Source organism: Monodon monoceros, unplaced genomic scaffold, assembly GCF_005190385.1.
Source record: "Monodon monoceros isolate NGI ecotype Baffin Bay Population unplaced genomic scaffold, NGI_Narwhal_1 Super_Scaffold_12, whole genome shotgun sequence".
Lineage (NCBI taxonomy): Eukaryota > Metazoa > Chordata > Mammalia > Artiodactyla > Monodontidae > Monodon > Monodon monoceros.
In genome coordinates this window covers 110,675,386-110,747,474 of record NW_021703768.1, presented here as the reverse complement: position 1 = coordinate 110,747,474, position 72,089 = coordinate 110,675,386, and the positions used below count along the sequence as shown (strand labels likewise).

Here is a 72,089-nt window from a genome sequence, read left to right as displayed (position 1 = left end):
AATAATAGGTTAAATCACATTCCACTTTTATGTAAAATAAATCTCTATAATCAAAAAGACAGATAACAAGTACTGGCAAGGATGGAGAGAAACTGGATCTCACATACATTCCTGGTGGGAATGTAAAATTGGTGTAGCCACTTTGCAAGAGTTTGGCAATTGCTCAGCATGTTATACATAGTGCTCCCATATGACCCAACAATTCCACTCTAGGTATCTATCCAAGACAATTGAAAACACATGACTACACAAAATTTGCACATGAATGTTCACATCAGCATTATTCACAGGCAAAATAGTGTGAGAAACCCTATTATCCATCAAGTGTATTCAGCAAAAAGGAACAAAAACAATAAAAGTGACTGATACATGCTGGAACATGGATGAACTTTGAAAACAATATGCTAGGTGAAATAAGCCGATCACAAAGAACACGTTATATATGACTGACCCCATTTATATGCAACGTTCAGAACTGCCAACTCCAAAGAGACAGAAAGTAGATTAACCACTGCCTAGGGCTTGGGGGAGGAAGAACAGATGGGGAAAGACAGCTAATGGGTACAGATATTTTCTTCTCTTTAATTAATACACTTTATTTTTTAAGACTGGTTTTAGGTTTACAGAGAAATAAACAAAATGTACAGAGAATTCCCATACACCTCTTACCCCCACACCCAGTTCCCCTGTTACATCTTGCATTAGTAAGATACATTTCTAACAACTGATGAGCCAATATTGATACATGATAGTGTAAATTAGGGTTCTACATAACTTGACAAATGGTGTAAGTATTCACCATTACAGCATCATACTGAATAGTTTCACTACCCTAAAAATCCTCTGTACTCTACCTATTCATCCCTCCCTTCCACTGAACCCTGGCTAACCACTGATCTTTTTACTGTCTCCATAGTTTTGCCTTTTCTAGAAGGTCATATAGTTGTCATATAGAATGTCACATAGTTCTAGAATGTCATATAGTTGGAATCATACAGCCTCTTCAGGTTGACTTCTTTTGCTTAGAAATATACATTTAAGGTTCCTCCACATCTCTTCACAGAATGATAGCTCATTTAGAGTTTCTTTATGAGGTGATGAAAATATTCTTAAATTGGGTTGTGGTAATGGCTGCACACTTCCATGAATATATTAAAACCCAGTGAATTATATACTTTAAATGCGTGACTTTTATGAATTACATCTCAAAAAAAAAAAAGAAAAATAGTGGAGGTATAGAATGCACCCACCAGAATGGCAAAAATTCAAGATCACTAATACCAATATTTGGTGAGGATGTGTAGCAACTGAAACAGTTTAAAATGACGGTTTGATGGTCCAGTGTTTAAGACTCCACGCTCCCAATGCACGGGGCCCAGGTTCAATCCCTGGTGGGGAAACTAGATCCCACATACCGCAACTAAGACCTGGAGCAGAATGCATGAATGAATGAATGAATGAATATTTTTTTAAAACTCTTAGCTTTGTCTAAATAAATAAATAAATTGATGGGTAGATGGAAGGATGGATAGATGAACAGATCAATAGGTACGTGGTAAAAACAAGTACAGTTAATATTATCAGTAGACCCTAAGTGGCAGGATAAGGACGTTCACTGTAAGATTCTTTCAGTTTTGCTGCATATTTGAAAATGTCCAAAATAAAAACATGAAAAGCAAAGGTACAGAGAGCATTCTAGAAAGATGGCAGCAGCAACAGTAGAGGTTGTTCCTTTTTTTAAAGTTTTATTGAAATTTAATTCACATACCATAGAATTGACACATTTAAAGTGTACAATTCAATGGCTTTTAGTATATTCAGAATTGTGCAAACATCACCACTATCGATTTTAAAACCTTTTCATCACCCTAAAAAAGAGTATTTTCATCACCATTAACATTATTCTCCCAACTCCCCCACCAACCCTCCAGCCCTAGGCAACCACTCATTCTGGACATTTCATATAAACAGAATTAGACAAAATGTAATCCAGTTTAACTTATTTCTTTCATCTAGCATAAACTTTTCAGGGTTCATCCATGCTACAGTACGCATCTGTACAACATTTTTTTTAATTGTCAAATAATATTCCATTGTATGGACATATCACATTTTGTTTATTTTATCAGTTGATGGGCATTTGGGTCGTTTCCATTTTGGGGGTATTATAAGTAGTGCTGCTAAGAACATTTATATATAAATTTTTGTGTAAATGTGCTTTCATTTCTCTTGGGTATGGAGTGGAACTGCTGAATCATATGGTAACTATATTTTACTCATTTTTATGTGAAATAAGTATTTGAGCTTTTATTTTTTTAATGAATTTATTTATTATTTATTTTTTATTTTTGGCTGCATTGGGTCTTCGTTGTTGCACACAGGCTTTCTCTAGTTGCAGGGAGCAGGGGGCTACCCTTTCATTGCGGTGCGTGGGCTTCTCACTGCAGTGGCTTCTCTTGCTGTGGAGCACGGGCTCTAGGCACACAGCCTTCAGTAGCTGTGGCATGAGGGCTCAGTTGTGGCTCACAGGCTCTAGGGCGCAGGCTCAGTAGTTGTGGTGCATGGGCTTAGTTGCTCCACGGCATGTGAGATTTTCCTGGACCAGGGCTCAAACCCTTGTCCCCTGCACTGGCAGGCGGATTCTTAACCACTGCATCACCAGGGAAGTCCCTTCTGAGCTTTTAGAAGAGAAGTGTGCACTGCCACTAGAGATGCACTGGACACATTGAAAATAGCTTGGTGATTCCTCAAAAAGCTAAACATATGATTACCACATGACCCAGCAATTCCCCTCCTAGCTATATACCCAAAAGAACTGAAAACAAGATACTCAAACAACTTGTTCATGAATGTTCATAGAAACACTCATCACAATAGCTAAAAGGTGGAAACCCAAATGTCCGTCAACTGATGAATGGAAAAATAAAATGTGATATACCCACACAAATGTAGTATTATTTGCCATAAAAAGCAATGAGGTACTAATACATGAATCTAGGAAACATTAAGTTAAAGAAGCCAGACACAAAAGAAGCCAAACACATACTGTATGATCCCCGCTAACACATCATAGATAGACAAAAAGTTGCTGTTTAATAAAAATGAAAACCATCACTTTCAAGTAGAAGAGAAAGGTGACTACAAATCTGGTTACTAGGCACAGTAATCTAATTGTGGCAGATTAAAAGCAATTCTGACTCCATCACAATTTTCTGAAGATGGCTCAGGCCACCCTTCTCCAAACAAGCCATCAGTCTTGCCTGAATTCTACCAGTAGAGTTCACATACTAAAGAACATCCAAGCAACCTAACCAGATAACAGAAGCATTCTGGGTATTTCTGAGGATAGCCCTGAAATGTCAGTTACCCAGAATTCTTGTAGTATTATACAAAAAGACCCGTTGTCCTCAAGTGATACTGAACTACTCAAAAACACCAATTTCTGAATCAATGACTAAAGCAAATTCAGTTTAATCCTGCACTAAAGCACTTTGCCCTGAATTTATGAAAACTGGTAACTCACGTGTAATACATGCACATGTAAAGGAACTGCCAATTTCCTGGAAATAGTCTACATTATTAGACTAACCAAACCCAGCCTTCACATCAAAGGCAATATCTGGACGTCCCTGGCGGTCCAGTGGTTAAGACTCTGCGCTTCCAATGCAGGGGGTGCGGGTTCGAACCCAAGTCAGGGAACTAAGATCCCATGTGCCATGCGGCACAGCCAAACATAAAAATAAATAAATAAAAATTTTTTTAAATAAAATAAAGGCAAGATCCTGAATGGCCTCTGATTTTTACCTATAGAACTGAAGTTATATAACATCCATATAATTTCAACAATTAGCTAATTAAGGCTAATATAAGTAGAGAAACATCAGAGTTCAGTTTACCATCAAAATATTAATATGATTACCTATTCATAGTTCCAGATACATCAACATCATTCATAAAACATTCGATGCTCAAAGGAAGGTCTGAAGCATTTGCACTCATCAATTTCTTGAGTTTCTCACACTCTTGAGACAGTCGTAATAATGCACGGATTTTGGACTTTATGTCTAGCTTGTATTTCTTCCCAAATTCCTCACAGAAGTGATTTACTAGCACCTCATCAAATTTTCTGCCTCCCAGTGTTGTGTCAAATGCAGTGGCCAGAACCTTTGAAAAAAAGATGATAATTAATTCAAAAACTAACCAATTTAAAATTTTATCACGATATATATTTAACTGGTAAACTGTAATAAAAAGGCGAGAAGGGACATTAAGGTTGAAACAAGGCAATGCGCATGTGTCATTTAATCATGGTTACAACCACTATGGAAAGAGACATTGTAATCCCCAATTTACAGATGATACAAAGACCTAGACAGATCAGATAATATGCAGGTCACAAAGTTATTAAGTGGTAGAAATAGAATTCAAAACCCAACCTCAATTCCAAAACCTATGCCTTCTCCACTACACCAATCTGACTCCAAGCAACAATTATAATTCAAGGCCCAATACACTAACATGTCATGTACAGTTCTAGTCTTATTGCTACCACAAAACTGTGAATAATACCAAAGGCTTATTTAGTTCTATGCAATTTACTACCAGAAAATATGCTAAAGTCCAAAGTCACAGCTATCTGTTTCTATTCAACATAGAAGACTAATTAGGTTAGGTTATCCTTTTCCAAATCTCTGGCAGATTAGAAGCAAACTAGATCTAATCAGATCCAATAATAGAAGACTGGCTAAATAAGTGATGACCCACACCCTTAAAGCAATCTCTTCAAAGAATGTTAAATGTCCTCAGGAAGTTTTTCTTAATAAGTGAACTCATAGGAGAGGAAAAAAAAAAAAAGACAAGACACAGTTCTGTGTAATTCCAATTTTGTTTTCATAAAAGACTAGAATGAAATATACCAAACTGTAGTAAGATCATGAATGTCTTTTCTTTATACATAAATGTTCCAAAATTTGATTTTATAATAAGTATTTTGATAATTTTTAATTATAATTGGAAAAGTGACAAGTAACAGCTGATAATGAAGCAGAAACTAATACACATCACTTTGACTCAAAGACAAGGCTAAATTATGCCCAGTATCTTCTGTCGAAAAAGGTGAGAGGGTTTCCCTGGTGGCGCAGTGGTTAAGAATCCACCTGCCAATGCAGGGGAGCAACAATGCCAATGTTGCTCCCACACGCTGCGGAGCAACTAAGCCCACATGCCACGCAACTACTGAAGCCCGCGCACCTAGAGCCCTGGCTCCGTAACAAAAGAACCCACCACAATGAGAAGCCCGTGCACTGCAACGAACAGTAGCCCCCGCTCACCACAACCAGAGAAAAGCCCGCGCACAGCAACGAAGACCCAATGCAGCCAAAAATAAATAAATAAAATTAAAAATAAATAATTAAATTAAAGTTTAAAAATGAGAGTACAAAATGGAATTTAGAAATAATCCTATTATGGATAAAAGTAAAGCTTAAACAGTGAGAATAACACTTGGTCCATCATTCATATCTGTAAAAATCGTGAACCTCTTATTTCCCAACCATCCCAAAGATTTGTTTGTATTAAAAAAAAAAAAACATAAACCATAGAAACAAATCAGAATATAAAGCAGAGGTAAGTCCAGTTTTCAAAGAAGCAGGATTGTAACAAAGAGAAACTCAAAATGCCCTCCAAACCTAACAAGTACTTATTCTGGGATAGGTAGTCCACTCGACCAACTCCTAAATTGGAAGCAGAAAACCAGTTTAGACCTGGCACTAAGAACCTTGATACAGAACCCAAATAATTAAATACTCAAAATATCCTTGGCTCTTAAGCAAATTCTAGATAAAATCACCAAGCCAGAGAACTGATTTTATATCCCACTGAGGAACTAGCATATACCATCAAATTTGACTGTGACTCACAGACATAGAAAACAAACTTATGGTTACCAAAGGGGAAGGGCAGGGGGATAAATTAGGAGGATGGGATTAACACTACTATAAATAAAACAGATAACCAACAAGGACCTACTGCATAGCACAGGGAACTATACTCAATATTTTGTAAAAACCTATAAGGGAAAAAGAATCTGAAAAAGAATATATATGTATAACTGAATCACTGTGCTACATACCTGAAACTAACACACTGTAAATCAACTATACTTCAATTTTAAAAAATAAATTTAAAAAAAACCCTCACTGAACACCTAAAATCTATACCTTTTACTCTATATAAATTTGACCTTAATAAAGAGACTAATACAGGAAATGTGTATACATATTTTTTTAAAAATTTTTCAACTGTGACCATGATCACCCTCTGGTCCCTCTCTGCCATTAACACTGCTAGGCTTCTCTGTGTACAAAACTGCTTTCTCCAGAGCTCTAACGTCTCCAGACATCTAGAATATCACTCCTAGTCTGGTTTCTTTCAGCCACCCAAGTTCTAGTCACTCCATCCTGTTCCCAGACCACTCAAAACCTTAAGAGAATACATTTATCATCTCCTCAATCCTCAGTGTAAGATATATGAAGGGACTACATGTTAAAGATTCCTCCTAGTAAGCTTGCAAGGCAAGCATTATTTTCCCCACATTATAGGTAAGAAAAATAGGCTCAGGACTCTAAGAGTTTCTTCCTCAAGGTCTATGCTCTTTGCTTCATACCATGTCAACTCTTGATAAATTATTTTGGGCTTACAACTTCCACCCAACCCCTACCTACCTAATTTCAGGTTCAGATGGCTCATACCAAGTTTCCACTAGTGAAACAAAATTCTTTAACCAATTATTTTAAGTTGTCTCTCATAAATTCCTAATTAACATACACTTGTAATACAGTCTTCTGGAAAAAATATACTTACTTTAAGTTTTCCTCTATTAAACGCACATACAGAAACTTGATAAGAAGAATGCCCCATGTCTACAAAAACTACATTTCTTGGTTTCTCTTCTAAGGCAGGAAGATCTTGTTTATAGATTCCATATGCAAGAGCAACTACACAATAAGAAAAAAATTCAACATAATGTTATCATTTAAGTACTAAACTTAAAATTCATTTAAGTAGGAAAAAACAGACTCTGTATACAGATCCATGAAAGACTCAAAATCTTTATAAGCTCTGCATGATTTATTCATGAAGAACACTAACTTCAAAGAGTTAAATGCCAACATTCACTTAGGCTTCCTTACGTTTCCAATTTCCAATTCCAACAACTTTGACAATTTTTCCCAAAACCACTCCCTCCACTTCCCCAAACATTTCTTCCCATGTTTCTACTATCCTTGTGCCATCTCAACATTCCCATATATTCTACCCCCTGAGATGGTGCTTTATACCCCACCCCTGTAACTCCACCAATCCACAAGTTGGAGAAAAACCCAATATTTAAACCAAAGCAATACTCCAAACACACAATAAATGCATTCCTTCCCAAACAAGCATGCAATTAAATACCAAAGTAAGTGCTATGAGGATACAGAAAAAGCACTTCTCAGGTGAACTCTTCACAGAATGTGACAGAGTATCCAAAAATACTATGGCATACAGGTGGTAAGTGCTCCAAGCAAAACAGGGAACAAGAAACCCTAGGGTTTTAAGATTTCACAACCTTCAAGATGGAGCAAGTCAAGAATTTCAGTTAATAATCTCTTACCTGCAGTAGTTTCATTCATTAATCGAAGGCAATTGAGACCAGCAATCTGTGTTGCATCCATCACTGACCGTCTTTCTGCATCAGTATAGAAACAAGGAACCTATAAAAAAATTTGAAAGTTTACTGTATTATGGAGATCCCTCATTTAAAATATACCTGTCAAACAACAGTAAAATCCAGAAATGCCCTCAAATACTTACAGCAATTTATTCTGTATATGACCAAGGAAGTATTTCAAACCAGTAGGAGAAAGTTGGACTATTCAGTAGCCTTGGGACAAATGGACAGCCATACAGAAAAAATAATAAAGGTGTATCCTTACTATACACCTAATACCAAAATATATTTCAAATCAAAAATTTAAATGTTTTTTAAAAATCACGAGTACCATAATAAAAGGGAATCTTTACCGTCAAAGAAAAGATGGAATTTTCTAAATATAACACAAAACCCAAAAGAACCAGCAGGTCAAGGTGGAAGTCCGCCGGTGGCCAGTGCTGGGCCCCAAGCTGGGGCCGGGAGATCAGTGGCACACCTGGGCCAAGGGCTGCAGCGGGCAGGGCTGCTCGCTGCCTCTCGCTCGCCTGGCAGCAACAACGGCAGACATCAGTGAGGCCCGTGGGGACTGGAGGCGCAGCCCGGTGGGTGGGACGTACAGCTGTCCCTGGCTCGCTCAACATGCATGATGCTTTTCTCACCAACAGTGGCTGGGTTTCCCTACCTTCAAGATCTTCGTGCAGCTGGCTGGCCCTGTTGGTGTTCTATGTGCTACTGACCCTGCGTGTGGACAGCCTGGCTCCAAGCCTCTCCTGGTGAAACATGTCTGTACCCTTCTTCGTCGCTAACAGGCTCAGCACCTACTTCCCCACTATCATCTCCGTGCATCTCTTCCAGGACGGAGAGAAGCAGCTGGCCATGCTCAGCCTTTTCTGGGTCCTTAGAGTTCTTAGCCTCAAGTTCATTTTCAAGATGTTGTTATGCCAGAAGCTGGTGGAGCAGACTCGGGAGCTCTCCTTTGACCTGATCAAGTCTCTGGTCTTCATTCTCCTGAAGCTGCTCTTGATCTGCACCTGCTGGGTCAACCAGCCTTGCAGAGGATAAGCTATTGATAGAATGCCCAAGCTGAAGTCCCTCTTCAACCACACCAATGAAGAAGTCTGGGTCTGAAAGCCAGCTGTGCCCTGCTGAGTACCCACTTTTCTCTATACTGATCATGTCTGAAATAGTTGCCTCAACAGGGCTACAAAGAGCAGCCTTGATCCTTAAAATGTATTCCCTCTTGGACTTCCCTGGTGGTCCAGTGGTTAAGACTCCACACTTCCACTGCAGGGGGCACAGGTTCGATCCCTGGTTGGGGAAGTTCCACATGCCACATGGTATGGCAAAAAAAAAAAAAAAGTATTCCCCTTTATTTCATGCTTTGAATAACTAATCCTAAAATGAGATCCTTATAAGAGTCCCAGGCCAGACAGTCCTGAACTCCTCTGACAGTTGTAAACTGCATATAAGTAAAATGTTCTGATGAGCTCTGAATATTTTCATGGATCCTGGGAAAGTACCCATTGTGCAAAGGCTGCCAAGCTGGACTTGGGGTTTCCCTTGGGTAGCAGCACTGACCTGGAAGTGCACTGCTCCAGCCCCCAAGACAAGACTTCCTTAGATGCTTGAGCTCTAAAAAGTGTAAACCAGCTTGTGAATCCTCCCCTGTGCCACTGGGGAAAATGGTCCTTTCTTCATTCCAGCCCAGGCAGACAAGAGTATGTTGAATAAGCATAATTGGGACTCTATCTGGAGACCTGAAAAGAGCTTGCTTTCAAGGCGCAGCTTGGGTTCCTATCCCAGAAGATGGCAGTGCCACGACTTTTCCACCACCCTGTGGCCAGCACTGTTAGCACACCTGAGACAGATTTAGGCATCCCTAAGGGATCAGAGGGAGGGCAGGTGCTCTGATGCTCATAGGCACTGAGACCTACAAACACTAAGTTTACAAATGGTCTCAGCCCACCGAACTAAGGTCTTTGGTTTGATGTCAGGTGCCAAATGAGAACATCTGCTGAGATAAAAATAAGAGAATGTTTTGCTGGGGAAGAAAAGAAAAGAAAAAAAAAGGTGGCGAGGGGGGTCGATACATTTGACTCATTAAAAAATTCTAATGACCAAATGGGGAAAAATATTTGCAACTCACATCATAAAACAGCAAAGAGTTAATCTCTCTAATATTCGAAGAGCTACAAATCAAAATAAAGACCATACACTCAAGATAAAATGAGGAAAGAATAGGAACATTTCACAAAAAGCAAAATACAAAACGGTTCATAAATTTTAAAATGTTCTAGTTTACCTAAAGAGTAAAATATCAGCATTAAAATCACACACACTTTGCTGTGATTATTTATCTATCAGAATTATTTAATATACCAATAAGCTGTGCTGCTGAGGCTGTGGTCAAACAAGCCCTCTCAGGCATTGCTGATATAAGTGTAAATCAGCACAAATTCTCTAAAGGGCAATTAAACAACAGCTGTTAAAGTTTAAAATACACACATCCTTTGTCCCAGCAATTGCACTTCTAGGAATTTAGCCTATAACCTACAAACTTATCACATAAGAGCAAAATGATACTTGTTAAAGTTTACTCATTGTAGTATTCTTTGCAATTAAAAAAAAAAATCTGGAAGCAACCTGGATGTCCAACAAAAAGAGACTAGTTAAACAGATTATGGTACACATAAACTGTGACACTCTGCTCCACTAAAAGGAACGAAGCACCTCTTTACTGCTATGGAACATATATAAGGTAAATTGTCCAAAATATACTAAAAGAAAAATGAAAGTAAAAAAGGACCTATACATATTTGCCTGGGTACATAAAAACCTCTGGAAAGATCTGTAACAGGGTGGTAAAACTGGTAACCTCTAGGAAGGAAAATCTACTTACTAGGTAACAGATGTGCTAAAGCTTCCCATATACCCTTTTACACATTTGATTTGATTTGAACACAAGGGCTACTATTACCTTCCCCAAAAAATAAAGCTTATATTTTAACAATAATCAGTTTATAAATAAAGCAAAATCCACCCAGGCCTTATTTACATAGCAATCAGATATACCATAGTACCAAAATCTAGAGCAGTGACTGTGCAGAGAAGACTGTGCAGAAAAGAGTTCACACAGAGGCCAGAGACCACTATCCTTAGGCCCGATGGCAAGGTTGGCCCTTTTCTGCATCTAGGAATTTGAATGATAAATAGTTCCCTAAATCAACAGAAAAATTTCCCTAAATTATAAGAGTGGTTCACTGTGCCTAAACTGTACAATGTAGTTTATGCTTTACATTTAATTTGCTTCTGGAAGTCTGGAATTTCGGTACATGCAAGGCATAACATGCCTATGTGAATGACCTCCAATAGAAATCCTGGACTCCAAGGCTCAGGCAGAACTTCCCTGGTGTATGACATTTCATACGTGCTGTCACAACTTGCTGCTGGAGGAATTAAGCACTTCTGGTCTGACTCCAATGGAAGGTGACTCTTGGAAGCTTGTATCTGGTTTCCTCCAGACATTGTCCATGTACGTTTCCCCTTTACTGATTTTGCTTTGCATCCTTTCACTATAATAAATCTTAGCCACGAATATGGCTTTATTCTGAGTCCTGTAAATTCTCCTATCAAACCACCAAAACTCTTGAGGACCCCCAACACATAACTTAATTCATCACCTTTTAACTTGATCCCAAAAGCTGGAAAAGCCACTCAGGCAGTCTTGCCATTTTACATAAATTTTACTTCTAGGGCTTCCCTGGTGGCGCAGTGGTTGAGAGTCCGCCTGCCGATGCAGGGGACACTGGTTTGTGCCCCGGTCTGGGAAGATCCCACATGCCGCGGAGCGCCTAGGCCCGTGAGCCATGGCCGCTAAGCCTGCGCGTCCAGAGCCTGTGCTCCGCAACGGGAGAGGCCACAGCAGTGAGAGGCCCGCGTTCCGGGGAGGAAAAAAAAAAATTAAAAAAATTTTTTACTTCTACATGGAGCAAAATCCAGAATCAAAGTTAGGGTGGTAGATGGGGGGAAATGGGGACAAATCTCAAAGTCCAACAGAGATTTGGGGGAAGGCAGAAACCATCTAAGAAATATAGTGCCTGTATTGAATCTGAGCTCTTTAAGGGAAGTAGCATTCTTATTCTTTGCATCCCCAAAATGTGGGTTATGAGCCATAAGCCAATTCTTCCTGACAAATGTCAGTACTACTTTACTAGATGGCCAAGAACCAAGGAATCCATCAGTCAAAAAACTGTGAGGTGAAATAAGCCACCTAACAGTCCTTACTTTGACAACCAATGCACCAAAATTAAGACAAAAGATGCCAGTAAACAACAAGGTCCTACTGTACAGCACAGGGAACTGTATCCAATATCCTGTGACAAACCATAATTGCAAAGAACATACATATGTGTAACTGAATCACTTTGCTGTAGAGAAGAAATTAACACAACACTGTAAATCAACTATACTTCAAAAAAATTTTTTTAAATAAATAAAAATTTTAAAAGGCAAAGGAGGCCAAAGAGCTAAAATATCAGATAACAACGGCAGAATGAGGAGATTCATTGGAAAGGCCAATACAACCACCCAAATTTCAACAGTCCCTATGGACTTCACCATACTACAAGCACAAAGCTACAAGCAGCCAGGCTTCCCTCTAAATAGGGAAATGGAAAAGACAAGATAAAGTCTACTGCTGCCTTGCCTTTAGCGCTGGATACAAAAACAGCAAAGATACAGAGATAGAAATGAAGAAAAAAACAGCATTTCTAATTGAGAGTATTCAACTAATTCAACAAACATGTGGCTACCATGTGCCAGGCACTATGCTAGGTGCTAGAAGGAATCCAGGAAGAAGTGGGCTGAGATAAGCCTTTAAACAGACAGAATAACAGAATCATGAGCAAAAACTAGGGGGCAGAAAAAAATATTCAAGAATATGAGAACTAGTTTGATGAATTCTTAAAATAACCATTACCACCTAAGACAAAAAGCAATTTTATTTTCAATTAATAGCTTTCTTCTTCCTGCTTCTTCATGCAAGACCCCAATAATGTGTAGGGATCAAACTCACCGAAACAACACAGTCCATGACAGGCTTCTTAAGAACACTTTCCGCTGTCTCCTTCAGTTTGGACAAAAGCATGGCAGTCACTTGCTCCGTGGTAAAATTTCGCTCTTCCTCCATGTATTTCACCTGCAATAAAAAACCAAAAGGATCTACACTTAATACTTCTTCATGTCCTAAAAACCTAAAATGAATAATCTCTAAATCATCAATGGAACATTAACTCAGGAAGGAATTAAGAAAGCTAGTTTTAGAAGCGAAAATAACTTGAAGGTCACTTTTAGCTTTTTAACATGCTTGTCAAGCATGATACCTGGAGATGAGGACCACTATGTAAATGGCACGTTGTGACCACCAACAAAACTTGAAGACAATTACCTGGGCAGAAGCAAATTGGTATAGCTCACTATGACCCACACTGTCCCGCCATAAAGGGATCTGGTGGTGGAAACTATTTTACCATCTGACGTACTGTGTGTATTTTACTTGTTTACTGTGTTGACTTTATGATCATCGTCCCAATTAGGATCCAATCTAACGCAATGGTTTTTGTCAGATTTGTTCACTGTCATAGCCCCAACACGGAGGACAAACTTGACACAATAAATACGTGTTGAATTAAAGAATAAACGACAAACAAAGCTTCAAGATATCCTAAACCTGGATAAAGGTATGCAACTTTGACAACAGTTACAAACTTTAAATGTTGAAAAGACTGCCTAAGTAAGATAAGGTCCTATTCCACATGCCCATACTCCCCAAGTACAACCCAGACCAGAAAATGTCACTTTCTTCTTTTAGTTCCTGCTCCAACTCAACTTGAACACCACCTTCTCACTCCCCAGTCCAACCATAATTTATTCTGGTTTAGAATTTAACAGTGTCTCACTTTATTGCATGATAAAGATCGGAAAATAACCCTCCCAGTGAGCCTCTTTCAAAGCTACCTCTTCTTCCCTCATTTAAGCCTTTGTCAATTCCTCCAAGCTCATACTTGGATCCACTTGTTCCCAGGTCTTCTCCCTAGTCTCTTTCTCCTCTGGCACTTGTAACGCTTCTGACTAAATCTGCCAATGCGCATCCTATTTCTTTCTTGACTATAAGTATCCCCCATTTCCTCAGCTCCCTTTCCTTTTTTCCTCCTCTGCACCCCATATTTATCCATTAGTAGGCCCATTCAAACTGTACTAAAATTATTGCTGAAAATACCATAAGTAAACCCGTGATCATTTTTCAGTTATCAAAATTCTTCACTTCCAAATTCAACTGAATTCTCAGCTACAATGGCACAATTAACTACCTTTTCCCCACAATTCTCATCATCTCTTGGATTTTGAACCTGTTCCCATGATCCTTATTTCTCCAAATGGGGTGTCTCAAACACCACATTTCCTCTCTCTAAACTCAGTTGCCTGAAAAGCTCAAACACCCTTCTGGATTCCTCTTACCACCTGAGCGCAAGAGAGACAAATGTGTTCACCGTACCCATCCCTCAGCCTCTAATCTTTTTTGTATGATCAGTTCACTGCATACTTCACAAAGAGACTCTCCTAGATGTTGCAGAGATAGCAAAGACTAAACTCCCTTTTCCCCAAAAGAACAACACCTTTCCAATCCTACTGTCAAGAGTATGACCACATATCTGGCAGTGACTTTAAAGTGTTGATTTCTTTGCCTGCTCCTCCAGAAGTCATTCACTAAAATCATACCAGCAAGACTGCTGCATTAGTCAACAAGACAAGTAGCAATGGCAGTTAACTTCACATCATTACCACCTATCTGTCCAACCCCTATTAACAGTGCCACCTATGGCTCCCAAATAAAATCCAGATTATTCAAAAAATGCCAATGGTCTTTACTAGCAAAAGACTTTCCAAAGCATTTGTAACCATTTTCATTACAACTTGAAAGTAGAATGGTATAATATACAATGACCTGATAACATAAAATACTGTATTTCAATCATTAAGGTATTATCTTGAAAATCTTACCTTTATACCTGTCAACCCAGTGGGCAACTGTACAATATCATATGCAAGTTTAGATTTTTCTGCCTCCACAAACGGATCAGAGAATGCTCGGCCATGGAATCTTTTAAATCCTTGGACTGTGTTCTTTGCATTGGATATTACCTAAGAAAAAGTGTATCAGAGTCAAAGAGTGGAAAGACTAATAGCAATTAAATTATGAAAAAAAAAAATTCAACAATCTCAGGATTAAATTAGAATCATTTTCCTTCTGAGTTAGTTTTCTTTAGCACTAAACCTTTCTGAACGATGCCTGCTAGCTTGTGAAGTGAGGAGTGAGGGACCTGTACAGGTCACATGCAGGGCTAAGACCGGAGCCCAGATTGCCTTACTTCCTCATGAAGACAGGTCATTACCCTTATAAAAGTATTCTCTGTTCTTAAACTTCTAACAAACATTTACATAAAATAATTTTTATCTTTTAAAAATTACCCGTAGTTTGTCATTCGAACTTTCCAGGGGCCAATCTGGCAGTATGTTTCAATTCAGTTATTCTAGTGAAGAAAACTTACCATAAAGGAAAAAAAGATGACACTAAGCCCACAAAGATAATGCAAATAAACTGATAGAGCATTATTTATCACAGCAGAAAACTGCAAAGAGCCTAGAGGGTAAATGACAGGAGAATGGGTAAATAAATTATGGCATATCCATACAATGGTTAATATTATTTTAGAATTCTGGAGACAAGTATCTATATGATATGATGTCAGTTTCTTGGGGTGGGGAGAAAAACATTTATATGCTTAGAAAGAGTACAAAAGGTTACACATTAAGATATTAACAGTGATTTTTGGATAATGGTAGTATGCTAACTTCTAAATTCCTCACACTTTTACATCTATATTTTCTAATTTCTCTAGAATAAAGTATTATAATTTATGGGAAAAAATGCTGGCAAAGGACATTCAAAAAATTTAAGAATGAACTTCTGCTTAAGACTTATAGGTACCTCTTCCCAATGCAGAAGTAAGTGCAACAAGTCCCAAGGAAAAACAGCAGAGCTCCTCAGCCTCAGCAATGTCAAAAGGCACAAACAGAAGTTCTTTTGTAAAACAATATGAGGGCTCCAAAGTCAGGCCCTGTTTCAGTAAGCTGCCAAGTAGAAACTCAGTATCACAATAACTATGTCAACCTAGAACTAGGCAGCCAATTTAGTACAATAACTATTCTCAATAATGAAAGCAAGTTTAAAAACAGGAAGAATTCATTGGACTTTTAGAAGGAAAGACGTTTCAAAACAGCTCTGTACTTGCTATCTACTGTCTCCTAAAACATGTTGAACTTTCTGAAAATGAGATTATAAAACACCCAATTTAATTAAATTGGCCAAGCACCATTTTCTTGGGCTTATAAATCTTAGGCGCTGCCCGGTCCAGAAAAAGAGACAGTTATTCATTCTATACGTTGCTCCAGATTGAACTATTAAAACATCTAACATGCAACTCCTTAATTTTACAGCAACCTCAGACACTCAGGGAAATAGAACTCTTCAGGTTCTGCTGCTCTGGTTACAGAGGAACCAGCAAATATGTCAGGTTCCTGGTTTAAAAGTAAACTAATGGTAAGTGTGCTTCTACAAGTATGTTTTCCTTCCTTGAGAACCTTGATCAACACTGACCTTAAATATGAGTAAGATGAAGACAGAACAAGACACTTTAACGAGCATTTAAAATACCCAGGAAAGGGCTTCCCTGGTGGCGCAGTGGTTGAGGGTCCGCCTGCCAATGCAGGGGACATGGGTTCGTGCGCCGGTCTGGGAGGATCCCGCATGCCGCGGAGCGGCTGGGCCCGTGAGCCATGGCCGCTGAGCCTGCACGTCCGGAGCCTGTGCTCCCCAACGGGAGAGGCCACAGCAGTGAGAGGCCCACGTACCGCAAAAAAATAAAATAAAATAAAATAAAATAAATAAAATAAAATAAAAAATAAAATAAAATACCCAGGAAAAAATTTAAAAAATAAAATACCCAGGAACAATCAAACATCCTAGCACTTTGCATTAAACAGATTATATATGTTCATGCTATTTTAAAAAGCTATTTACTTCTCACTCAAGTACGTAAGAAGGATCAGGTTCATCTTTCAGTTGTACACCCAGGGGCTCACAGTGGTGGGCACATAATGGGCACTGAAATACTTGCTGAATGGGAAGGATGGACAAACCACAGAAGAAAGTCACTTTAGGGAAAAACAAAATTCTACCTGGCTTTTAGCTGCTGCTCCAATTGAACGATTCTTAGGACCAAAAGAAATGCAAGCCCTAGAAGACAAAACAAACATTTAAACATCAAACCTTACTGTAATTATTACATCCAAAACCAAAGCAGGCAAGCACTTCTCTGGTGGTCCAGTGGTTAAGACTCCGCGCTCCCACTGCAGTGGGGGGGAAGGTTCGATCCCTGTTTACGGAACTAAGATCCCACAAGCCTCGCAGCACAGCAAAAAATATCTGCTTAGCCGACAAAGCCCTATTTTTGTTAACTGCACACAGTAAGTCTATGATTTTGACCTTTCTACTGAGTAAAGTGTCCATGGAATGCGCTGCTTCTTAGAATAATGGGAGTTCATCACTTAGATGTTGAAGTACAAGTTTGGTATGACCATCTGTCTGAAATACTGGAGAGAGGTGGACTAACCAGTCTCCACTGTCCTCTAATTCTTCAAGTCTGGTGTTCAAAATTCCAATAAATAATAGTATACCCTCATATCAATACATCAATAAAATGTTCTTTGTGTTTAGAACAGCTCATAACTTCACCAAGACAATAGTCTATAAACCGTGAAAACAACGCTTGTCCTATTGTGAATACATAAAAAGTTATTTTTCTAGAACTAGTTTCCAAGGACTCAATTTCTTTTTTTTTTTTAAAGACTCAATTTCTGGCAAGGAACTTCATTCCCACTTCTGAACACATTCTTCCAATCAATTCATACACTGCCTGCTGGTTTGATGTATATGCTGCTTATTTTAGAAAGCAAAATTGAAACTTGCTTAAAGGTATAAACACTTTAAAACACTGTGTTTAAGCTTAAAAAGTCAGTTATTTTGGAGTTGATGTTTTTGCTATCATGGCCTCCATGCTTCCCCCTGTTTTTCACTCTGGAACCTTGCATATATTTGTCACCTCCCTTTCCAGTAGCTGATTTCTCTCAAGCTAAAATAAGATCAAATGCACCCATGCCACCCCCAAAAAATCCAAGACAAAGCTCTTCCCAGAGTCCATTTCTCCCTCAGGTTAGTAAAGCCTTCTCTTCCTCCTACTTAATAATAATGACTGCATAAATTGCCTATATGCACCATCTCATTTAATCCTCATAAGCACCCTATCTTATTCCCACTTTATAGGAGAGGAAGCTGAGTCCAAAAAGGTATTAATAAGTAAATTTGTCCAGAGTCATACAATCTGAAAGCAATGGGAGTCAGGACTGTAGATCGTTTCTCCATACTTCACACTCTAGCTAGCTTTGACCCTCTCTCTATCCCCCCTGGACCCCTAATTCTTCGAATTTAGTGGAACGAGTAAGAATAAGAGCTCTGCAGCCATACTGCCTTGGTCCAAATCTGACCACACTAGATGACCTACTAATTAAGTAGAACTGTTTTACTTAAACTTACCAGCCCTGTACAAACTGGCAGAATGCTCAGCCTCTCTGTGCCTCAGTGGTCCTTTCCAAACAATGGTGCAAGAATCCCTGTGAGCCAATCTCCCAGAAAAGTTACAAGCAGCTATGCCCTGAATCAATATGACACAGCCTGGAATTTCATCAGATTTCCTATGAGCCCTAAGCTCTATGGGCCTAGAACATGCTGGGGGGTAGCCCCTCTAGAGCACAGGTATCAAGCTCAGCCTTTCTGCAAATATACCACCTATCACTTAAAAAAAAAAAAAAAATCCCTGAGTACCACTTAAATGTCTCCCCTATTACAGCGCATACAGCCCTTTAGGAAATTGCCCACCGTAATCTTACCTACTCCATTCACCCTGTCCACTCCTAGCTTATGCATGCAAACCTACATCTTTCTAAAAGCCACCAGATCTGAATTTCTAAGATGCATCCCACCAATAACTCAATCCCAACATAACTAAAAGCCAACATTATTTATCTTCCATTGTTTCCTGCAGCTGTTTTCAAGCCTTCATCTCCTCAAAACAATACTAGCTCTAAGAATGAAAAAATTAATGTTCCCAACTTTATTGTATGTCCGTTGAAGGGTTAATTTCCTATTCTACCTTGGTAACTCTGAATCTGTCTTGCTTTTAATTACCTTCCAAACAAAAACATTACCAGCAAATAGGATCCAGATTCCTTAATGTAGAACCTAAGGCCTCTCACAATCCCAACCCCACCCCCATTTTCCAGGTGCAATCTCAAGCACACAGTGCCCCAACACAAGTCAAATAGTCTTCCAATCCTCCTGCTTTGCTCTACCACTTTTGCCACCTGAAATGCCCTGGTCCTTCTAAATCTCACTCATTCTCCAGAGATATCACACACTTGTGATGCCTTCCCAGTCCCTCTCAAGTAAAAATTGTTACTACCTCTTAAAACTTATTAGACTTGGCTTAAAACTTACTGGACTTTGGGCAATGTGAATGTAGAACATTTCCATCATCACACAATGTTCTACTGTACAGAGCTGCTCTAGGTAATATTCTCTTTGAAGTCAGTTAACATTTTTACTTACTCTTAAAATCTACATCTGCCTTAGAAGTAATAGATAGGAAATGGTTCGTATATCTTGAAAAGCTAAATAAAAGTTTGTCTCAGTTCAAATTATTCATCCTTTTATTCATCTATATATGCACACACTACAAACAGTTCCCAACTTCTTACAAAGCAATCAAATGTCACTAATGGAACATCAATCTTTACCACATAATATAGCAATTACACCTCAAACAAGGCATAACTCTTGCAAAGTATGGGCAGAATTCACACTTTTCTTATATTATAGAAAATCATTAATATATTATTACATAATTCTTACATTCTAAAAAAAGTTCTATAACAAGCCAACTAGTACATTAAAGAAAGGAATCCTTAGCTTTTCCACTTTATGGTCAATTTGATTGAGTTGAACACATGTACAGTAAAAAGAGCTCAGGCTCTAGAATTAGACAGTATGGGTCTGTCTGAATCCCTTCTCTACCTTTCTAGCTGTGTGACCTGTTAATTAACTGCTCTGAAATTCAATTTGCTCATCTCTAAAATGGGGGAAATTACCACACCTACCTAATATGGTTGCTATAAGGATTAAATTTGTTGATCCACTTTTAAAGGACATTTATCAGAGACTGGCACATCATAAATAACATTATATATTACTAAACCTCCAATGAAACCTTGGTCTGAGTTTCATACAAAAAAAATATACCGGGACTTCCCTGGTGGCGCAGTGGTTGAGAGTCCACTTGCCGATGCAGAGGACGCAGGTTCGTGCCCCGGTCCAGGAAGATCCCACATGCCGCGGAGCGGCTGGGTCCGTGAGCCATGGCCACTGAGCCTGAAGCCTGAAGCCTGTACTCCGCAACGGGAGAGGCCACGGCAGTGAGAGGCCCACATACCGCAAATAAAATTGACCCGTGCTCGCAACAACTACAGATATATATATATATATATATATATATATACACACACCAACTAGGGAGCTCCCTGGTGGCCTAGTGGTTAGGATTCTGGGCTTTCACTGCCATAGCCTGGGTCTAATCCCTGGTTGGGGAACTGAGATCCCACAAGACACATGGCACAGACAAAAAAAGAAAAAAAAAAAAAAAACAGAACAAACCAAAAATATACCAACTAGTTTGCTATGTAAATTGTGCTTCACCTTCTCAAACTATCCACTAAAACCCACTCAGCCATCTTTAAAATCATGAGGAATAAAAAGTCCTACCATTTCCTTTTCAAAAGGACAACTGAGGGCTTCCCTGGTGGCACAGTGGTTGAGAGTCCGCCTGCCGATGCAGGGGACACGGGTTCATGCCCCGGTCCGGGAAGATCCCACATGCCGCGGAGCGGCTGGGCCCGTGAGCCATGGCCGCTGAGCCTGCGCGTCCGGAGGCTGTGCTCCACAACGGGGGAGGCCACAACAGTGAGAGGCTCGCATACCGCAAAAAAAAAAAAAAAAAAAAAACGACGACTGAATGAGGGTAGATATGTTAAACAGCACAAATTGAAAGGGTTTTTAAAGTAAAAGCTTACATAAAGAAATCTAATATTTAAATGTGAAAAAGGCCCAAAAACATTACGTCAAATTTTAGGGCCAACGCTAGAACCTATTCCGTGCTTTCTAGTGCAAGCTCATCGTAGAAAATTAGAGAAGTGTAAAAAAGAACATAGGGATTATCAGTAACTCCACAACCAACACCCTCCTACCAGAGATGGCCATTACTATTTAGGTAAATACTGCTATTCAATCCTAATAAATGAAGCAATTCTTTTAAAAAGAGAAGCTAAATACCCCCATTAAGTTTGTTTCTCCTCAACAAACACTCTAAAAAATCTTCAGTGGCTGAATGATTCTGTCAGGATTTGGACAGGGAACAAGATATTTAACGGAAACATGTATTGATACTATTTCCCACTCACCAGGAAATTCCAAAATTTCACATAGCCTGCATGCAATCCCTATCTATGGTAGGAAGCCTCTCTTTCATCCAAGCAGGTCAAGCTCCCTTGTCCCACGGCTTTCATTTTTGAGCCTTCATATGCCAGGCAGTGTGCTAAGCATTCTACACCTGATTCTCCCAAATACTCTAAGACAAGAACTATTACTGACCCAATTTTGTAAATGAAGAACTGAATAAAGGCAAGTTAATGTGCCCAGAAACATAACTAGTACTAGAGTTCAGGATTCAAAATCAGGACTACCAAACTCCAAGTCCCACACATACATACTTTTTTTTTTAACCTTATTTTTTTTTTTTTTTTTGGGCTGCATCCTCATTGCAGCGCACAGGCTTCTCTCTAGTTGCAGCACGCAGGCTCCAGAGCACGTGGGTTCTGCAGTTTGCAGCACACAGGCTCTGTCGTTGAGGCGCCCAAGCTCAGTAGTTGTGGCGTGTGGGCTTAGTTGTCCCACTGCACGTGGGATCTTAGTTCCATGACCAGGGATCGAACCCGCAACCCCTACACTGGAAGGAAGGCAGACTCTTTACCACTGGGCCACCAGGGAAGTCCCCATAAATACTTTTGTACTGCCTACCAAACCCTCTAGATTTATTCCTACTTCTATACCTTCACCAGACTGTCCCAATCCTTTCTTCATGTATTCTAATCCTGTTTGCTCAAGTCCCACTCCTGCCTTTCCTTATCACTCCATCCCCCACAGATATGACTTGTCCTCTGAACTTGTACAATTAAGGTCTATATTTAATAACCTTGCCCATAATTGTATTCTCTATTCTTATTCTATTTACTGTTGCTTTACGTCATTCATATTTCCAACTAGAATGATTACATCTCCACAGCAGGACTCTATCTTACACTTCCTCTATACTTTACACAAGCCCAAGTTAATGCTGCTAAAAACGGCAGTACTCAAGACACTTGCTACTTGACTGATATTACCTTTCCTCCATTCCAAATTACAGGCTGACATTACACAAAGTTAATTTAAATCAAGTTCAAGACTTTTCTGTTCTAATCTTTAAGTCCTAGAAATAATCATCTTTTTAAACCAGAGAATAGCCGTTGTTCTCTTTCCTGGGTAAAAGATACCACTGACCAAACATTTATGGATATTCTGATAGGATGTTATGAACAGCTGCAACCGGCACAGATCCTTAAAAGGTACAGTTTCATGTTTATAAGTGTGTATAGGACCGCTCTCAGGATATTCAGACAGCTGTTACTCTAATTCAATTTCTTAAACAATATAAGAAAATGAGTTTTTCAGAGAACCTACAATAGTATTTAGACTATCAAATAAGAGAAGCAGGCAAGACTGGCATGGAAATGGTTATTAGGTTAATCAGACTACCCCACGGTCACTGCCTTAGCCCAGAGCTAGAAAATACCCAAAACAGTTGATATGGAACAGATCAAACAACTCATACTAGCAAGATATGCAGTTCCTTAAGAACCACAAACTCCTGAGTCAGTAAGATTTACACATTAAAAGCTACATATTTGATAAACCCTAAAGGCAAACTTCCATAGATGTCACTTTACTGTCCCAATATATGGTCCATTAAAAAACAGAATTAATAAAATATACAAAAAGGTAATGATAGCAATATGAGCAAATAATTGGGCAGTATTTACTATGTAACAGTCATTATGCTAAATATTTTATATAATTTTAACTCATAATCCTCACAAACCCCAGGGAAACAGAGAAATCACTTACGTTCCTGGTGTAAATTAATCCCTTAAATTTTTGTAAAGTACTCTGGCAATAGGTACTGAAATTTTAAGCATATATATCCTTTCACCAATTTCACATCTTGAAATCTATCCAACAAAAATAAAAGTATTAACATGTAAACATAAATATAAAAGACTTGTTGAAGACTATTTCTAATTGCAAAAATTTAGAAACAACCTGAACATCTGAGGAAAGCATGTTAAAGCCATAGTATGGACTATTATGTACTTAAGGAGGTAAATTCATATTTACTGACTCTGAAAGATGTCTAAAATATAAGTGAAAGAAAATAATTACAAAATATAGTATGATCCTATTTGTTTATATGGGCACACACGTCCCCACATATATTTGTAGAAGTCTAGAAAAAGTTATGCAAGGATAGACAGCAAACAGCAAATAATTAGAGAGGAAGCAATTTTACTTAGCACTTTATTTTTGTTGTTGTTGTTAAAGCAAACAAGTATTTTATTAAGTCAGAAAAAGTTTTAATTTAGGAAACCCAATTTAGAACCTGATGACATAAAGTTCCTGTAGATTACACCTACCAATTCTATATACAAAGTTGTATTTTAGTTCTTAAATAAGTCTAAGAAACTACTTTGATAACCTCAATTAGACATGAGAAGTGTTAGCAATCTGAAGCTTTAGTTAACCAATCTACTTTCCTATTCACTGAACCCAAAAGATCCAGTCATCCTGATGCGCTTAGATCTACAACGTGTAAAGATATTCACTCCATAGAGGAACACTTTTCTTGCACAAATAAGGTATCAGATATTAATCTGCCAGTTAGCCAGAACCCACCTTACTTTCAGCTTTTGCTCTCAAGGGCAGTTATTAACAGACAATTTCATCTCTTCAAATTCCTAATATACTGTTTTATGAGGAACTAAGTCCATGAAAATGATAACTATTCATACACAGAATTATCTTCTTAGGTAACTCATATCTACCCTGTAAATTTTGTACAGTACGGCCCAATTAACTCCTGTAATGTTTGGCAGTCCGTTAACATTTTTATTCCAAAGAAGCTTTAAGGTTGTACTCTTTCTACTGTAATAATCCAACTAAATATAAAAATAGGCTTTCCATCTTATTCCAAAGCCTATGGTCATGAAATATCAACACGACACTCATAAGTTAAAACTCCAAAGTTTATCTCTACGCCGCCCACACTTTTCTCCCACGCTTCCACACTGGTGGAGAGCAACATAAACTCCCACGTGGACCAAATGATTGCAATATCCTCCTAAGCATCATCCGGCTTCTTCTCTTGCCCTTCTCAAATAAATCCGTTCTCCATAAAAAAGCCAATCACATCTTTAAAATATCAATTGGATCACCTCCCATAGCACCTAGATAAAAATCTTTAACATGATTTGCAAAGCCCTGCCATAATCTAACCTGTCTTGCCTAACTTCTCTGCAGATTCAATTCACAGCATTTTTTCAAGTGGCTATAATCCTCTCAGTCTGTCAAGTGTGCCTCAGTTCTTCCTCACTTGCTATTCCTTCTGCCTGGAACAACTCTTCCTCGCTCCCACCACGAACCTCCATGGTAAAACCCTACTCATCCTCTGCGTTTCATCTTAAATGACACTTCTTTAAGAAGCACCTTCCATCACCACCCCATATCCAATTTAAATTAGGTCCCCGTCATTGTTTTCCACACTTTCCCATCAGGACCTTTGCCACAGTCAGTAATTACATATTTGTTTAGCATCTGGTTTTCTCCACTAGCCATGTCCATGATGGCAGGATCTTACTTGTTTATCAGAGTACCTTCAGTGCTTAGCACAACAGCTGGCATATTAGAAGCTACTCATTATCTGCTGAAATGAAAGGAAGCCTAAATTTGGTGGGAAAGCAAGGGTCTCTTCTAGGTAAGACTCAACTGGCTCCTCAAAAATGGAATTCAAATCCTGTTGCACCCACAATTTTAAATGAGTTACTTTCACTATACCCAGCCCTCCAGAACCTGCATCTCATTCCACTCTCACACTAAAACAAACCTATCTCACATTCCCTGTGTACCTCTGAGATATAAATCCATTCTTCCATAATCACTACTTAAAAAAAAAAAAAAAAAACCAACCTTTCTGCCCACCATGTTCTACTTAGCCAAAGACTCCAACACAGAAATCTAAGCTAATCGAGATCACAGTTCAAAAACTACTTGAGGGCTTCCCTGGTGGCGCAGTGGTTGAGAGTCCGCCTGCCGATGCAGGAGACACGGGTTCGTTCCCTGGTCTGGGAAGATCCCACATGCCGCGGAGCGGCTGGGCCCGTGAGCCATGGCCGATGAGCCTGCGCTTCCGGAGCCTGTGCTCCGCAACGGGAGAGGCCACAACAGTGAGAGGCCCGCATACCGCAAAAAAAAAAAAATACTTGAATGTATGGCATCCCTCTAAGTTACTGGAAATATAGGAACATGTAAGGAAAATTACCTTTAAGTATTTAAACATATTCTTATCACAATTACATGGTGTATCTGGTCACCCATCAAATAGTCTTTGGGACAAATTTAACTGTGATCTGGGATGATTAAATTCTTCTCTGAAACAACTCTTTCAGTTCCAAATAATGAGATTCATGGTAAAACTGCTGTAGTTACTATTTGTCTAAAGGAGAAAAGGGGTCATAAGAGTCTAAAAGGAAGGACAGGAACACTTCATTCCAATATTTGGAATTCTCTTACCTTTGGAGCTAAAGTATGTTCAATTCTAGCTGGGAAAAGACCAAAAAGTTACATGCCTAACTCAGTGCTCTAGCCCTCTTAATTTCTTGAGGAAAACTATCTCTACAGATGAAGCAAACTAGGATCCAGAGAGGAAAATAACAAATAGGAAATTAATGCTTAAATACTTAAAAACTTCATTGTACAATACACTTCCCTGGAAATACAAATTAGACCCACTGTTAAAAACTATGAAGATGGGAGGGTTGGGGATTGGGCTGTGACTGCTAATGAGTACAGGGTTTCTCTTGTGGGATGATGAAAATGTTTTAAAATTGTGTTGATGGTTGCACAATTTTGTGTCTACACTAAAAACAAACTGTACACTTTAAAAGGGTTAACTGCATGGTATGTGAATTATATCTCATTAGTTAAAAACTATAAATAAAATTGAGAAAGGAACATCAAACTGTGGTTTTGGATCTGGGATGGGTTTTGCGGAAAGCACATGGGTTACGTCTAAAATAAGGGATAGAAATTTGATAAGTTTAAGGGAAATGTTGTCAGCCTTCTGGGTAGCAAATATCAGTCTGGTATAGGGAGCAATCGAGTTGGCCAGAAATTGCTGAAGAAGTGTAACAAAAGGTAGGGTGAAAAACGAGCCTTAACACAGAGGCCCTTAATGAGACACAATGAGAACCTAGCAAATAACAGAAACTTCTTAAAAAGATTCTGTCCAAGAGGAAGACAATGGATTGAAAGGTGTCTCTAAGTACAAAAGACTCTTACCCTATCCAAGGAAAGACCGGGGTGAGTCATGATTTCTTAGCGCTGTGTCTATACTGGCTCCATAACTTACCATAGGTTCTAAAAGTCAAAGTGAGCCCCTGAGTCATTCATTAACAATTGCAGCCAACACCCTGGTTGGAATGTATTACAGTGAAAGTGGAACGCTGTTAGGGATAGGTGCGCAAAGAATGACAGCAGAGAATGACCCAACATTCAGTTCAATATACTGAAGCGACGTGAAAAACCAAAGCGAATGCAAAAGGTATCCAAAAGGCATCGATTTTATTAAATCCTTTTCTGATATCTTTCCGTGCCAACCCTATCTGGAGATCTCTGGTGCTCCGACTCCCTCTCTTCCGGGCGCCACCCCACCCCCCACTCACGTGGGACTCCGGTCTCTGCACTGTCTTACCGCCTGCCGGCAGACGCCAGACCTGTTCAATTAAACTTTTATTAAGCTCCTGCTGTGTGCAAAGCTCCCAACTCTGTGCTGGGCTTCAGAGACGTCAGTACGCCCTGGGCCTATTATGTGCCCTCTAAAAGAGAATCTCGGTCCACCCCACATCCCGGGCCTGCCTTCCCCCCAGCTCCTACCCACAGCCTCCGCTGGTCCAAGTACCCACTCGGAGCCCTCGCTCGGTCGGCGGGCCACAGAAAAAGGGCCTCGCCCCTGGCGCAGACCCACACGGGAGGTCGCGGCCCCTAGTGACCTAAAACGCAGTGGGGGTCCACTACCCACCGGAGCCTCGGCTCGTAACGGAGGTGACTGCCCGGCCCGCGTTCCCCAAGCCGCGAGGGTCACAGACCCGAGCAAGCGCTACCTCCCCACCACCCCCCAGTGCACGCGGCTACCCTGGCCCACACTCACGGCGTGCAGCGGTCGCTGTATTCATTAGCGATCGTTTCGATGCCGCCGGCGCGGGCTACAGCGACGTAGCAGCTCTGGAACCCCAGATCTATGCCCACCACCGACATGGCGCCGGCTACAGCTCAGGCTCGAGCCCGGGTCCAGCCGGCAAGACAAGACACGGACCCCGGTGGGGCTGGCGCGCGTAAAACGGGCCGCGTGGGCCAGGGAACTGGGGCTAGTGGGAGACGTGCGGAGAGCCACGCAAGAGCCTAGGTTGTTAGAAGGAGAGCCGCAGCTGAGGACACTACTCAGGCCGGCTCCGGCTCAGCGGCCGCAGCCTGGGCGCCGGTAGCGGGGGCGGAGAAGATCTCGAAAGGTCTCGTCGCTACGAGAGTAAAGAAGCAGCGCGAGAACTGAGAGGGAATGTTCTCGCGAGACTCCGGTTCAGCCGCTTTTCTTCCTGAGGCCCCGCCCCCCAGGTTACGTACAAGTGTACGTCACTCCCAGGCCCAAGAACCCGGGAAGGGCCGGCGAAAGACAGTTGGGAGGCGGAGTTGGCCATTGAGCATGTACACGGACCTCGCCGCCGCGCTAAGTACGGCGGCAAAGAGCAGTGGAGCACCTCCCCTTCCAGAAGAAAGTAGGACAGCCGGTTTGAGGCAAAATACTGAGGAAGCGCTTTCGTCCTACTTCCGCTTTTTTCTTTATTTCAAAGGAAGTTCTGGTTGTGGCACCTCCTACGCCACACCTAGTGTTGGGAAATGGGAGCACAAACTAATCTTAAAAGTCCAGAGGCGTCTCTCATCTGCTCTCCTTGAGGTAGGTTGGTGGGTAGAGAAGGCCGCCGTTGGAACGCGGCCTTCGGCAGTCTTACCTAAGACGCTGTCAAAGTCAAAGACAGCGCCCTCTGCGGCGGAGGGGAGGACTCCACCCTCAAGTCCACCGCCTTGTTTTTTTCGTTCAGCCTCGTCGTACCGTTTTCTAAACCACTCCTGTCCTCAGGTCAGACTGAGGAACCTACGGCACTTAAGCCTTTCAATCCCCAACCCATTCTAAGCACATGTCTTGAGCTGGATGCAAGAGACACTGAGGTAGATGACATGCTCCTAGGTACGTTCAGACCAGCCGGTAAGTGGCAGGATGAAATGAAGCTAGCGAATCATCAGGACCCCTCACTTGCATGGGCACCTGGGAGAGCAAGGAGTTGCTGAGACTTACGGTGGCTTCCAGTTGTGGAGCGGAAGCCAGCTGTCAATCGGGAAGCAACTCTTTGTAATGAGCATTTCTGATAAATCGCTTAAAGATATCTCAGAAGACAGGGAATCTGAATTTCCATGTCTTCAGTAATTTGATGTGATGTCTTATTCTGAGTATTTACTTTGTAAATACTTAAGCATTGTATAAGCTTCAACCCCACAAAACCTGAATCCAGCACAAGAGTAGCTAGACAGGTAAATGGGGTCCCAGTACCTGGTGGCAAGTTTGTCCACACATAATGGGGGAGCGGAGGCGAAAGGGCAGAGAAAATTTTTTGTTTAAATTTTTCTAGTCTTGCCATAAAATATGAATTTTATTTCACACCTGCTGCCTAAGAAGGCACCTCAGTCTCCAGGAGCAATGCCCAAAGCCCAAGTTGGGTGCCTTTAAACTTGCTAATCACCACACGATTCTCACATTTTGGCTAAATCAAACCTGTTTTTGTCTTCAAAAACAAGCACTGAGTGCTCCCTGAGGCTGTAATAGGAGGTGTGGAAGCAGGAAGAAAAAGCCTTTGAAAAAGAGAACAAGGACAAACAGATGCTTGTACACCCGTATTCACAGCATTATTCACAATAGCCAAAAGGTGGAAACAACCCAAATGTCCGCTGGTGCATGAATGTGTTTTCAAGATGTGGTATATACCTATGATGGGATATTATGCAGCCTAAAAAGGAACAAAATTCTAACACCATGCAACATGGATGAACCTTGAAAACATCATGCTAAGTCAAAGAAGCTAGACACAAAAAAAACAAATATTGACTAATTACATTTACACAAGGCGCCTAGAATAGGCAAATTCATAGAAACAGAAAATAGAATAGTGGTCACTAGGGGCTGGCTGGTAGGAGGGATTGGAGAGTTACTGTTTAATGGGTACAGAGTTTCAGTCTGGGATGATGAAAAAGTTCTAGAGTTGGATAGTGGTGCTGGTTGTACAACAATGTGAATGTACATAATGCCACTGATTTGTACACTTTAAAATGGTTAAAATGGTAAGTTTCCTTATGTATATTTTACCACAATTTTAAAAGTAAAGAAAAATAAGAAAAATTGTACTTGACCTTCCTTCCTCTATCTCCTATTTTTCTCCCACCTAGCAGGATATCAATAACACCAAAGATGTTACTGGCTTTACCTATGACAGAGTCCTGTCTCCATCTGTCTACTCTGGGTTATTAAGCACTGGGCAAACAAGCAAGTCTGTAAACAGATAGGGTAGGGGGTCCACAGAGAAAGAGAACCAGGCATGGCTTTCTTGACGTAAGAAAAGCCATATTTGGCTGAATCCATTTTTTGATCTAAGCCTGGCCACAATGCTTGTTGTTGAACAGGTCTCAATAATTAATGATCGTAAGGGAAGTGAGGGAATGCAGGAACAAAGGAAAAGCAGTCAAGAAACAGTAGTTCAGCAATAAAACAGAGTCCTAGTTCCTCCTCAAGGGATGTACATAATATGTTACACATCTTCAAGTTCTACAGGAACTAAGGCCCCCACCCTGATGGAGGATGAAATGATGTTGATCTTTTCTGACACTTGTGGCTTTAATCACCTAAAGCTTTGTCCCAGTTCAATGTTAAAAATCTCCTCAGCTCAAGCCCCTTCATGAATATGCATATACCACACAAGGCCTTTCATGGATATGCACGTACTCTTGGCTTAAAACTTCCCCAGTTTTGCTGTTCAGGGAGACACTGCTTTGGGAAAGATCCCCGGTGTTCTCCTTTCTAACTTCAAGTAATAAATCCTTCATTCTTCCTATCTTTGGCTTGGTTGTGTCTTTTGGCTCAACACCCATCAAGAGGGGAACCCAGTTTTTGGGTAACAAGCCTGACCTAGGCTGAAGTGCCTAAACTACCTAGAAGATCACTATGTCTGGGTTGTGGACTCTGTCTCTGCCTTCCATCTTGTGGGAGGCCTCCCCAGCCTTTAGCTAAACTGGCAAAAAACATCCCTATCTTTTTGTGTTCCAACTGCATACCTACCTGCCTTATTTGCCTTGGCACTGCTTTCAGTTTAAAATACCATTGGTTCTATCAATCTTTTGAACAATTTGTCTTTCTCAAAATGAAGCATAACATCAGTTACAGAGAGCACTCTTCCTGCTAAAATTAGTGTCTTTGATCATCAAACTTATAGCTCAAGAGGCTATTCTGGGATATTTAAATAAATGAAGTCAGAAAAGGTTATTTAAGAATTCCAAAGAATCTAAAGGAACAAGTTTCCAAGAATCGATTGTGAAGCAGTAAAGTTGCCAGAATATTTAATGTTAAAGGCACCATGGGTGTAGCACAAGTTCTTTTCATTTAGCAGAGCATCTTGAGTATTTTAGAAGGAAGTTGTTAAATGCCTTTCTCTGATACAATGATCAAATTTAGTTCTAAGCAATTAGCAAAGTTTTTGTCTGTTTGTTTTCAGTACACAGTGTTCATAGCCTGCCTACCATGAGACAAAAGTTTCTCAGTCAGTTGGGAATTCATAGTCTTCCCTGCCAGGTGTCCAGTGGAATCCTGTTCTATATTCTGGAGCAGGTTCTGGAATCATTTGCTTCACAAGTAAGCTACAAGCTCAGATAATGGTGTTTTCTGGCTTCCCTGATATCACAGTGAGTGGACCAATGCCCTTAGCTGAACCAGCGCTCCTTTCTTAAACTCTAAAACTCTAACAACTCAATAATAATGGTAATTACTTCATCTCTAGCTCCTACAGTATGTGCCAGACATTGTGCTGAGTGATTTGGATATCATAATCCATTTAATCCTCACAGCATACCCATTAGGTGGGTGTTATTTTCCAATTTTGAAGATGAAAAAACAGACCTGATGAGGTTAAAGAGCTTGTCCAAGGTTATATAACCTTTAAAACTCCGATTTCAAAGTGGCCTCCTACAACTACACCACTGTTTTCTTTAAGCTCATGTTCCTTGTAAAGGCTCCATAGAGTAAATATGGGAAACAAAAGAATAAGAGAAATTAATTCAACTAGTCATTCATTGTAGACCTTTTGGAATACTTTCCTTACTTTCAGTGTTTTTGTTATGTATATATGATGGTTGAATTTGGTTGTGCCTTTTTTATTAGGTTAAACCAGCCTTTCCCAAACTGTGTTCTATGAGATATGAATAGGTTAATAATGTCATTTTAAAGACTCTGAGAAGTCTAAAGAAAACCTGTTTAAACGTTGTTTAATTATAAGCACAAGTATAACAAGCATAAATATGAGGTGTAGTAGGGCACAATTTAGTCTCCTGGTTTTTTCCCTCAAGTATTTTTCTAATCTTAACACTCTTCTGATATAGAAACTACCATTACAGTTCACTCCTAACCCCAAATTCGCTGAAACCCTAGTGTCCTTCCTCACACTATTATACCGTCCGCTTACATGGCAGCACTATGATCTCATTCTGAGGTCCTTTCCCAAAGCCTCTCTCTTTTGCCTTTATTCGGGCTGATTACACTTATAAGTACGTCCTGCAGTATCATCAGTGTCCCAAACCTTTCCCTCTTTATAATCTTAAAATGCTGGGTGGACTTTGCAAAGATTTCTCCAGGCCACACAGACTGATACCATCAGGAAATTTTAACCCCTTCATATAGGTCTCTTGATCACTGATAATTTTCCTGACCTGATTCATAGCCTCCTTACCTATAAGCTCCACCCTCTCCTCAACCAGCCCCAGACTCAGCCTTCTTCCACCTCTATAGCAGCTGACATTCCAACTCCACCCCCAAAGTCCAGCCTCTTGGTCTGGTCTGCTGAGACCAGAAATGTGACTCTCATCTGCTCAGACTCTCACCTGCTCAGCTGGGTTTTGCTCTGGCTTGTCCTGTTCCTGAGTACAGAGGGACCCCCCCAGGGAGCTATCCTGCCATCTCATGTCTGCAAATTACAAAACTCTTTTACCATCTTTTGTTTAAAGTGTCAAATTCATCAGGACTCAGTGTATCCTGTGCTGGTTTCCCTTCAGCTAAATACAGCTTCTTTGTCTCAGGACAGAATGCTCTTTGCTTCTTGCTCTAAGACTCAAGGACAGTGATTTTAAAAGGCCCTGTGGCCTCCGATAATAATTCACTTTTCAGGTTTCCTGATTAAAGAGGAATCTGGGGTATGAATATCTGTAATTTGATAAAGAATCAGTGTTACTATGAACAGTGTTACTATGAAAAATTTCATGTGGCACTCTGCCCAGGCATGGCGTCACAACCACAGGAGGACCATTTATTTTCTTGTGGACATGTAGTTAACGTTCAAATGCAAAGTGAGTTCAAAATCTAAATATATCACAGACGATTACAGTTTGACACTTGAACGCCAGCAGTGCAAGCTCTAACTCAGAGGAGAGTGACTAACATGTTTTCCTGGCAGTGGCACAGGAATCCATCCCCATGGCCAAAGGCAGCAACAACAGCTACAGCAGGCTGAAACAACAGAGGGGATGACTTGAGCTCACTGGAAGCATCAGTTTCTCTTCCAGACAAGACAAAGACAAGCCTGAAAAAGGTAGTGGGAAGAAACTTCCACTATGGAGATACTGTGAAACAAAAAGCATGATAAGAGCTTTATGTATTCTTGAAATGCTTTGAAAGAATAAGGCACTCAGCAAAGAGTAGAAATGAGGTTAGTAAGTCATTCTTCAGAAATGGATGACTGGCCCTTTAAGAATACTATTTAGTCTATTAAATATGGCCATATTTTGTGCCATTTCCACTGAAGGCAAGAGTTATTTTTGAAAAGAGCAATGAAAAGATCCCAGCTGAATATCCTTACTTGATTCAGTAGTTTGTGCCAGTGAACAGAGCTTGGGATATCTTTTTTTATTCCAATAGTACTAGCACTTGTTTTGAGAAGTCAGGAAAGCGTAGTATATTCGTCTTTCGCATGTCATCTTACCCCTAGATGAGATGAGATCCAGGGCCCCAAGAAGGCCCCATCACACTAAAAGATCTATTCCAGTCATTTAGAGTGTCAGTAGAGTGACGAAAATGCCTCCATTAGGGCTTCTCTCTTATGTTCTTTCTTAGGGCTTCTTCTCTAAAAGTAAAATCCCCTTCTAAAGCAGAGAGGACACAGTGACAATCTGGCATCTCCATGTAAACAAACAGAAAGTAAAACTACGTGGTTGAGAGGAAGTTCATGAATGAGCTCCTCACTCCACCCCCTGCCCCCCACCTCTCAATCACACACACATAGCACTCAGCCTTTACTTTCAGATCCCTTAGGTGGGTGCCTTTCTCTAGAATTTTCAGTGGAATTTCCTAAAGCACTGAAATATTTGAGAGTTGCTGGTGCTTGTGAAGCAAGGCTGGGCACTTGCCCTGCCTCTGTGAGAAGTAGCTCCCTTTGACTAAAGGCATGGTTGCTGGTAGCAGAGACATTCTGTTCCCTCTATAAGAGGCAACACAGTGTAATGAAGCAGTAATAATTACAGCTGTGATACTGGTACCAGAAAAGACAAGGACAAACAGAAATAAAATTCCAGAAACATATCCAAGTATGAGAATCCAGTATATGATACTTGGCATTTCACACTAGTGAGGGAGAGGTGGTGTTGGGATATTAGTTAACCATTTGGGAAAAAAATTTTAGATCCGTACCTCAAACCGTATGCAAGAATATATTCCTGGTAAGTCAAATACTTAAAGGTTTACAAATAAAGTTTCAAAAATAAAAACATATGATTACCAGAAAATAAAGGTGAATATATACATTATATATATTTATTCAACCACACACACACATAATGATCTTTTGTAAGGACAACAACAAAAGACAAAAACAGTAAAAGCAAAGATAGAAAAATGAATGCAGAAAAGACCGTAAACAAAATGAAAAGCAATAAATACAAAGTTCAAAAAGATTACCGCCAGACTCTGTAAAATTAGCTAACTTAGTTAACTTGTAAAAGATTGTAGAAGATTGATATCACAAATGGTATTTGTTTGGGAGAGATGCAAATGATTTCTATCTGGTAGAAAAGATACTCCCAAAGATTATGCTTTCATTGCCCTGTAGAACAATAACAGGTTTTGTATTTAACTTAGCAATCTAATTTCAGCATTCTTTCTTTCACTTCAGGATCTTGAGTTCTCCATTGAATGATCTTTACTCTCCTGCTGGTCTCCTCACTGAGGTAAGTAAATCACTGACATAGCCTCACTATATATATTTGTATGTTTTTAACTTTTTAAAAGTTATATACTTTGTCCTGAAAAAGTTAAACATAGAATTACCATATGATCCAGCAATTCCATTCCTAGGTATAAACCTAAAAGAATTGTAAACAAAGACTCAAACAGATACACATACACCAATGTTTACAGCAGCATTATTCACAATAGCCGAAGTGTGGAAACAAGCTAAGTGTGCACCAGCAGATGAATGGATAAACAAAATGTGGTATACACATGCAATGGAATACTATTCAGCTATAAAAAAGGGATGAAATTCTGATATATGGTACAATATGAATAAACCTTGAGAGCATTATCCTAAATGAAATAAGCCAGGCACAAAAGGACAAATGTATGACTTCCTCATATATGAGGTACCTAGAATAAGCAAATTCATAGAACATAGAATGGAGGTTACCATAGGCTGTGGGAAAGGGTGAATCAGAGTTATTTTTTAATGGGTACACAGTTTGGGGTTTTTTTTTGGGGGGGTAGCGTTTTTCTGTTGTTTTTTTTTTAGAAGATGTTGGGGGTAGGAGTTTTTTAATTAATTTATTTATTTTCGCTGTGTTGGGTCTTCGTTTCTACGCGAGGGCTCTCCCCAGCTGTGGCAAGTGGGGGCCACTCCTCATCACGGTGCACGGGCCTGTCACTATCACGGACTCCCTTGTTGTGGAGCACAGGCTCCAGACGCGCAGGCTCAGCAGTTGTGGCTCACGGGCCCAGTTGCTCTGCAGCATATGGGATCCTCCCGGACCGGGGCCCGAACCCGCGTCCCCCACATCGGCAGGCAGACTCTCAACTACTGTGCCACCAGGGAAGCCCTCTGTTGTTTTTGTTTGCTTGTTTTCGGCCGCGCCGGTGAGGCTTGCTTGATCTTTTTTTTTTTTTTAATGAATTTATTTATTTATTTTTGGCTGTGTTGGGTCTTCATTGCCGCGCGGGGGCTTTCTCTAGTTGTGGTGAGCGGGGGCTACTCTTCCTTGTGGTGCACAGGCTTCTCATTGCGGTGGCTTCTCTTGTTGCAAGCACGGGCTCTAGGCACGTGGGCTTCAGTAGTTGTAGCATGTGGGCTCAGCAGTTGTGGCTCACGGGCTCTAGAGCACAGACTCTAGAGCACAGGCTTAGTTGCTCCACAGCATGTGGGATCTTCCCAGACCAGGGTTCGGACCCGTGTCCCCTGCATTGGCAGGTGGATTCTTAAGCACTGTGCCACCAGGGAAGTCCCGGCTTGCTGGATCTTAATTCCCTGATCAGGGATTGAACCTGCGCCCTCGGCAGTGAAAGCACCGAGTCCTAACCATTGGACTGCCAGGGAATTCCTAGGTACACAGTTTCTATTAGGGATGATAAAAAATGTTCTGGAAATGGATAGTGGTAATGATTGCCTGACATTGTGAATATACTTAATGCCATTCAATTGTATACCTACAAATGGTTAAAATGATGAATTTGATGTTTTGTATACTTTCCCACAATAAAAAATTTTATTCTTTGACAACAACTTGGGAAGAAATATCCTTAAGATATGTGACATCAGGGACTTCCCTGATGGTCCAGTGGGTAAGACTCTGCGCTCCCAATGCAGGGGGCCCAGGTTCAATTCCTGGTCGGGGAACTAGATCCCACATGCATGCTGCAACTAAGAATCCCGCATGCTGCAACTATGAGCCTACATGCCACAACTAAAAGATCCTGCATGCCACATTAAAGATCCCACGTGCCACAGCTAAGATTCAGTGCAGTCAAAATAAATATTTTTTTTTAAAAAAAGGTATGTGACATCAAATATTCTTTATATATACATACTTGTCGTAAGTCAATCATAAAAAATGGACCAAAGATTAGAAAACAAAGTTCACTAAATAATAAGTAAGGTCCCACAAGCCACATGGTGCAGCCAAAAAAATAAAATAAAATGGTTTAAAAGAAAGAAGTACAAATGACAAATAAACATAAAATGTTCAACTTCACCTGGGACTTTTTAAAATGTTAATTAAAACAACAGTGAAATTCTATTCTTTATAGCATATTGGAAAAACAATATTATATGATATAAAACAAACTGCAATACACCTTACTGGCAAAGGTATCAGGGAAAATATGATCTGGTTCTGTCGTTCTAGAGAGCATTTTGGGAAAAGTGTGCATACTCTGTGACAAGAGTTCTACTTCAAGGAATATATCCTTACAAAATGATGGGCAAGCATGCTTCCCCTGTGTATACAAGAGAGGGAGTATAGTAGACTACTTAACCCTACAGCCTGGGCTTGAATACCAGTTCCAAGTGGCTTATAGTCTACAAGCCTCAGTTTCCTCACCTACAAAATGGGGGAAATAATAGGACCTACCTCATAAGATTGATGTGACACATAAATAAGACAGTTATTATAAAATGTACATTACCTGACACAGAGCATACGCTCAAGAAATATTAGAGGTGGTCGTTACTGTTGTTGCTCTAATAGGATATTGTGTGAGATTTTTCCCAGTTGTCCCAGAATTAGTGATTAGGGCCCACAGGTGAGAACAAAGAAGTGAAAACTAACCTACACCCTTAAGAAAATTGCCAGTAATTGGAGCCAGGCAACTCCCCAAGAGACTAAGCAGAAACAGGCTAGACATTACCAGCCTCCTCCCTACTCCAACCACCCCACCCTTCCAGGTCTCTGTAGAAGTGAGGAGGAGTGAAGGGCACTTGGTGATTTGCTTTGCGGGGAGTGCAGAATTACTTCATGATGAGAAGGGATTTTCTCTTCCCAGCAGGAGAGGGGCAGAAGGTGCTCTCTCTCCAGGGAAAACAAATGAGAAGGGAGGCTCTTGTAAAGACTGGAGAGAGGTACGTAGGGAGGGGGGACCTCCATTCCATGCCTTAGTTGGCCATTTGCTGAGGCAGCATGCTAGCCAGTTTCCCCCTTTGAACAAAGGAGGGGCAAATATGAACAAAAGAAAAGAAAACTGAAGACAGCAAGCTATATGAAGGGACCAAGAGAGGAAAGTAATATGGTGCGACAAGGAAATAAGTATTCCCCCTGGATCTACTGCACGTTAGAAGAGGTGGCTGAACTTGGACTGTTTCACCAGATCCTACCCAAGAAGCTGCTGGCTGGGAGAGACCCTTGCAACAGGAGGCAGCAGTTGAGAAGGAATGGTCAAGCTGGAGCTGGGATCCCCTCATCGGGGAACTATGGAGTAGGAGGCCCAGAGGGGTCCTCCAAGGACATCTATCCTGGACATGTGCCACATAGTGGGTATTAGCCCAGAGACCCATCAGCATAGACTAGAGAAACAGGGACAGTCAACAGAGAACCTTACAGACACACTCAGGCAAGTATAAAACCTTTTGATTCCAGATTTCTATTATTTGAAGCTAAAGGTATCTTAATATACTTCTTTCTCTGTAGACCCAATTTCTCTCTCTTCATGTACTGGCTGCCTGTCAGCTCCGAATGTACATGTTTCAAGTCCAGCCCTATGCAGAGATGAAAACTGAAGACCTTCAGTTCTATTATAAAATTCCCAGGTAATGGTCCAGCTTGGATCAGTCAAGCTGGTTCAGTCAGGTATACCTGAGAATACAGGGTCACTAATCCCAGTCTCAGAAGACTGTCATCATGAGCTGGAAAGGCACCCCACAACATGTCTCACAGTGTTGATGCAGTGGAACAAGATGTTGTCCCAGAATCCTAGAGCACTGAGGAATCCAGATAGTCCTGGGTGGGCTTTGAAATAAACATTATATATATAGGGGAGGGCATTTACTATACTTCACTTTCCAGAGAGCTTCACAAGGTAATGTGTAGGGACTGTGGGAGTTTGGAAGGGCAGAAGGAACTGGATCTGAGAGGAAATGAGAGAAGTCATTGATTGCCACAGAGAGAGAGAGTGGTCATGTCATCTACAATGTGACCACCCTTTACAGCAGCCCATAAATCTTCAGTAAAATCATGAGCCACTTGGTGTGACGGGATTTCTGGTGGGCACATGAAAGGGGAATGCAACTTCATAACCAGGTGTGACCTGGGGCAGGAACCTAAGAGGAATTAAACCACTAGAAGAGTAGAGTAGTCTTTGAATTACCCCAGACCCTGGATATCAAAGCCAGGTTTACCCAATTCTCTAAGTGCACTGAAGCCTCTAGGTGACAACTGGGTTACGATTTTAATGGCAGGGAAAAAGAAGGAAACCACAAAATATTTCACCAATAGCAGCCTGATTAAATAACCTGTGATTAAATTAAATCTAGCTAACTATCAATACAAGTTAGAATCCTGATCCTTCACAGGATGGGGCTTCTGTGCTTTTTCTGCAGTTGGCCTGGTGAAATGGAGCAGTGAGGAATTTCAGAACTCTTCGATGTTCTTTAGATTCTAAGACTTCTAGTCTATATTTGCTTCTTTGGAATCAAATTTCCCTGGAACTTTATTACAATGGGCTATTTTCTTACCATACTGATTCATATACCTTCAAGCCTTAAAGCTCTTAGATGGTGGGAGCAGGGATTTCTGTGACCTCTAGCCCACATTAAGGCAAATTTGGCTTTGAGGGAGAATGGGAGAAGTGGCAAGTACTTTGAAAAAAGTTGTCGAAAACAGAATGAAGGGACTTCCCTGGTGTCGCAGTGGTTAAGAATCTGCCTGCCAATGCAGGGGACGTGGGTTTGATCCCTGGTGCAGGAAGATCCCATATGCCACGGAGCAACTAACCCCAAGTGCCACAATTACTGAAGCCTGTGAGCCACAACTACTGAAGCCTGTGTGCCTAGAGCCCGTGCTCCGCAACAAGAGAAGCCACCGCAATGAGAAGCCCGTGCACCGCAACAAAGAGCAGCGCCCACTCGCTGCGACTAGAGAAAGCCCTCGTGCAGCAACGAAGACCCAACGCAGCCAAAAATAAAATAATTAATTTTTTTTAAAAAGAATAAAATCAGAGATTAAGTTAAAAACAACCCCACTTTCTAAATGCAATAAATATCTTCATGTAAAAATTATTGGGATTAAAATTCACTTTGAGGGAGTTCCCCGGAGGCCTAGTGGTTAGGATTTCAGGCTTTCACTGCTGTTGCCCGGGTTCAATCCCTGGTCGGGGAATTGAGATCCTGCAAGCTGCGCAGCACAGCCAAAAAGGAAAAAAAAATTCACTTTGAGGATTTATCAATGATAAAAAGCCCTTCATATGGATACTAAACAGACTTACTGGGGTGATCATTTAGCACTATATAAAAATACAAATCATTATGTTGTACACCTGAAAGTAATATGTGTCAATTATACCTCCCAAAAAAAGCCCTTCACGACATCTATTTTTAAATGGATTCATGAAACTTCACTGAAGAAAATGGAAAAGAAACAGAATAGGTAGTTTTTCTGTTTGTTTGTTTGTTTGGCCATGACATGTACCTTGCAGGATCTCAGTTCCCCAGCCAGGGATTGAACCCAGACCATGGCAGTGAATGCGCTGAATCCTAACCACTAGACCACAGGGAACTCCCAACAGTTAGAATTTTTAAAATGCAGAGACAGGGCATAAATGTTTTGTCACAAAAATAATCCTGGTTCAACATGTAATGAATGGAAAGGTGTGTAATACCTAAAATGGAGAAGATTTACAAATGCTGGTAATACTTGGAAATTTGAAGCAACTCTTAACAATGTCTGGAGTTGATTCAAATTTTCCAAATTATCAAAAGATTGCTAAAAACCAGATGGTGCAAAAAAAAATCTTTATAGCAAATTTACCCATAGCAAGTACAAGAAAAGGATCTGTTGACAACTCCAGAGCCGTCTTGAACTTGAACTGGTGCTTATACAAAGTGCTTCTCACAAAAAATTTAAGTGCTCTTAGGATGTACCTGCTTTTTTTAGAAAGAGGCTATCTTGCCACTCTTATTCATTAAAAAAAAGTGTAATTACTATTTTCTTTTTTGCTTTAGACACCAAATAAACTGGATCTTGATTTAGTATTTTTCTGATTAGCATTCTAATGAAAAATGATTTAGAGGTATTTATTTTTAAGTATTTTGGCCAGTTTGGGTTTTTTCACTAGTAGCACTAGTAACGTGGAAAAAAATTTAAAAAGCTTTTATCAGTTGTTTTATCTATCACAGAAAGGAGTGTTTGGTATGGTAAAATATTACTCACTTCATATTTTTTAAACCTTAAGGTATACATTCATAGACAATACTAAATTTTTACAAATGTTTAATCTATATACACATAAGGACCTAAAAGTAAATTCTGTGTTTTTCCATATTTTTTACATTTACCAGAAGTAAAACTTTTCTTTAAAAGTCAAAAACTTAAGAAATAATTGTGTCTAGAAATAATTCTGTGACAACTAAGAGTTTGCGTGCCACATCAACTAAATCCCACATGCTGCAGCTAAGACCCGACACAGCTAAATAAATAAATAAATAAAATTCTCCAGAAACATTGTCCATGATATTTTAAAATGTGTTAGAATTAGTTAAGTTTCAGTTGTGGGACTTCCCTGGTGGTGCAGTGGTTAAGAATCTGCCTGCCAATGCAGGGGACACGGGTTCGAGCCCTGGTCCAGGAAGATCCCACATGCCGCAGAGCGGCTAAGCCCGTGTGCCACAACTACTGAGCCTGTGCTCTAGAGCTCACGAGCCGCAATTACTGGAGCCCACGGGCCCACGCACCGCAACAAAGAGTAGCCCCCTCTCGCTGCAACTAGAGAAAGCCTGCGCACAGCAACAAAGACCCAACACAGCCAAAAATAAATAAATAAATTTATTTTTTTTAAAAAAGAAAACCTCAAACATCTCTATCTGTAGATAGTGGAAAGTAACATGCATTGTTTTCTCAATCTCTATTTTAAGTTTTTCCGTAATGAAAATGGATCATTTGTGTTTTAATAAAGGCAGGAGGGGTGTGGTTTCAAGACTCGAGCTCAAACCGGGATAAAGTCATTTTTGCTTCAGGACCCACATCGCAGGAAAGGTACACTAGAGGGGGTGGGCAGCCAGAGACATTCGATGAATGAGGGTATGTCTGGAAGAAATATTAGATCATCATTCCGAATTTCACATGAACTTTAATAAATCAACCATCATATATCTGACCTTGCAATTAAAATGTTTGGATTTAGAGCACAGAAGTTTATCATCCTCACCAGAAAAGGGAGAGAGAAAGAGAGCTGAATGGGTATTTTCATTTCAGCTAGTTTCCTTTGTTTTTGCTATATGACATTTCTATTTTTAAAAAAATATTTAAATATTTATTTATTTATTTTTGCTGCGCTGGGTCTTAGTTGTAGCACACAGGATCTTTTTTTTTTTTTTTACATCTTTATTGGCGTATAATTGCTTTACAATGGTGTGTTAGTCTCTGCTTTATAACAAAGTGAATCAGTTATCCATATACATATGTTCCCATATCTCTTCCCTCTTGCATCTCCCTCCCTCCCACCCTCCCTATCCCACCCCTCTAGGTGGTCACAAAGCACCGAGCTGATCTCCCCACACAGGATCTTTTAATTGTGACATGTGAGCTCTTAGTTGTGGCATGCATGCAGGATCTAGTTCCCCAACCAGGGGTCGAACCCGGGCCTGGGAGCACGGAGTGTTACCCACTGGACCACCAGGGAAGTTCCTATATGACATTTCTAAATGTTTGGCCACCTGTAGGCCTTTGTAAAACACGTTACCTCTCCCACTGTTGTCTACTTGTGAAAAATTTTACATGGAAATATCTTATGAAGAGGTCCTGTTATAGGATATAATGTACAGCTTTTGTTTTTTCTGCTCAGCATTCATTCCTTAAAGTATTCCTCTGATCTTCTTCATTCTGGTGGCTTGCTAACTGTGGGATCCCACCCCCCACCAGAGGGATGGGCACATCTCACTAAGAAGCCAAGCAGACTCCTACAAGGGAACTTCACTGTTGAGATGAGGCACACAGGTACCACAGGGGGTTGGACCTGATCATCTGCTGACAATTGCCTAAAAAGGTAGCACACAAGCTCCTATGACTAAGATCTGGACTTTTCTGGTTCAAGGCCTTCTCAAGGCTGTACTTCCTCTTTCTAAATTATGAGCCAGCCAATAAACTACTAATAAATTCTTTGTTTATTTAGCCAAAGTTTTGTTTTGTGTTTCTTGCAATTGAATCCTAAAAGATATAAGGGAATTCGTTCTATATTATCTCAAAATACAGTCATTCCTCAGTATCCTCAGGGGCTTGGTTCCAGGACACTTCCCAACGCTCCTGAAAAATCCGTGGATGCTCAAGTTCCTTATACAAACCAGTGCAGTATTTGCATAAAACCTACACACATCCTCCTGTGTACTTTAAATCATTTCTAGATTATTTGTAATACCTAATACAATGTAAATGCTATATAAATATATACATTTATATAAATTTATACATTATAAATGTATAAATTTATGCATTTATACATTTATATAAATGTAAATGCTATATAAATATAGCATTGTAAATACATGTAAATACTATGTAAACAGTTGCCAGTGCAAATTCAAGTTTTGCTTTTTGGAACTTTCTGGAATTTTTTTCCCAAATATTTTCGTTCTATGGTTGATTGAATCCATAGGTACCCAACCTGCAGATAAGGAGGGCTGACTATAAACAAAACTGGCTAGAGGGGAAGGAGAGTTGTATAATGGAAAAAGCTCAGGGCAGTGGGCCTTGGATAAATCACTTAACAAAGAGGTCTGAGTCTCAGTCCCTTAATTTGTAAAATGGGGATCCTCTGGGGGCAAGGCACAGAAACTTGACTTGAACCATCTTCATCACAAAAGAGATTTACTGAAGGAAGGCTGTGATAACCCAAAGAATCAAAGGAAAAGGCAATCAAGTCTAGGTAGGTCTTTCTGTCTCTCTTCTCTACTTCTCTCAGCATGTCAACTTCCGTTTCTCCTAAACCAGCAAATCCTGGACTCAAAAGCACACAGCTTTATATCACAGCAAGGCATGTCATCAAGGCCCAAGGACCCAAGCAGCTGTGTATGAAGATGAGAGAATACGAAACAATTTTTGAGTATTTAGTTTTCAAGCCCCCTTGGAAAGTGGAAATAATTGAGGAAGGCAGCTCTTAGCCCACTCCAGGGAGCTTTAGGTACCACTCTCACCCACAAGCCCAGAGGTAGATGGAAGGGCCATCCTTTTTTTCATTTGGAGAACCAGAGCCTCATATCCACAGAGGCCCAAATGGCTTTCCACCAGTCCCCTTGCATGGCCACTCCCCTTTACAAAACAAATGGTCTCCCTGCTCTGAACCTCTCCCTTACTTAACCAAGTTAGTCAAATTCTCTTATCCTACTGGAAGGAGAAGAGCTCTTTTTGTGGTACGCAAAGGCATATGAAGGAAGAACCCACATTTGATTTTGCACCAGGGTTCAATTTTACAGCACTTTTTCCTGAATAGTTGCAATAACTAGTTGTAAAACATAATGAAAGGGCAAAAACCTTTAAAGTTGGTGGATCTGTTCTCTCCCCTCTTCCTGATGCTGGTGGAACTAGTTTCCATTGTGGTTAGTCTCACATTCTTATGAAAACACATTCACCAACTTCTGGTGCAGGATTGTAACAGGGAAGAACTAAATCGGACTCCATGTTGGATCTGTTTCTTTAACTGTAACCTTTGCTCTCTGTTGCTTTTGTTATTATAATCATACATAATGACCTGCCACAGGGAACCCTGCTCCTCTGCCTGAATGTTAAAGTGCCTTTGTTCAGGTCACAGGGAGACAATCTGACCCTGCCCACCTGTGAATGGCTGCAGAAAAGAAGAAATTAACACATCCCCTTCCTGATGATGGCCAAGCCAGATAAAACTAACGACCTTTTTACTTTACTTCCTCACCTCCTCCCCCTCTCTGTTCTATAAAAGAAACTGGCATCCAGACCCCGATAAGATGGTTTTTGGGAGACCCTAGTCTGCAGTCTTCTTGGTGTGCCGGCTTTCCGAATACAGTCGCTGTTCCTTGCCTCAACACCTCATCTCCCGATTTATTGGCATGCCGTGCGGCGAGCAGAGTGAGCTTGGACTTGGTAACAGGATCAGCTACATAATATATAGAGCCCAAGTACAAAATTAAAATGTGAGACTCCCTGTTCAAAAGTTATTAAGAATTTCAAGACAGCAATAGCAAAGCATTAAGCCAAGTGTGGGACTTTTCTAAGCACAGGTCCCTGTGGAGTGTATCGTTTCCCTGCTCATGAGGTGGCAAGCTATGTTCTGTGCTCAGCTCTCTTAACCACAGATGCTCATGAACCGATCAGGGTCAGGGCAGGAAACAACCATCCTGACCAAAAGCAACCCAGTTCAGAGAGATGCAAATCTCCCTCCAGCACATCCATCCTTTTACATCCACCTTTCCCCCACATCTTTTTTTTTTTTTTTAGTCAAAAGTTCATAGCTTTATTTATAACAACCAACAACTGGGCATGCTCTATGGCACATCAACAAGTTAATGGATAAGCAAGTTGTCGAATAGCAATAAAGTTGAGTACAAGTTAGCATTAAGAATTAAACTATAATTGTAATAACTTGGGTGGATCTCAATATGATTGAGTGAAAAAAGCATTATTAAAAAGAACACTGTATTATTCCATTCTTATAAATTTTAACCCATTGCAAAGTATCTACAGTGACAAAAAGCTTGATCAGTGGTTTCTGAAGGATGGTGACAGAGGGGTGGTAATCAGGAATTACAGTGTTGCATTAAGAAACTTTTGGTGGTGATAGATATGTTCATGATCATGATTGTGGTGATGATTTCAGCCTTATAAAAAGCTTATAATATATAAAATATTTTATAAATATCAAATCTCATCTTCATACACTATAAATATATGCAAGTTATTGTATACCAAACCTCAATAAAGCTTTAAAAAAGTGTATTGTCCCAAAATGAATATATCATGGAAAATAAATACCACATAATAAAATGTGCCTTTTGTCTATGTCTCCTACTGTTTTCTAACATTGAGTTATGAAATAAATCCAACTTTGTTTCACAGCAGCATAGTGTCAATTAAAATCATTAGCTGAGGTAAGGTTTAATTCTCAAAACCAGTCTTTCAATTTCAGTTTCCTTTTCTTTTTTTTGTTTTTTAATTTTTTTTTATTAGGGTATAGTTGTTTTACAATGTTGTGTTAGTTTCTACTGTTCAGTGATGTGAAGTAGAGTTCCCTGTGCTATACAGCAGGTTCTTATTAGTTATTTGTTCTATACATATTAGTGTATATGTGTCAATCCCAATCTCCCAATTCATCCCAACCCCCCTTCCCCCCACATCTTACATAACTATAAGACACTTGGTGGAAGCTTTCCTAGGATAAAAGGATAGTCTGCTTAAGTCTTAGTAGTGTTCATTTTTTTTCCTTCTTTTTAATTGACGTATAGTTGATATACAATATTATATGTTACAGGTGTACAGTATAGTGATTCACAAATTTTGAAGGTTATATTCCATTTATACTTATTATAAAGTATTTTCTATATTCCTCCTGTTGTACAATATATCCTTTTTTTGGGGGGGGGGGCTGCGTTGTGTCTTCATTGCTGCACGCGGGCTTTCTCTAGTTGTGGCGAGTCGGGGCTACTCTTCGTTGCAGTGCACAGGCTTCTCATTGTGGTGGCTTCTGTTGTTGTGGAGCACGGGTAGGCGCGGGCTTCAGTAGTTGCAGCACGCAACCTCAGTAGTTGTGGTGCACGGGCTTAGTTGCTCCGAGGCATGTGGGATCTTTCCAGACCAGGGATCGAACCCATGTCCCCTGCATTGGCAGGTGGATTCTTAACCACTGGACCACTAGGGAAGTCCCGTACAATATATCCTTGTAGCAAACCTAATAGTTTGTGCCTCTTAATCCCCTACCTCTATCTTGCCCTTCCCCCCTTCCCTCCTAAAGTATTCATTTTTGCCAGCTAGAAATTACTTGCAGCTTTCACAAGAGTTTTAAACTTTTTTCAGCTTCTACCCATTAAGGTTTACAGTACTTAGTGTCTGAATTTTAGCCTGGGCCCTCTGGACAAAGTTGTGAGTCCCTCAAGTCCATGAGCCTCAATGGGAAAGAGCTACATTGGCTTGGTCTTGCCGTTGAAAAAAAAGATTTTTTTTTTTTTTTGGCTGTGTCGGGTCTTAGTTGCGGCGCACGGGATTAGTTGCCCTGCATGTGGGATCTTAGTTCCCTGACCAGGGATTGAATCCTTGTCCCCTGCATTGGAAGGCGGATTCTTAACCGCTGGACCACCAGGGAAGTCCTGAAAAAGCAAAACATTATTGTAGTGTGTGTGTGTGTGTGTGTGTGTGTGTGTGTGTGTGTGTGTGTGTATCTGGCCCCTGTATCTAGATGCTTTCAGTTAACTCTTGTAGGTTTTCCAGGTGTGCAAACCAAATCATCACAAAAAATGTCATTTGCTTCCTCCTCTCTATTTGTTATATCTTATTCTGTCTCTTGCCATTTTACATTTGCTGTAGTGCAATTTCTTTTATTTTTTTAAAGCTCTTCCTGAGCCATTTGCTTCCTTTTTTTTAAAATTAATTAATTAATTAATTTTAGCTGCTCTGGGTCTTCGCTGTGGCACGAGGGCTCTTCATTGCAGCCCACAGGCTTCTCTAGTTGTGGCGCATGGGCTCTAGAGTGCAAGGGCTCAGTAGTTGCGGCATGCGGGCTTAGTTGCGGTATGTGGGATCTTAGTTCCCCGACCTGGGGTTGAACCTGGGCCCCCTGCATTGGGAGTGGGGAGTCTTAACCACTGGACCACCAGGGAAGTCCCTGCAGTGCAATTTCTTTTAAAATTAGCTGACAAATGGGAATTCCCTGGCGGTCCAGGAACTCTGCGCTTTCAATGCCAAGGGCCAGGGTTTGATCCCAGGTCAGGGAACTAAGATCCTGCAAGCCGCACAGTGTGACCAAAAAAAAAAAAAATTTTTTTTTTAAAGTTATCTGACAAATACATCTTAATATAGTTTTGTGGAAAACTTGAAAGTTTGTGAATAAAGTTCATCTAGAAAAATAAATACCTAGGAGCAATAAAGAAAACTGAGGAAAAGAAGAATTTTTAGGAGGGACTTGCCCTACCAGATATCAAAATATTCTATAAAATTATGGAAATTAAAGCAGTACAAATCCTGGCACAAACAGATCTTTGGAAGAAAACAGAATGTCCAAACAAATTAAATTTGTACATATTTAGTTATGAGGGAGTGGCATTTCAAGTCAATAAAGAAGTGATAGGGCTTCCCTGGTGGTGCAGTGGTAGAGAGTCTGCCTGCCGATGCAGGGGACACAGGTTCGTGCCCCGGTCCGGGAAGATCCCACATGCCGCGGAGTGGCTGGGCCCGTGAGCCATGGCCGCTGAGCCTGCGCGTCCAGAGCCTGTGCTCCACAACAGGAGAGGCCACAACAGTGAGAGCCCCGCGAACCGCAAAAAAAAAAAAAATAGCCATAGGGACTTCCCTGGTGGTCCAGTGACTAAGACTCTGCGCTCCCAATGCAGGGGGCCTGAGTTCGATCCCTGGTCAGGGAACTAGATCCCACATGCATGCCGCAACTACGAAGTCCGCGTGTTGCAACTAAGCGTCCACATGCTGCATCTAAAATATCCTGCATGCAGCAACTAAGACCGGGGCAGCCTAAATAAATAAATATATTTTTTAAAAGAGCAAAATGTATAATCTATCAAAATTTAAAATACACATATCCTTTGACCCAGCACTTTTACCTCTAGGAAGTCATGTTACAGAAACATGGGTGAGTGCTTAAAAATCTGTTCATTCCATCTTTGTGTTAAATGATGTAATTGTTCAACAACAGGATACTGGTTGGATAAATTGTGGAATATCCATGTAATCCATATGACATAATACATGAAAAGAATGAATTGGATCTGCATGTGCTGATATGGGAAAAGATGTCCATAAACACAGTGAGGAATGAACAAAGCAAGCTGAGGAACAGAACAGAGAGTAAGATTCCACTTTTTAAGGAACAAGATGTACACAAAGGTTGCATGACATCACCTTCTCTAACTCCCATTGCTGAATCACTCTTTACCCCTTACGCTAAATTATTTTTCTTTAGACTATTCACGCACGTTGGACATTGCGTTTGTTTATTGTCTGTAGAAAGCCCCATGTGTACAATGACTTTATTTGTTCAATGCTCTGCCTTCAGTTCCTCAAACATTTTAACTGAAAAACATAAAAAAAAATGAATGGAGACACAGAAACATACATACATATATATATTTCAAAAAGTTATCTATACACAGACCTACTAGAGAATGGACTTGAGGACACGGGGAGGGGGAAGGGAAAGCTGGGACAAAGTGAGAGAGTGGCATGGCCATATATACACCACCAAATATAAAACCCATAGCTAGTGGGAAGCAGCCGCATGGCACAGGGAGATCAGCTCAGTGCTTTGTGACCACCTAGAGGGGTGGGATAGGGAGGGTGGGAGGCAGGGAGACGCAAGAGGGAAGAGATATGGGGATATATGTATATGTATAACTGATTCACTTTGTTATAAAGCAGAAACTGACACATTGTAAAGCAATTATACTCCAATAAAGATGTTTAAAAAAAGTTATCTATATTTCAAAGACTGGATTTAAGAGAATAAATTTCTATGACACTAAATACTAAAATATCCTTAAAGAATATTTGTATAATCTTTTTCCAGTTGAAAAAGCAGCTTTACCTATATAGCCTTATGACATCATTATGAAAAATATAAGCAACATATATTTGCATTTTATAATTTGCTAAAGTCATTCTTTTTCTTTTTCTTTCTTTTTTTTTTGCGGTACGCGGGCCTCTCACTGTTGTGGCCTCTCCCGTTGCGGAGCACAGGCTCCGGACGCGCAGGCTCAGCGGCCATGGCTCACAGGCCCAGCCGCTCCGCGGCATGTGGGATCTTCCCGGACCAGGGAACGAACCCGTGTCCCCTGCATCGGCAGGTGGACTCTCAACCACTGCGCCACCAGGTAAGTCCTAAAGTCATTCTTTTTCAATTGATGGTCCCAATCTTGTTGAACTCATTCCTTTTTATTTTGCTATCCAAACTACTTCTAGTGTCCTGAACAATGCAGTTTTATTCATTTATATTTATATATATATATAAATTCATTTGTATATAAAGATGGATAGATGGATCCCTCATTCGAGAATGTTCTTTTCTGCCTCTCCACGCAATATACGTGGACCCATCCTTAAAATCCCTCATTCTGACCGATCAACCTGCCTCATTCCTCTCCCTCAAACTACAGACGCACACAGGAAACACAACAGACCAGGCCCTAACCACTACTTGCCCCAAAAGCTGCCCCGTTAACTCTCCAGGCCCGACTGGTCCCGCCCACGCCTACGGCCTCCGGGGTTCTAAGTCCCCGCCCCCTCTGAGGAGTTTCCCAAAACCCAGCGCGGCAGGCCTCAGCCGCGCTAAGATGGCGACTCCCATGCATCGCCTCATAGCCCGGAGACAAGCGTAAGTTAGGGCCGGAGTCGGGCCGCTGGGCGGGCTGGGGGCGGGGAGAAGCGCGTCAGCCGGCTAGTGAGCGGGCGCCGGTATGCGGGGTCGGTGTGGGATCCTCAGCGTGGCCCTGCGGAGGTTGGACGTTTTTCTCACACGTCGCCTGCCCGCGAGGGGCTCGGGCCGGGGCGGTAAGTTTGATGTCTGTGGATTAGCGATTTCGTGGAAGACGGCTGCGTAAGACCGCTGGGCGGGACCTAGGGGTGCCTGAAGAGAGTCTCGTGTTTGGTTCCCGCGAAGGGAACGCCCAGGAGTTGGTCGCTAAGAGTTCTATGCCCCTTTGCCAACCCGGCCGCCCACCCCACGCGTGACCGGGCGAAGCCTGTAGCCCTCGTCCAACACCGCCTACTCTCGCCGACGTAAACCTTCAGCTTCCTGTGCAACCTCCAGCCCACTGGCTTTTCCTGCCCCATTCCTATCGCCTTCCCTAGGAACAGCCTGACTTTTCTGTCAAGCTCTCGTCTCACTTTCTGCCATTCATTCTCCAACAAATATTAATTTATGCATTACCTATCGCTCTATGCCGGTATTTGGGTGTAAGTAAAAAGAGGTGTTCAAGACAGAATCCCTGCTTTCAGGAAGCTTACATTCTATTGGTGGAAAGAGTCGATAAACTAAGCATTTTAAGTAAATACAGTTGATGATAAGAGCTTTGAAGGAAATAAGAGGTGATGGAAAGAGAAAAAGGTACAGGTTAGGTTGGTTGGACTGGAAAGGCATCTCTGAAGAGGTGGCATTTGAACAGAGATCGGAAATGTGAGAAAGGAACCAGTCATGAGAGGATTTGGGGAAAGAGCACCCAGACTAGCATAATTGTTTTGAGACAGCAAAGAACTTAGTTTTTAAGAAACGAAATTTGGCCATTGTGGATAATGAGCGAGAGAGAATAGCACAAGAGGTTTTCTGTGAACAGATAATGCAGGAGTTTGTGCCAGATGCCCCTTTCTTGTGAAACCTTTTTTTTCTTCTACCAGTCTGCATACCCAAACAACGTCCAACACTTTTTCACTCTGTCAGCTTTTCACGGCATCACCATTTGCCCGTTAATAATATATTGCTCACAGTCTCCTATAATGTGTATATTTATATTTCTTTTTAAATAAATAAATTTATTTATTTATTTATTTTTGGCTGCATTGGGTCTTCATTGCTGCGCGCGGGCTTTCTCTAGTTGCGGCGAGTGAGGGCTACTCTTCCTTGTGGTGCGCGGGCTTCTCATTGCGGTGGCATGTCTCGTTGGAGAGCACAGGCTATAGGTGCGAGGGCTTCAGTAGTTGTGGCATGTGTGCCCAGTAGTTGTGGCTCACGGGTTCTAGAGCGCAGGCTCAGTAGTTGTGGCTCACGGGCCTAGTTGCTCCGCGGCATGCGGGATCTTCCCAGACCAGGGCTCGAACCCGTGTCCCCTGCATTAGCAGGCAGATTCTCAACCACTGCGCCACCAGGGAAGCCCTGTATTTCTTTTTATATTTATATTTTTTATTCTAAGAGCCCTGATCCTTCTCTTCTCCCTTTCATCAGACTACCTCTCATGCCTGATGAGGTTCCTTGAACATAAGGATAAAGACTTAAGGAATCAGAATGAATTAGTAGTATGCTTGGTGGAGGAAGAAGGTTTTGAAGTCATATGGTTCTGAGATCAGGAATGGAGTAACAGTAATACTTAATAGATGGGCAGTAAATGATGTCACCAGGGTCTAATCTCTCTCAGGTTTGCCCTTTTGGGTGTTGGTTCCATACTTGGTTGGATCACTCCTTTGGTCCTAAGATGGCTGCAGTATCTAGGGTCCTTTATATCCTTTCAGCTTCAAGTTGATAGCATCTCATTGTTTAGGTTGGGTTACATACCCTACCCTGAACCATGTCTATGGGATTATGAAGCTTTGATTGACTTGGGCCTCATTCTCTTCCCAGGATGATTGAATGGATCCTTATAAACCAATGGGTGGAAAAAAAATAAAATAAAATAAAAATAAATGAATGGGTGGGTAGGTCAGGGGAGGTAATGATTGCTAGATTGACAAAACCAACCAATGTCCACTTAAATATGAAGTGAAAGTAAGACTTCTGGTGCTTTTAACATAAGTTTTGGAGTATCACACAGTTAAACAAATGTTCCATTTCTGCAGTATGCTTGTATTTGGTACATGAGCTACACAGAAGTAAAAGACAATCTTAGCTTTAGGAGCTTCTAGTCTTACTGGAAAGAAAACATGGTGTATCATGAAACCTGTCATGGTTTGCAGACTGTCGGGACAATTCCCAGGGAGTTGGAGAGGGAGGGCCTTTAGAGGCAAGGGGAGTCCAGGAGGATTTGGAATATTTTGGGGGGGAAAGCAGATGAGGAGCCTTTACTTTTCATTTTATATTCATCAAAAAGATTTAATTTTATTTATAAAGAGCATATAGCACTTCCATAAGAACAAGTCTTAAACTACAAGTTATGAGAAGTGAGAAAGTACTATTGACATTGTTTTTAAAAGTCTTTGGACTAAAGGAGGAAAGGGGGGAAATTTGAACTTTTCATTCAGCAGATCTTTCAGGGACTTAACTTTGAATCAGATTTCACTCACATATAATTATATGCAGCATGAGAAGATACTTGAGGAGTGAGTTATAGAGCCCTATTCCACTCTGAATGTGTTTAAGGCACTTGACCCACGTGATTGCTCCCCAGCATAACAGAGATTTTCCAGGTGAGATGGCTGTACTGCTGCTGGTAATCTGAGAACCCCTGGCAAACAGGAGTCGTGCTTAAGGACTGGAAATTGGCAAATGCTGTTTTGATTTTCAAAGTGAGAAGGGTAGATTCCACAAACCAGGCCAGCGAACTTGATATCCATTCCAGCCAAAATTCTGGCTCGATTTATTAAATACATGCAGAAAGAAAAGCCAAGACCATCAGGTATCAAGTCATTACAGATTGATACCCTTTTTGCCTTTTAGGTATTTGGATTTCAAAAAGCCATCTTGAAAAGTCTCACAATATTCTTGTGAAAACAGAACAATTAGGTACATCAGTTGAACATCATGGGCAAAGAGTATTGTTTAATGGGTTTAAGTAAATATATAGAGGTATCCCATGGTGGCCTGCAGAGTCTGGTCCTCAGTTTGGTCTTGTCAACATTTTTATAAATGACTTGGATGAGGACACATGTGCGTGTTTATCAAACCTGCAGTTAACACAAAGCTGAGAGGGATAACTAATACAATGGATGACGAAATCCCAATCCAGAAAGGTCTTGACAGACTGGAACTCTATGTTGAGTCTAACAAGAAGAAATTTAACAAGGGTAAAAGTAAGTATTGTAATAGTATTTTTTTAAAGTTTCCATTTCCAACTGTTTGTTGCTAGTATATTGACTTTTGTATATTGACCTTGTATCCTGTGACCTTATTAAACTCATTTAGTAGTCCTAATAGCTCCATTTTGGATTCTTAGGGATTTTCTAGGTAGATAATCATCATTTATATTATATTTTTTGTTTATTTGGTATGTACATTTTTAAGATTTTTGTTGCATATTACCAAATAGCCCTTCAGAAAGTATCTGCAACTTACATTCTTACCAGCAATTAAGAATGTGTATCTTATGGTGCGCATTCTCCATCTTTGCCAACAATCGGCTTAAAAAGCAGCTTTGCCAATCTGACAGAAATGGTATCAAAGAAAGTGGTTTCACCCAAAAAGGCTGTACCATTAAAACACTTCCTTAAGCCTTAGCTTAGGATATAGAAATGGAATATTATTAAATAGGGTATTCAGGGCTTCCCTGGTGGCGCAGTGGTTGAGAGTCCGCCTGCCGATGCAGGGGACACGGGTTCGTGACCTGGTCCGGGAGGATCCCGCATGCCGCGGAGCGGCTGGACCCGTGAGCCATGGCCGCTGAGCCTGTGCGTCTGGAGCCTGTGCTCCGCAACGGGAGAGGCCACAACAGTGAGAGGCCCGCGTACCGCCAAAAAAAAATAGGGTATTCATTTGAAAAGAAATAAACGCTGATCTTGTGTTTATTTTGAAATTATAGGTGTGCCTCATTCAGTATTCTATCTGGAAGATTTAAGTATTTTTAGGGGTGTTAATGTTTAGAATATCATAGGTGGGCTTTAGATATTGGTGAATGTTTTGTTTATAACAACAAAAAGCAAACTCCACAGTGCTGGTAGATAATATTTTTAATGGCTGGGATCTCAGGTTATAAGTTTCTTAATATTGGGAAAACAAACTATGAGTTGGAGAAGACTTTATTTCCTTGATTCTGAGAGGCTTCCACACTCCTCCATATTTTCATTGTTAGGAAATATTGTGAAAGGCTTTGAAATGGATTAAAAAATAAAGAAGATTACTGGCTGATTTGTCTAATTCCCTGTCCTGGCTAGTGACTCTGTGAGGGCCTGTGCCTCACTGTCTTTGAGATATATATATATATATATATATATATATATATATATATATATATATATATGTTTTGTTTTTTAATTTATTTTTGGCTGAGTTGGGTCTTTGTTGCTGTGCGCAGGCTTTCTCTAGTTGCGGCGAGCAGGGGCTACTCTTTGTTGCGGTGTGCGGACTTCTCATTGCGGTGGCTTCTCTTGTTGTAGAGCACGGGCTCTAAGCACGTGGGCTTCAGTAGTTGAGGCTCACGGGCTCTAGAGCGCAGGCTCAGTAATTGTGGCCCACGGGCTTAGTTGCTCCGCGGCATGTGGGATCTTCGCAGACTAGGGCTCGAATCCATGTTCCTTGCATTGGCAGGCGGATTCTTAACCGCTGTGCCACCAGGGAAGCCCTCTTTGAGCTATTTTTAAATGACTATGTAAATTGTAGAAAGCTGGTAGAAAAGATTCTTACCCATGAAAAGACAGTACAACTGATTCTTGCCCTGTGTCTATTGACCAGTTGTGTTTTTTTTGACCAGTTTTTAACTATCTGTAAATTCGTTTCCTGCGTTCCTGATTGCTCATATATGTGTCTTGTTTGGATTCTGTTTTGAATCAATTGCAACATCTTACTGGTTCCCTTATTAATTAATGATTAAATAAAACCTTTGACATGTGTTCACTTTATATTTATGTGAGAGTCATGATTTTACATCTTTTACTAATTATCCTTTAATGTTTTTGAATTTATTATTTCCGGAATGCGTATCACAATTGTGTATATATTAAGTGTGTTAGTGGTTCTTTTTGCCTGAAAAGTGGGCAACTTAATATTAAGTCCATAGAGTGTTTTATTATTGATAGCCTTAACAATTTGCTACATTACACATTCAGATAAGCTCTGAAGTTATAGTCATGGTTCTGGCAGTTGCTTACTGAAATTTATGAACTATTACTAGGTAAAAAGCTGACTCTTCTTTATTATCTTTCAATACTACCACTCAGGACTTCCCTGGTGGCGCAGTGGTTAAGAATCCGCCTGCCAATGCAGGGAACGTGGGTTCGAGCCCTGGTCCGGGAAGATCCCACATGCCGCAGAGCAACTAAGCCCGTGCGCCACAACTACTGAGGCTGCGCTCTAGAGCCAGCGAGCCACAACTACTTGAGCTCACGTGCCACAACTATTGAAGCCTGTGCACCTAGAGCCCGTGCTCGCAACAAGAGAAGCCACCTCAATGAGAAGCCTGCGCACCACAACGAAGAGTAGTCCCTGCTCAGCAACGAAGACCCAATGCAGTCAAAAATAAATAAATTTATTTAAAAAAAAACTACTACTGAGTAGTATTTCCTTGCTTGAAACATTAGTTCTTCACATTAGGATTGGCTTAATTTTTGAACAAATGCTAAAAATAAATTACTGTCAAAATTACAGAAGCTGGCTGATGATGTGGGAATTCATTAATGAAAAGCATACTGTAAACAATATATGTCCTCTTAAACCCTTGCCTATTTAAACAGTCAGTCATTTTAGAAACATTTACTGACCACCAATTATGTGTTCTCCAGGGATAAAAAGGTGACTGCTCTAGGTCGAAATTAAGAACCCAGCATCCCATCATGCAACCATGTTTTGAGAAAATTTAAATTGCCATGTATCGTTAGTCCAGATAATTGATTAGCCTAATGTGTGCATTGATATTCACAACTCCCATTTATTTGTCTATTACTTTATGCCAGATTCCTTACTGCTTTCTATACAAACATCCCAGTCTGTAGAATGGGGATATTGTTCTCAAACTCATTGGGTTGTCATGGGGATTAGATGTATTTATGTATAAATAGTACTTAGCTAAATTCCTGGCACACAGTAAGTATAAACCACGGTTATGGTCTTATCTAATTCTCACAATAACCTAGTGAAGTAGATATTATCCCATTTTTTAGAATAGAAACTGAAGTTCAAAAACTAGCTTGCTAATGAGCCTAAAGCTGTGTAGTGAAAGAGCCAAGATTTTTTTAAAAATTTGTTGTTGTGAACTATAACACATCTACAAAAAAGTTCAGACAACATAAATATGTCCTTAATAGGTAATTTTTATAATTCTTTTTTTTTCTTTTTTTTTCAATTTTTATAATTCTTAACCCATGTAACCACTACCCAGATCAAGTATTTAATAAAAAATTGCCAGTATACTAGATGCCACCAAGCTTTCCCAATCACAACCTCCTCCCTCCTTCCTAAAGTAACCACTATCCCAACATTTATGGTAATTACTTACTTGCTTCTGTTCTGTGCTTTTACCATCTAACTATTCACTAGAGTTTAATTTTGCCTGTCTTTAACCTTTACACAGAATCAGACAATTTAGATTCTTTTGAGTTTAGCTTCTTATATCTAAGCTCCATCTGAGTTATATTAGGCTGGAATTTGTTCATTTTTATCACTATGAAGTATTCCAGTGTATTCTATACCACAGATCATCCATTCTTCTTTGATATTATTTCCAATTTTGAGGATTTTACAAATCTTGTTGTTAAGAATATTATTATAGTTCTTCCTCTTCCCTACTTGAACAAGTCAGTCCTAAAGCCATGAGGTGGTATGGATCCATGCAGAGTACTGACTTGGCACTGGAGTATTAGAGCTGAAGGGGAGTAACTGGGGCATCCACATAGGGACGTGAACTGGCGTGCAGCGCCAGCAGGGTGCAGAGGGCATCCAGTTGAGTGACGATCCCATGCAGGGCACCAGATCCCAAGCAGAGTGAGGGGGGTTTCCACACAGGGAGGGCCATTTAACACAAGTTGTCACCCTAGTGGGGAGAATGTCTCCATGGGGGAGGGGAGGTATAATTTGATATGGGGTGGCACAGTCTAAATAGAAAGAGAAATGAGTTCATGTGAGGTGGACTGGCCTGGCAGTGGAAGTCAGAGCCCAAGCAGGGTGAGGAGCATGTTCACATGGGGAGTGTGGGAGGACAGCAAAGGGCAGAGTACCAGAGCCCACGTGGAATAAAGAGGGCACCTGTAAGGGGGAGGGGGCAACAATGGGCAATTGGTTTCATAAGACAGATTGACCAAATAAGTAAATCTGTTAAGGATAATGGGAGCCAGATTTCTCACTGAAGGAGGAGTAGGTATGGGGAAGGAGAAAATAGAGTAAATTCTGTGAAGTTGAATTGGAATTAAAGGTATCGGTATGAATTCATGGTTTTCAAAATATATAGTTAAATATAGCTGTAAATGTGTGTATTTGATACATGGATAGTAATGTGTGTGTTGTTCCCTAGCTCCGTCCACTGAGGGTAACTGGGAGCAGCAACATTCCAGTTACAGTGAGCACATGTGTGCCCTGATCTTGACTCTGAATGTCATCAGGGTTCCATCAGGCTGATTTCAGGCCTGGAAAGGTCTGATTTTAGGACAGGGAAAGTATAAGATGAGCCTGGAATTTTTTTTGTACCAGAAAGCAAGGAAGTGCTCAAAGAATGAAGGAACAATGTCAAAAGAACACAGAATCCAACATGGAGGGATTCCCACTGACCAAATCTAGGGCAATCTGAGCATCAAAATAAATCATGGTAATGGATAGTAACTCATTCAATAAAATAGAAAAATAGACTTCATACTGATAGATGAATAAATGAACTAAAAATTTAATGAGCAGGATATTTATGTACTTTCAAATACCAACCCACAAAATACTTATTAATTGCTTTATTAGATATTGATTATAGTTGTATAACAAATTACCCCAGAATTTAGTGACTCTAACAATAAACATCTCAGTTCTGTGGTCAGGAATTCAGGAGTGACTTAGCTGCGTAGTTCTTTTTTCTTTCTTCTTTTTTTTTGGGGGGGGGGGCGCTGCCTCAGGTGTTAGTTGTGGCACGCGGGATCTTCATTGAGGCATGCGTGATCTTTTGTTGTGGCGTGTGAGCTTCTCTCTAGTGGCACGTGGGTTTTCTCTTTTCTAGTTGTGGCACACAGGCTCCAGGGCACATGGGCTCTGTAGTGTGGCACGTGGGTTCCAGAGCACATGGGCTATGTAGTTTGCGGCTCGCGAACTCTAGTTGAGGCGCAGGAGCTCAGTAGTTGTGGCGTGCGGGCTTAGTTGCCCTGCGGCATGTGGGATCTTAGTTCCCCAATCAGGGATCAAACCCACGTACCCTGCATTGTAAAGCGGCTTCTTTACCGCTGGACCACCAGGGAAGTCCCAGCTGAGTGGTTCTGACTTAGGTTCTCCCCACATGTTTGTGGTCAGGATGTTGCCAGGGGCTGCAGTCATCTGAAGACGACCACAACTGGAGGATCTGCTTCCAAGATAGCTAGTCACAGGGCTGTTGGCAGGAAGCCTCAGTTCCTCACCACGTGGGCCTCCCTAGAGGCTGCTTGAGTGTTTTCATGACATGGCAGCTACATGAGCTAATCTTTAAAGTCACGCTCCATCACCCTGCTTTATTCTGTTAGTTAGAAGCAAGTCACTAAGTCTTAGCCACACTTAAGGGGAGGGTAGTTAGGCTCCAACCCTTGAAGTAAGGATATCATAGAATTTGTGGACATAATTTAAAACCACCTCAATTACAAAAGGACAAAAAATAACTTTATATTGCAAAATCTGGTTGACCTTCCATAATGAAGGGATCAAAACGAACATCATCAGTAACAAGACAAACTGAAGTCTTGTGTCACCTGACAGGAATACAGTGAGAAGAACACGGCACATTTCTGTTATATTCCTGCCAAAAATACATGGCTTGAATCTAATCATAGAGATATCAGATGTTGTAGCCAGCCTCCAAGATGATCTCCAGTTGATCCCTGCTTCATGTGTACTCTCTTCCAGAGAGTACCAGAGTTGGTCTGTATGACCAGTAGAATATAGCAAAAGTAATGGTATGTCATTTCCAAGATTGGGTGATAAAAGACTGACTTCTTTCTTGAGTTATCTTGGTCACTCTCCCTGGGTAAATCCATGTTGTAAGCAGCCCTATGGAGAGGCCAGCAGGCGAGGAACTGAAGGCTCTCGTTAGCCACATGAGTGAACTTGGAAGCAAATCCTCCAACTCAAATTGAAGCACATTCTACAAAATAACTGGCTGTAATCATCAAAAAGTGTCAAGGTCATGTAAAGCAAGACACAGGACTGAGGAACTCTTCCAGAAGAAGGAGACTAAAGAGACATGACAACATGTGCAACATTGATGCAGAACTGGATTTTGCTAATGTTTTTGGGATATTTGATGAAACTTAAATGGGGTCTGAAGATTAAACGTAAATGGGATCTTGAAGGTATCAACATTGACTTCTTGATTTTGATGGTTACATTGTGTATATGAGAATGTCCTAATTTATAGAAAACATGCAGTAAAGTATTCTGGTGTGATGAGGCATCAGGTTGGCAACTTACAAATGGCTCAGCAAAAACAGTTCACAAATGATTTAGGAAAAATAGTTCTTTGAACTGTACTTAACAGCTTTTCTATAAGGTTGTGACTATTTCAAAACTTTTAAAAGATACATAAAGGGAAGCAATATTCCAATATTCTTACACATGTTATCTGGTATAGTTTTTTGTAGATTTCTATTGTGTAAGTACCTGCAAGTGGAATTGCTGGACTGTAGAGTATGCATTTCTTCAACTATAGTGGTTTTTGCTTTTTCTTAGGTTAGTAATGAGTACCTTTTCATGTTTTTATTAATTTGTTTCCCAATCCCATTTTTGTACTGCCTTTCCATCTTCCACTTTATCTTATTTTTCTATTGTACATAATTTCCTTAATGATTCATAAGAGTTCTTTTTTTTTAACATCTTTATTGGGGTATAATTGCTTTACAATGGTGTGTTAGTTTCTGCTTTATAACAAAGTGAATCGGTCATAAGAGTTCTTTGTTTACTTAAGATGAAGCTGTTGGCAAAATGTGTTACAAATATCTTCTCCCACTCTTTGGCTTCTCTTTTCACTCTCTTTATAGTATATTTTGATGAACAGAAATTCTTAATTTTTGAAAATTCTTAATTTTAGTAATTCTAATTTATCCATCTTTTATGATTAGTGCTTTTTTAAAAATTAATGTATTTATTTATTATTTTTGGCTGCGTTGGGTCTTCGTTGCTGCACTCAGGCTTTCTCTAGTTGCGATGAGCGGGGGCTCCTCTCCATTGCGGTACGCAGGCTTCTCATTGCGGTGGCTTCTCTTGTTGCAGAGCACGGGCTCTAGGCACACGGGCTTCAGTAGTTGTGGCACATGGGCTCAGTAGTTGTGGCTTGCGGGCTCTAGAGTGCAGGCTCAGTAGTTGTGGCGCACGGGCTTAGTTGCTTCGCAGCATGTGGGATCTTCCCGGACCAGAGCTCGAACCTGTGTCCCCTGCATTGGCAGGCGGATTCTTAACCACTGTGCCACCAGGGAAGTCTTAGTGCTTTGTTTTTGTTTTTTAAGAATTCTTAACTCAAATATGTCACTTTTTTTATACTATCTTTTAAACCTTATTGTTTGACCAAGTTTGTAATCATTGTTGGCTTATGGTTTTTACCATTCTTACCATGTGCATAACCAGTTGTCCCTACATCATTTATCATCTAACCTTTCCCCCCACTGCTCTTTAATGCCATGGTTGTCATAAATTGTTCATGTATACATTAGTCTATTTCTGGACATTCTGTTCTGTTCCACTGGCATATTTGTATATATTTGCTCCAATCTCACATTCTTAGTTATTATAGCTGTATCATAAGTCACTGTCTTTTATTTTTTTCTTTCAGTCTTATTGAGATATAGTTGACGTACAGCACTTTATAAGTTTAAGCATAATGATTTGATTTACATACATCATGAAGTCACTGTTAACAATAAGTTTAGTGAACATCCATCATCTCATACAGATACAAAATTAAAGAAACACAAGAAAAAAAGTTTTTTTCTTGTGATGAGAACTCTTAAGATTTACTCTCTTAACAATTTTCACGTATAACATGCAGCTGTTAATTTCATTAATCATGTTGTACATTACATCCCTAGTACTTATTATCTTATAACTAGAAGTTTGTACCTTTGACTAGCTTCATCTGGTTGCTGCTCCCCCTATCCCCCACCTCTGTTAACCACAAATCTGAACTCTTTTTTTTATGATTTTTTTGTTTGTTTTTGAAATATCATTTACCTACAACACTACGTTAGTTCCAGGTATACAACAAAGAGATTCAGTATTTCCGTACATTACAAAATGATCACCACAAGTCAATTTCTTTTAATCTAAGTCTTCCCTACTTGTTCCTTTATAAGGGTATTTTGGCTATTTTTGGGCTTTTGAATGTCCATATATACTTTAGGGAATAAGTTTAAGTTCCATACCAAACAAACACCTGTTGAGATTCTGATTGGCATTGTTTTGAATCTATAGATCAGTTTGGGGAGAATGGACAGTTTTTACAATATTGAGTCTTTCAGTCTATGAACATGGTAATCCTTTTACTTAGCTACTTATTTAGATGTTTAATTTCTCTCAGTAATGTTTGTTTTCTGCATAGAATTCTTGCGCATATTTTCTTCCACTTATTTATAAGTGCTTGTTATTTTTCAGGATGTTATAAATACCACCTTTTTTTTTTTTTGCGGTACGCGGGCCTCTCACTGTTGTGGCCTCTCCCGCTGCGGAGCACAGGCTCTGGACGCGCAGGCTCAGCGGCCATGGCTCACGGGCCTAGCCACTACGCGGCATGTGGGGTCTTCCCGGACCGGGGCACGAACCCGTGTCCCCTGCATCGGCAGGCGGACTCTCAACCACTGCGCCACCAGGGAAGCCCATAAATACCACCTTTTAAAATTTTATTTTTAACTGTTTTTGTTAAGTAGAAACTCAATTGATTTTTATGTGTTGACCTAATATCTAATAGAAAGTTTGGCAAACTATAGTCCACTGAATCCTGCCTGCTGCCTGTTGTAGGCTTGCAAACCAAGAATGCTTTTTACATATGTTTGTATATATATGATCAATTTGATGATAGAGAACACTAATTTTGAACCTCAGTTGAGTGAAATGTTATCTTATAAAAAAGAATTCCATTCTTCTCATTAATAAACCTCTTTTATTTGAAATATTTTCATTAATAAAATATTTGTAGAAATTTGTTTTCTCTCTTGTGATATAAATACCTTTGTAATATCTTAAATTTTGCCTCTTGGTCTGCAAAGCCTAAAATATTGACTCTCTGACACTTTATGGACAAAGTTTACTGACCCCAATATAAAACCTTCCTAAACTCACTTATGAATTCTAATTATTGAAAAATGTTTTGAGACTCCCCTGGCAATCCAGCGATTAGGACTCCACGCTCCTAATGCAGGGGGCAAGGGTTTGATCCCTGGTTGGGGAAGTAAGATCCCACATGCCGCATGGCAGGGCCAAAAAAAAGTTTTTTTATCTGTAGAGTCTGTTGGATTTGCCATTTACATGATACATCATCAGTAAGGAATGACAATTTTATTTCTTCCTTTCTAATTCCTTTATCTATTTTTCTTCACTTGCTACACCTTAATTCAATTTCAGGGACTGAGATTTTTCTTAGTCTCCTAGGTGACTAGAAGCTGGGCTGCACTTGATAAGCAGTTGCTTTATTCTTAGAGTAAAGCCCTTCAGAGTCCCAACTCTGAATGCATAATTTGTCTCCCTTGCTCCTTATAAGTGATGCTTGCTTACCCTCCTGAGTTGGGAAAAAACCCCAGCACAAGTGTTGACTTAAACATAGGACTGACCACTCTGGATTTCCAGCTTCTGCCATATCTTGGCTTGGTTATTCTTTAATCTCTTGTTAGTTCTCTGATACCTCGAGCACATTGTTAAAAATGTTTTGACTGTCTTTTCTAGTTCTGAGCTGAAGAGTTGGTCTGAGTTACCTAGTCTGCCATTACTGGAATGGAATCGAGGAAAGAAGATTTGTACTCAGTTCTGTCTAACTCCCAGGTCCATGCTCTTAACCACTTACTATATTGCTTTGTAATTAAATCTAACAAATAATTTAAAGTGTAAAATGATGCTTATTTTTGGATTGTACCTTTACATAAGCATCATTTTATGCTTATATTGTTTATGTTTCTCATAATGTCAGGTCAAAAATTTAAGGCCTGTATTCTATTTTTTACTCTGCAGTGAAGCAAATAAACAACATGTAAGATGTCAGAAATGCTTGGAATTTGGGCATTGGACTTATGAATGCACAGGAAAAAGAAAGTACCTACATAGGCCTTCAAGAACAGCAGAACTAAAGAAAGCTTTAAAAGAAAAAGAAAACAGATTATTATTACAGCAAAGGTAAGGTTACATATGGTATCCAAAGGAATATTTATTTGTATTTATAAAATTTATTAAGGGACTAAATATCTTATGGTGGTTATCCAGATTTAGATTATATTGTAATATTAGCTAATGTTTAATGAGTGTTACTGTGTGCCAGGCACCGTACTAAGGTCTTTACAATTATTAGCTTATTTCACCATCACATCTATACCGTTAAGGTAAGTACTATTATAATCCCATTTTACATATGAAGAAGCTGAGGCATGGAGAGATTCAGTAACTTGCTCAGTGTCACACAGCAAGTAAGTGGAAAAGTTAAGTGTTAAACCAACTAGCCAGTCTCCAGAGTCCATGCTCTTAATCAGTTTGCTTTTCTTGCCTCAACTGCCAATGAAATGACAGCAGAATACTATGAGGTAGATTATATGAACTGATATGGAAAGATATCCAAAGTAAGTACCCAAGATACTTATACTAAGTATATAAACAAGATAGAGAACAGTATATATAATATACTATCATTTATGTTAAAAAGGAAGAAAAAAGGAATAATGGAGCTTTTTTGGGGGGGAATATAAATGGTTGATAATAGTGGTTCTTTTCTAGAAGGAGAACTGGGTAGGAGGGAAAAATTGTTATTTATCCTTTTATGCCCTTTGAATAAAGCTTTTCAAATTCCCATGAAATAAGTAAGCTTATGTGTTTCAGAGAAACTGAAACAGGGAGGTGTCAGGTCTACTTAGTGCTGCATATTAGAAGTAGCACCTTCATGAGGACCGTTAGCAATATAATAGTGTCTTAAACATCTGGATTTTCCAGGCAACAGTCTTCCAGTTTGTGGACAGGAAGACTCTTCAAGGGTTATACAGGAATAGACAGGTAATCAGTTTCTAGATTATCAATATTCATATATGTTTCTTCCAAAGATAAATCTGTATGAGACCTTGCCTACCCTTCTCTAATTTCACAAAAGAAAGGCATACCTCTCGCCTATCTCTAATCTTACCTTGGTATATTGTGCTCATGTATAAAATCCTAGAGACTTTTCAAAATACTGGTGTTTGTAAGAAAGTAAAAGGCCCAAAGTATTGGGAGCAAGTTCTTTTGTAATTTTTTTTCCCAGCAAAATTGAAGGAGGATCTAATTGAGTTGTCAATTTAAAAGTATATTTTAATGATACATCGTTACGTAACTTGTGGAATATAACATGGGAGGAATTCAGAGAACTGAGTGACATTGCTACAGCAAAACTCTTTCTATTCCCATCTACCTGTTCAGGTTAACAAGCTTTCTCGGGGTTAAATCTGTAAAAGTTAAATATAGGAATTAAATTGATACTGAACCCTGTCATAGTCAAGCAATAAGATCCGTGGATACATAAGCTAGAAAAAAAAAATCCATTTCATTAAGAGGTACAGTTCCAGTGAAATTTTTTAATGTATAATAGTTACTAAAATTTATAATATATTTTACATTGTTTTAATCAATTTGTATAGTAGTAATGATAATGGTAATTCAACTCAGAATTTTTAAACACTTTTAAAACCTTATGATCACAAGTAATTAAAAGATACAATATTAAGTTATGTGTATATTTTTACTGCAGAGAAATGTAAGTGATCACTAAAATTTTCAGGCATGAAAATATATTAAGATACATTCTGTGGGGAAAGGAGAATAAAAATTCAAGTTCAAAGAGGAAAAGGGACAGTGTAAAAGTACCAGTTGTTAAAGATAAGCTTGTTCATTTATTTTTTTAAAATTAATTATGATACATATCCAATTTTGTGGTATTTACAGTTACCAAAATGATGTAACGATTTTCTTTTTAAAATACCAATATTTAATATATAATATGCCAGACTTTATACCCTTTGAGGGGAAAAACATAATTTTTCAAACTTCTTTTATTAGGAATGTAAGCAAAAAATGTTTGAAGACCTCTGTCCTAAAGAATAAAATATAAGAGTTATGAATAATTTCATATCAACATTTACTTTTGTTTTTCTAGTTGTATTACACAACTATCTTGGTCTTAAAAATACATAGAACTACATGAATTTTGGTTTTGGCTCTGTTACGTAAAGACTGCTGATTTTTTGGTTCAATGATAAAATTATGGAAGTGTGTGAATTTCAGTGATCTTGCGTTCTTGTGGTGTGACTTAACAAATGTACTTCTACCACTTATTTTACTGCAAAAATTACAATTCTCCAGTAAGTAATTCCATCATGTAAAACAGCTTTACATAAATACATATTTATATTTGGGGACCCAGGAAATAAGGATATAATGTTATCTAGGAAATATAGAGAAGTTCAGAATATAAAAATGTTAAATTTACAGGACAGTATATAGTAATAGAAGTAAATCTGTAATTTGAAAGCCTAATTTAGTATGCATGTTGTTTGGCAGCTATATAGCAGCACGCCATTTGTGTATTTCACTCAGAAATCTCCAGACTTTGTTCTTTATAAATAATGTGAGGGAACACAGTCTTGAAGTATTAAGTCTCTGGTTCTTGAGCAGTAAATAACTGAACGTTTGGGGGACATGCAGAAAAAGAAATTGTTTGTTTGTTTGTTTGTTTTTGTTTTTTGGCCATTCCTCGCGGCGTGCAGGATCTTAGTTCCCAGACCAGGCATCAAACCCAGGCTCCTTGCAGTGGAGCACAGAGTCTTAACTACTAGACTGCCAAGGAAGTCACAAGAAACAGTTTTTAATTTTTTTTTTATTATTTTTACTTTTTATTTTTATTGGAGTATAGTTGATTTACAATGTTGTGTTCGTTTCAGGTGTACAGCAAAGTGAATCAATTAAGAAATGTTTTTTTAAAGTAAAGGTTGCTTTTTTTTTTTATATGAAATGACCATTTATAATACCATTCTAGAAAGCCAAATTATAAATTACAGCTGTTGTGCTATTCCTTGCTTTGTTCTGTTGTTCACTAAATAGTCGATTTAGCCATGTCGATCTAAGTTCAAAACTAAAAAAGAGGGGCTTCCCTGGTGCCACAGTGGTTGGAAGTCCGCCTGCCAATGCAGGGGGCACGGGTTCGAGCCCTGGTCTGGGAGGATCCCACATGCCGCGGAGCAGCTGGGCCTGTGCGCCACAGCTGCTGAGCCTGCGCTCTGGAGCCTGTGAGCCACAACTACTGGGCCTGTGTGCTATGGCTGCTGGGGCCCACGCACCTAGAGCCCGTGCTCCGCAGCAGGAGAGGCCACCGTGGTGAGGGGCCCACACACTGCAAAGAAGAGTGGCCCCTGTTCGCTGCAACTGGAGAGGGCCTGTGCACAGCAAAGGAGACCCAGTGCAGCCAAGAATGAATAAATAAAATAGATGAGTTGGGAAAAAACTAAAAAACAATCAAATTGGTGCGTTTGGTCATCTTAACTACTAACTTAACCTCGCTTCTAAAGTACAGTTGATAACATTTGTCTTGCTTAAGTGCTGGTTAAGTTGACTGTATGTACCATATACACCTGCAACAGGAAACTTTCCTCTTGATTATAGCAATAAACACTGGACTCTCAGTACATGTTATAAAAGACAAAGTGTTTCTCCAATGAAAAAAGTTTTGGGGATAGCAGAAGCGTTTGAGCTGTTTATAATCACTGTATTAACAGGAGCTTTTTCCCCCCTTCACATTTATCAGCATTGGAGAAACTAATGTAGAAAGAAAGACCAAGAAAAAAAGGTATGTGTGGCTTTAGTATTATATAGATAATATATAATACTAGTTGGAGGGATGGGGTGTGTGATTTTAAAATAATAGTTAAAAGATTTGGATCTGAAGTCTCTTGTTTGCAATTCATCATTAAATATCATCCTGTTTTCTGATATGTTCCTCTGTTTACCTGGAGTTTCTTCCTTCATTTATCCTTTTTCTCCAACTTTCTAGAGTCCTTATACCTGGAAATAGTAAGTAATTTCTCTTGTCTTAGATTAGGAAATGTTATTAGAGTGGTAAGAAATTATTGACCAGCTGTATCTGGTATAAAGTAGTTAAGGTTATGAAGCATTTACCACTCTACATGAGGTTTAAGTAAACCTCATGCAGTTGTTAAACTGCAACTTTATTCTAACATCATTCACTCTGGAGCATAGTATAGTAGGTACACTTATCTCAGACTCCATCCAAGAGAGTTAAATTGCTGTAGTAAAAGACCTTGTGGTTGGGGGGACAGGGTGAGCACGGTAGGGGTATTACAGTTAGGCAATCCTCAAAACATCAAATCTAGAGATAACATGCTAGCAAAGCTTCAGTATATATATATATACATAATACTCAAGTGAAATTGCTTTTAAACATTCTATTAAATGTCAGCTTCTCATGCATATAATTGTCTAATAGGTCTAAGAGTGTAACTAGTTCCAGTAGCAATAGCAGTGACAGTTCAGCCAGTGATTCTTCGTCAGAGAGTGAAGAGACCTCTACCTCATCCTCCTCAGAGGACAGTGACTCTGATGAAAGCTCCTCCAGTTCATCATCTTCAGCCTCCTCCACAAGCTCTTCCTCGTCCTCAGATTCAGACTCAGATTCCAGCTCTTCCAGTAGCAGCAGCAGCAGCACAAATAGTAGCTCTGAGGATGAACCACCAAAGAAGAAGAAAAAGAAATAGAATTGTTCCATCCATGTTGGACTGATGGACTAAAAACATTAATGCGATTCTCAGAAGGGAATTTAGAATGTGTTAAGACCAAATAGGTTAACTGATCAAAATTTTTAGAGTTCAAAAGTTTCTAAATGTTTTACATTGTAAGAGCATAAAGAGTATTAATAAGGGATTATATATATAAAGACTTTTTTATTTTAGGGGTGAATCTTGTTTTTTTTTATTTTTAAAATATATCTCTAAAATTAATCAAAGCTGAAATCTAGTAAATCTTTTTGTGATGAAACCTATCTTTTCTCCCTGTGAAATAAATGCCATACTTTGTTACATGTTAGTGCTATGTATCAGACATGTTTTCAGGATAATGCATCAGAATATCTATGTGACAGTGAATTTCTAATGCTTTTGGCTGTATGTTACTATGTAAGATTTAATAACTCTATAAGCTTAGAGTTTTCCTACTGTTAATAAATGTGCTCTATTTTTATGTTTATGTTCAGAAAGTTGTTTTGACTTCTTCTCCTAAGTGAAGAGTTCAAGGAATCTATTAATAAATTTATACCTTTTGGATGGTACAAGTTTTAAGTTACTGTGTTGTATCATTCATTTTCTTCTGGTTCTTAAAGTTACCCTTTTATGACAAAAATTATTCTAGAGGAACTTAAAAAGGAACAAAATTCTGAAACTACATAGGACTCTAATCTTGGTGCCTTTTGATAAATTCATTGTATCAGAAAAGAAAACAGTCATTTAAGATGACTAACTTAGGGCTTCCCTGGTGGCACAGTGGTTGAGAGTCCACCTGCCGATGCAGGGGACGCGGGTTTGTGCCCCGGTCCGGGAAGATCCCACATGCCGCGGAGCGGCTGGGCCCGTGAGCCATGGCCGCTGAGCCTGCACGTCCGGAGCCTGTGCTCCGCAATGGGAGAGGCCACAACAGTGAGAGGCCCGCGTACTGGGGAAAAAAAAAAAAAAAAAAAGCTAACTTAAGTAAAAGTGATATAAATACCTTTGTGTGTTGATATGCTATAAAAGGTACCATTCAAAGGGGAAAAAAATGGTAGGAGGAAGAGAGGTAATTTTTACAGAAAATTAGAGTGATGTTGGTTGCCTTTTACTAAAATATTAAGTTTTCATAAAGATTGCCTTTTACCATTTTGCAATTGTGGTATGACAGTTCATATGGTAACTGGTCGTATATGACAGTCTACTGCATAAATATGAATGACTTGGATTAATCTGGTGTGTTGACATAGCATATACACAGTTGAAATCTAGCATGAAAATTTAAAAAGAAATACTGCACAGTATTTCTTAAAAGTAAAGTACCAGGCCATGGTGAAATTATTTGGTTTAACATCACATTATTTTGTGATGTCTTTTAAACTTTTTGGAAAGAGGTATCATTTGTAGAAAAATCTTGATTTGGGTTAAATATAGGTTTTTTAAAACTACAGATGTTGTCTTTTTATATTTTTATGAAAAAGCAGTAGAAAATTACTTTTGAAGAAAATGGACTTCTATTTAAATGTTTAAATATATGTATGTTGTGAGCTTAAAGAGCTGTAATTACCTGTTTTACAGAACCGTTGCTTTCAATGATTGTAAATAAACTCTCAAAACATCATTTTAAGGCTCCATACAGAATGTATGACAGGCATACAGTGTATGATAGGCATACATGTATTGACAGGCAAATTTAATAAATTACTAACGAAATACAATTTACAATGTAATCTCTGTAAGGGCAATTTTAGCAGTTAAACTTGGAAGGGAAACAAATGTGTACATAGGTTACATCACTTGCAGTTAAATAAAGCTCAGTTTGTGCTGATGAGCTTAATAAGCTGCTTTTATCTCTTTGCTGTTTTACTTAATACCACCTCTTATCCATTTACATGGTAAGAACATTTAAATTCTAATTATTTTTACTATTACAGATGTTAAAAGGTATACCTGGGAAAGTACAGAGGACAGGAACTTTATTCTAGTCACACAGTTTACTCAAAAAAGCAGAATCAATGGCAAAGTGGAGAGTAACTTCCAAAGAGTTTCTCCCCATCCTGCCTAAAAGCAGAACTCTGGATGTTGAATCCCTGGCAAATGTAATAAATGTATTATTTCTCAACCACAACCACAAACATATCAAAAGGAGACATAATTAGATCATAGGTTTCACTCCACAAACATTTGTTAGTATGAGTATATAATATAGGAAATTTGTCTTGGGATCAAAAGATGACATTAGGCCAAGTTAGCACTGGAAATGGAAAAAAATACAGAGAAGGTGTACTTTATAGTCATGGTTTTATTTACTTTTTTTTTTTTTTTTTTTTGCGGTACGCAGGCCTCTCACTGTTGGGGCCTCTCCCGTTACGGAGCACAGGCTCCGGACACGCAGGCTCAGCGGCCATGGCTCACGGGCCCAGCCGCTCCACGGCATGTGGGATCTTCCCAGACCGGAGCACGAACCCGTGTCCCCTGCATCGGCAGGCGGATTCTCAACCGCTGCGCCACCAGGGAAGCCCCGCTATTTACTTTTCTAACTTGCTATTTTGAACTGACTGTAGATTTACAGAAAATTTGTAAAAATATTACAATTTCCGTGTATACCTCACCTAGCTTCCCCTACTGTTAGCATCTTATATAACCATAGTACAATGATCAGAACCAAGAAATTAATATTTGATAAACTACTGTTAAGTCAAAAGCCTTACTCATATTTCATCAGCTTTCCCAGTAATGTTCTATTTCTGTTCCAGTATATTACCCAGAAAGTACATTTAGTTACTTATAAGTCTGAGGCTGAGTTCCTTAGTCTTTCCTTGTCTTTCATGCCCTTGTCACTTTTGAAGAGTATTGATCAGTTATTTTGTCTAATGTCCCTCAATTTGGGTTTGCCTAGTGTTTTCTCATGACTGAACTGATGTTATGCTTTTTGGAAGAATAGCACAGAAATGAAGAATTACCAATGTCAATAAGTCATTTATTATTGGTGATGTTGACCTTGATTACTTGGTGAAGGTGGTTTCATCAGGTTTCTCCATTGCAAAGTTACTGTCTTTCCTCTTTTAGTTGATAGATATCTTGGAGGAGATACTTTGAGACTTTGCAAATTGTCCTTACGGTCAGCCACTACTTTTAGTGGATCTTGTCTAGAACAATTATTACTGTGATGTTTTGCAAATGGTGATTTTCCATTTCCCTCTTTACTTCTACACTAATTGGAATTATACTCTTAAGGAAGAGCTGCCTCTTCTCCCCCATTCATTTAATCAATGGTACTGTGGACTCCTGGATGTTTATTTTGTTCTGTGGGTTAAAATTCAATAATAGTGTTGCTTTGTTGCTCAAATTCTTACACCTTTGGCT

General features: G+C 39.8%; 2 protein-coding genes and 1 non-coding gene across 5 annotated transcripts in view; 2 read left to right on the top strand and 1 right to left on the bottom strand.

Annotated features, from left to right (window-relative positions):
- The window catches only part of HSPA4 (heat shock protein family A (Hsp70) member 4), a 42,817-nt gene extending 14,931 nt beyond the window's left edge, over window positions 1-27,886 (bottom strand). Inside the window, exons 1-7 of the mRNA XM_029217300.1 lie at window positions 27,496-27,886; window positions 16,991-17,048; window positions 14,753-14,893; window positions 12,768-12,890; window positions 7,655-7,754; window positions 6,862-6,995; window positions 3,920-4,164 (exon numbers count right to left, since the gene is read on the bottom strand). Of these exons, the coding sequence (XP_029073133.1) occupies window positions 3,920-4,164; window positions 6,862-6,995; window positions 7,655-7,754; window positions 12,768-12,890; window positions 14,753-14,893; window positions 16,991-17,048; window positions 27,496-27,602 (908 nt within the window). The 5' untranslated portion in view covers window positions 27,603-27,886. The remainder of the gene's footprint in view (window positions 1-3,919; window positions 4,165-6,861; window positions 6,996-7,654; window positions 7,755-12,767; window positions 12,891-14,752; window positions 14,894-16,990; window positions 17,049-27,495) is intronic.
- An 8,567-nt stretch (window positions 27,887-36,453) lies between these two features.
- TRNAG-CCC lies at window positions 36,454-36,526 on the top strand. The gene has a single exon. It is a non-coding gene; the product is annotated as a tRNA-Gly (tRNA).
- Window positions 36,527-49,855: 13,329 nt separating this feature from the next.
- ZCCHC10 (zinc finger CCHC-type containing 10) lies at window positions 49,856-70,043 on the top strand. Of its 3 annotated transcripts, none has more exons than XM_029218745.1 (6): window positions 49,856-49,891; window positions 50,174-50,391; window positions 63,673-63,768; window positions 63,955-64,116; window positions 67,757-67,798; window positions 68,456-70,043. In XM_029218745.1, exons 2-6 carry the CDS (start codon window positions 50,351-50,353, stop codon window positions 68,721-68,723), a joined length of 609 nt encoding a protein of 202 aa, XP_029074578.1. In that variant the 5' UTR covers window positions 49,856-49,891; window positions 50,174-50,350; the 3' UTR covers window positions 68,724-70,043. The 3 variants fall into 3 exon arrangements, with proteins under 3 accessions (XP_029074578.1, XP_029074579.1, XP_029074580.1); XM_029218746.1 differs by having other exon boundaries at window positions 49,877-49,891; window positions 50,247-50,391; XM_029218747.1 differs by lacking the exons at window positions 49,856-49,891; window positions 63,673-63,768 and having other exon boundaries at window positions 50,033-50,391.
- Window positions 70,044-72,089: the final 2,046 nt, after the last annotated feature.

Excerpts from the sequence above, each read along its gene's own strand:
- ZCCHC10 (XM_029218745.1), top strand. The coding sequence starts at position 50,351 with ATGGCGACTCCCATGCATCGCCTCATAGCCCGGAGACAAGC. Across the intron at positions 63,769-63,954 it reads CAGTTCTGTCTAACTCCCAG|TGAAGCAAATAAACAACATG; the intron begins GTCCATGCTCTT and ends TTTACTCTGCAG. Across the intron at positions 67,799-68,455 it reads AGAAAGACCAAGAAAAAAAG|GTCTAAGAGTGTAACTAGTT; the intron begins GTATGTGTGGCT and ends ATTGTCTAATAG.